General features: G+C 35.5%; 3 protein-coding genes across 3 annotated transcripts; all 3 read right to left on the reverse strand.

The window, feature by feature from the left end:
• Positions 1–20,278: 20,278 nt before the first annotated feature.
• LOC131027938 (calmodulin-like protein 7) lies at positions 20,279–20,740 on the reverse strand. The gene has a single exon (XM_057958034.1). The coding sequence runs from the start codon at positions 20,738–20,740 to the stop codon at positions 20,279–20,281; it is 462 nt and encodes a 153-aa protein (XP_057814017.1).
• Positions 20,741–25,913: 5,173 nt separating this feature from the next.
• Positions 25,914–35,399, reverse strand: LOC131027939 (calmodulin-like protein 7). Its single transcript, XM_057958035.2, has 2 exons — positions 35,039–35,399; positions 25,914–26,179 (listed from the first exon to the last, which is right to left on the reverse strand). The coding sequence occupies exons 1-2, from the start codon at positions 35,397–35,399 to the stop codon at positions 25,914–25,916; spliced, it is 627 nt and encodes a 208-aa protein (XP_057814018.2).
• Positions 35,400–49,817: 14,418 nt separating this feature from the next.
• On the reverse strand, positions 49,818–50,315 carry LOC131027940 (uncharacterized). The gene has a single exon (XM_057958036.1). The coding sequence runs from the start codon at positions 50,313–50,315 to the stop codon at positions 49,818–49,820; it is 498 nt and encodes a 165-aa protein (XP_057814019.1).
• Positions 50,316–72,089: the final 21,774 nt, after the last annotated feature.

Here is a 72,089-nt window from a genome sequence, read left to right on the forward strand (position 1 = left end):
TTTACCGACTAGGTTCTTTGCTTGGTAACATAGTATAGTATTAACCTTACAATCAACAACATATGTAGGCTATCAAAACAATCTAAACATCATGATCTCATCATTGTCTAACTCGGTAATATTTGCCCATTGAATAACTTATTTCTCCCCTTATTCATCACAATCTTTCCGTGTCTTTTATAGACATCTTTATACTCATCAAATCATACTTCTCAATATATGACAACATCATACTGAATTAGAAAATCAATTTCTTGACATCAATGACAAAATAATAATATTAAGACAGTAAATATCCTTAATCAGTTATATCCATAATCATCAACAACCTTCTCAATATCCTTATTGAAATGCCAACAATCTTCCCTTGTCTATTATAATGCCAACAATCTCCCCCTTTGGCATTGATGGAAAAACCAATTGATTTGACCTAATTGATTCAGATTTAGATTGCTGTGAGATTCTGAAATGCTCTCCCCCTATCCTCAGACTTCTCCCCCATACATTAGTCTTCTCCCCCTTTGACAACAATGCCAAAAAGTAAAGAACTAAAACATGATTTCTTCCACTGAGAAGTGAATTTCTGCTGTTATGTGTCAACTCAGTCTCAGTCAAAGCATTATGTGTACAATATCTACAATTTTTGTTCCCTGTATTTTTTTCTGTCCACCTTTAGAAAATCTCCTAAAGTGTGTAAATAAGCATCAATCCACACATAATATTTTGTAGATTCATCGAATTGATGCTTTCACTGAACTCGGTCAGTGAGTAGAAGATAAGAATAGGACCCCTAACTTACTTCTGAGATACTCAAAAGTGTCCCTTGGCAGTGGCTTGGTGAAGATATCTGCTATTTGTTCCTTTGTGCTAACATACTCCAACATCACTTTCTTCTCTTGAACTTCTTCTCTAAGATAATGATATTTGATAGAGATGTGCTTTGTCTTAGAGTGCATAATAGGATTCTTTAAAATGTTAATGGCACTAGTATTGTCACAGAATATAGTTACTGGCTCGATAACTTTCTCATTTATACCTTCCAACAGTTGTTTGATCCATGCTATATTAGTACAATTCAATGTTGCAGCAATATATTCAGCTTCTATTGTTGATTGTGAAACACATCCTTGTTTCTTGATAAGCCAACTCACTAGTCTTTCTCCTAAAAATAAAGCTCCACCACTTGTGCTTTTCCTGTCATCTATGTTGCCTCCCCAATCAGCATTAGTATAAACTTTTAAATCAAATTCATTTCCTTTCTGATATACTAAGCCATAATCTTTAGTGCCTTTCAGGTATCTGAAAATTCTCTTGATTGTTGTCATGTGTGCTTCCTTGGGATCTGCAGAAAATCTTGCAACTATACCTACTGCATGTGCTATGTCTGGCCTACTGTGAACAACATATTGCAACTTTCCAATCATAGATCAGTAAAGTGTCTCATCAACAGATGCGGATTCATCATTCTTTGATAATTTATAGTTGGTAGTCATAGGAGTACTTACTGGTTTTGAATCCTCCATTCCAAATTTCTTCAAGATTTCCTTTATGTACTTGGATTGAGTAATGAAAATCTCATCTTTCATTTGCAGTATCTGTAAACCTATAAAATACTTTATCTCACTGATTAATGACATCTCAAATTCTTTGCTCATTTCATTTCCAAAGTTCTTGCATAAAGAGTCATTTCCACAAAAGATAATATCATCAACAAATATGGCTGAGATCAGTATTCCATTTTCATCATTCTTCATGTACATATTGTTGTTTTCACTTGTTCTTATAAAACCAATCTTGATCAAATAAGAGTACAACCTCTCATACCATGCTCTAGGTGCTTGTTTCAAACCATATAATGCTTTGTTCAATTTACATACTTGATCTTTATTCTTGTCTTCAACAAATCCTTCAGGTTGTTCAATATAAACTTCTTCTTCTAATATACCATTCAAAAATGCAGATTTGACATCCATTTGATATACTTTGAAATTTTTGAAAGTAGCATATGCCAACAATGTTCTTACTCCTTCAAGTCTTGCCACAAGTGTAAAAGTCTCACCATAGTCAATTCCCTCTTCTTGAGCATATCCTTTGTAAACTAGTCTTGCTTTATTTCGAATGACCTCACCTTTTTCATTCAGCTTGTTTCTGAAAATACACTTTGTACTGATTACATTTTTGTCCTTCGGTCTTGGGACCAATGTCCATGTGTCATTCTTCTTGATTTGATCAATATCTTTTGTCATAGCATTTATCCAATATTCACTATTAAATGCCTCTTTCACTATTCTTGGTTCAAATTCAGATATCAGACATGTGTTATGTCTCAGTTTGTTCCTTGTCATCACTGGATCATCCTTATCTCCTATAATCTGACTTGATGCATGATTCTTTCTGACATACTTGGCTAATACAGGCTCGGTAGGCTCTATATGATCTTCTTCATCACTCGATAACTGAATATCCTCTTTATTTTCTTTAGTAACTCTCTCGATAGGACTTGTCGGTTGAACATAGACAAATTCTTCATAATCTTTTGGTTCTTTAGAATTTCCTTCATCATTTCTTTCTGCAAATTCATCAATTTTCACATTTGCACTTTCTACTATTTTGTTAGAGGATTTGATTAGACATTTAAATGCTTTACTTCTAGAAGAATAACCAAGAAATGTTCCTTCTTCACTTTTCTAATCAAACTTTCCATTTCTATCATCTTTGTGTACATAGCATCTACTTCCAAAGATTTTGAAGTAACTTACATTAGGTTTCTTGTCATACCAGATTTCATATGGTGTCTTCAAGGTTCCTTTCTTACGTTGTACTCAGTTTAGGGTGTAAACTGCTATGCTTATTGCTTCTCTCCAAAATGTTTGAGGTGCCTTCTTTTCTATCATCAAGGTTCCCTCACAATCCACAATTGATCTATTTCTTCTCTCAGCTATCCCATTTTGCTGTGGAGTTATCGATGCAGAGACTTGTCTTTTTATACCATGATCATTGCAAAATAAGTTAAACTCATCAGAGGTAAACTCTCCTCCTTTATCAGATCTAAAACATTTCAGTTGTCTTCCTGTTTCATTTTCAACTCTTGCCTTGTACCATTTAAACATTTGAAAAGCTTCTGATTTTTCTTTTAAAAACATTACTAACATCATCCTTGAGTAATCATCCACAAATAATATGAAGTACTTATCACCATAATAACTTTGAACTTTCATAGGACCACAAAGATCAATGTGCACAAGATCTAAAATTCCCTTAGAAGTGTAGGACTTACTTGTAAATATTGATCTTGTCATCTTACCCATCTAGCATCCTCGACACATAGCATTCTCAAATTTTTCCAAACTCAGTAGACCTCTTACTTGGTGATTCTTGCTTATTTTGATCAGATTATCAAAATGTACATGACAAAATCTTTTATGCCATAACCAGGTATGATATATCTTTGCATAAAGACACTTATTCTGAGTTGAGTCAAGGTGAAATGTGTTACCTTTTGTTTGAGTCTCGGTAGCAGCTAACTTTCCATGCTTGTCATGAACTTTGACAATTCCTTTCTAAAATTCTATTTGGTAACCTGTGTTGTTTAGCTATGCTACACTCAACAAATTATATTTTAAACCTTCAACCCAATAAACATCATTACATTTAGCATTGTCAAGAAGTGTTATGGATCCTTTACCTTTTACCGGACATGATGCATCATTACCAAATCTTACATAACCTCCATCATAATCTTCTAATTTAACAAACTTGAGTTTATCCCCTGTCATGTGATGTGAGCATCCACTATCTATGATCCAAGAATCATTAGTATTTATGTGAGATATTAAAGTTTTTTCTTCATACCTTTCTTCATCTGATCAATCTTTGATAGCCACATAAACTACTTCCTCTGTATCAGTTTCATCTGATTTATCATCATTAGATTCCTCATCAGCTATTAGACATGTCTTTTTATCTCTTCTTCTGAACTCTCGGTGTCCTCTGTAATGATTATCTTTCTATCTGTCATATCGGTAATCTCTCTTTTTCAGTAGAATCTTTGTCAAGATAGTTAGAATCCATATGTCCTATCTTATCACAATTGAAACATTTCGAAGGCAACTTTCCTTTGTACTTACCTTTTCCTCTCGGTAGCCTTCTGGCTAATAATGCTTCAAACTCTTCTTTCTTTTTGATTTCCTCATACAGTTTGTGTACTTCTTCCATGTTCTTACGAAATCTTTCACTTGCTCCACTATGATTCCCTTAAGAGTACTTATACTTTCTATCATTGTAATCATTAGATTCATCAAGATGAAAAGAACTAAATGTAGACTCAATTTTATTTACCAAAGACCCACTATTATCAAAGTTACTTAACTCAAATGCATGTAGCTTACGAAAAGTAGCATCCAAAGAAACTAGCATATTGGGTACAAACCTCAATTCATTGATTGTAGAGACTCAGATTGCATAAGCTGGTAGAAGGGTTCTTAATAACTTACTTGTGACATCCTTCTCTTCAATGGTTCCTCCTGCTCCTTTGATTTGATTGACAATATCCTTTAACCTTGTACTGTACTGGGTTATGTTCTCACCTTCATTCATCCTCATAGATTCAAGTTGTCCTCTTAGACTATCCACTTTTGCTCTTTGAACATGTTCATCACCGCCATACACTGATATGAGCTTGTCCCACATTGCCTTGGCATCATTGCAACCTTCTAGATCATTAAACTTTGAGTCAGTCAATGTAGATGTTATTTCAATCATTGCTTGAATATGTTCTCTCTTTGCCTTTATCTCTTCCATTGTCAATGGATAGGTGTTAGGTGTTGTGTGGGGGAAAAAGTGACACTAAGCAAACATGCCCTAATCTCACTTTCAATCACACACTTGTGGAATACGAAAGAGCCTAGAGGTATCACACAATTGGCTACTTCTTTTTGTAGAAGAGAGAGCCACGGGCTACCTATTAGGATTTCTATTCCTTTGTTGCAAATGATAGATAAAATGATGCAAGTTCAACTCCCAACCCCAAAGTGCAAGTATGAACTGATAACAAGATTGCAGAATTGAACTTAAACAATGGAAAGATGTAAACACAAGGACAAGACAAGAATGAAAATGCATACCCGGAGTCAAAATCTGAGTGAAAATGTTTGGGACGGGGGTGTGGGCGCCACTGTTCTGATTCTGCACCTGAAACTGCTCCTAAAACTACTATTTTGCAACCTGAAAAGCTGTCAAAAATGCTGAAAATTGTTGTCTGACAGAAGGACCAGGGCGCCCAACGCCCCTGTCCCAGGGACCAGGGTGCCCAGCGCCCCTGTCCTGGTAGGACCAGGGCGCCCCACACCCCTGTCCTGGTCTTTTGCTCTGAAATTTGGTGTGGAGTGCTATCTCTGCCTACTTTTCCCGGATCTGCAACTTGCAGCGTCGTTCGAATCCTAAAACCTGCACTTAAATCTGAAAAGGGTATGGTGGGCGGCTATATAGGGTTTTTCCTTAGTCAAACCCCCGCTTTGGTGATTCCCACCTCCACGAATAGCCAAGTTGTATAGTAAAAGTTGTGTGTGCAGATCTTGTGTGTGTGCAAGATCCTAAAATGCAAGTAAGCAAACTAGAGCAACCTAGAAAGTAAACCCTAATTGCTTGTAAATGACAATGTAGATGCTCTAAATCAAGATGCAAAGTGATCTAAAGCATGAATAAGTGATATATTGAAGCTTATGCAAAGACATGAAAACAACATGAAATCATACCCAACCCCAAGGGAGGGGTACAAGCCAATCTTTAGTCGGTAATCCCCTATTGCTCTTCAATGTCTTCAAAGCCCTAAATGAATGAATGAAATTGATGAATTCTTGATGGATGGATGTTGAATGTTGTGTAAGTCTTCAAAGATCTGCTCTTTCGCTGCATAGAAGGTCCTTGAAACCAAAAAAATTCGGATCCTTTCAAATGAAGAAAGAGAGCTTTTATATATCAAACCCTAGGTCTTAATTTCAACTTTTGGCCGACCTAGAGATTGAATCTCCCACCAATTTCTTGGGGTTAAGCTTTATTTTATGATTGGGTCGTGCTCCTAAAATTTTGGGAAAAATGTCTGGGACCATGTGCACGCCGGGCGCCATGGTCCCGACAACTTTTCACCAAATTTTCAGGGTCATCGGATATGATGATTTTAGAGAGAATCCCGAAGTTACAGCTGATTTCGAGATGTTTTGACCCCCGAAATCAAGCCCCCAAGTTCAAAATAGGACCTAATTAGAGTTTTTGATTAAATGATGTATTGGAGGAATAAAATGAAAGGGGCACACTTTAATGAAAAGGGCCCAACTTTATGATATGGGAGATGATAAAATAGAACCCTAGACCTAATTAATTTAATTAATTAAGTGCTAAAGGGGAAATGCAATGCAAAATGCAAAATGCAAAATGCGCCAAGGCGGGTGCTAAACTAGGTGTGAAATTGTACCACCCTAGCAAGTGCGTACAATTTACGACGCTACAGGTGTAATGAAATCATTATCCAGATAATATACAGCATATTCTCCAACTTCTAATAGGTGAAGCTTCATCCTTTTCTACCATGTAGAGAAGCTTGACTTGTTCAGCTTCGGCGCATCCTCTTATACATCTTTGGATCTTTGCCTCAAGTACCTTTAAACCTTTCCTCCTAAGTCCAAAGCTTTGATACCAATTGATAGTTCTGATACTAATTGTTAAGTATAGATGCCAAGCTAACAAGATCAGAGGTGGGGAGTGAATCATACAAACTTAATCTTCAATATATTCAACAGATTCAACCTCGGTAGCATAAATAGATATACGTAATCAAAACTGTAAAACATGCAACCTTAATAACACATAATCATAACAACACTCATAACACTAGATTTAATGTGGAAACCCAAATAGGGAAAAACCACTATGGGATTTTGGACCCACTAAGAAATATACTCTTCTAGAGTATGCTTGGTTAAAAGAAAATCCTATTAAAGATTACAAGCACATTGCTAGATGTGACGCGGTTAAGGGATTTCCCTCACAAATATGTTAGGATCTTCACCTTGTTAGAGGTGACCTTGTTAAAGGGTTTCAAACACTCAATCAGAATGTCACCTTGCTAGAGGGTTTTACAAATAAGACTGTTAAGTGCACTCGGTTAAGAGATTTTCTCTCACTCACAAAATAACAGTAATAAAAATATATCTGCAACTTTGCATCTAAAATGCTAAAGCAGATTCTTATTTGCTCAATACAATCTAGTCATAGGACTTATCTTGTCCCTCTGCTGGGCTCTATACTCTGTTAATCAAACAGTTCTTCAAGCTTCTATGCTTGGTAATCACTATGTAGCATCCTTGTGCTTACACTTGCCGGCATACATTATTTATCAACAGTTCCTTATTTATAAACAATTTGCTAACCGCTTAATGTTCTTGTTCACATATCCCATGATCAATCATAGCCATCAGATCTTCAAACTTGACCAGGTTCAATGTATCCTTCGATTTGAAAACATTTTACCTCACCTTGGAACTTGTATACATTTCTTGGAACTTGTGCTAAGGTATTGCAGTTCAATCTAAGCTGTAAATTTTTCTGCCGATCTTCCATTGCCATAGATTCTTTAACAAACTTCATGCATGACATACCAATTGTTTAATCAATTCCTGCTCATTAGCTTCCTTCACTAAATAACGCTTTTAATCATTTAATGCATTCTATTACAGCTCGGTTCCAACTCGGTAAATACTAAACTTCACTCGGTAGACATTCTGCCTTCATTAACCGATAGTGATAACCTTAGGGTTTACCAACTAGGTTCTTTGCTCGGTAACATAGTATAGTATTAACCTTACAGTCAACAACATATGTAGGATATCAAAACAATCTAAACATCATGATCTCATCATTGTCTAATTCGGTAATAGTTGCCCATTGAATAACTTATTTCTCCCCTTATTCATCACAATCTTTCTATGTCTTTTACCGACATCTTTATACTCATCAAATCATACTTCTTAAGATATGGCAACATCATACTAAATTAGAAAATTAATTTCTTGACATCAATGACAAAATAATAATATTAAGATAGTAAATATCCTTAATCATTTATATCCATAATCATCAACAACCTTCTCAATATCCTTATTGAAATGCCAACAATCTCCCCTTGTCTGTTATAATGCCAACAATAACATGGTAAGATCACTATCAATCTGATATTCCCTAATTTCATCAACTGAACCATACAAGTCTTGAAAATTTTGCCAAGCATCCTTGATTAGAGTAAATTTCTCAATATGAAATATGAGATCCTTTGATACATACTTTCTTAAGGTACCAATTTCCATGATATTTTTAGTAGGCCAATCCAAGTGACCAACAGGATCAACCTTATGATCAGTGGGAGCAACAATAGTTCCATCTATAGAATGAGTTAGTCATTTTTCCATAAGTTTACTCCATTCATGAATTTTCCAAGTAGCATAATTATGAGGAATTAAGAGATGAAACTTAGGAGAACCCATAGAAGAAAAAAGGAAGGAACACAAGAGGACAAAATCACAAGAGACATGCCCACAAATTCAATCAATCGAAGTACCCCCCCAAAAATGATGATTTTGGCACTTTATATGTATTGCATGTACAATAGGCCACTTGCAAACAATGGCAAGGTGGACTTCTGATTTTTTTTTACAACTACCCCAATAGGCTTAGAAATACAATGCAAAAAACCAACAAGATAGATCTATGCAATAAAATTGCAAAATTGGCCAAAAAGGACCATATGATGAAAGTACAATTTCTACCCAAAATTGCTGCAAACTGATAGAATATTATGAGTTTAGATGAAACATTATGCACTTTAAAAAAAAACGACACCTAAAAAGGAGTTCGTATGAGCCTAAATGGAGTCCCAGAAGTTGCAGAAACGAGGATTGGACACGTACAGTCACCAAAAACTATGATTTATGAAACTTATGTCCATCAAAATCAGAAAATAATGCCACCACAAGAAAGTACACGAAATCTATCCCATTTAAAAAAAATTACACCAAAAAAGGAGCAAAAATGAGAAAGATATGGCCATTCGAAGTTGAACTACAAAATCAAAAACCTCAACGGAGGGGGCCTGCAAAATGATTTTTTAAATGATGACATCAGCAAAACACAAAGTTAAATTTGATGATCATATGACCGTCGTGAAAACTTCACCTCCTTGCTGCCTGGGCGTCCGTACAGTACGAACATGGCGCAATCAGAAGGTGACATGTGGCGTACAATAGATGACATGTTTGAACAGTGGCACTGGCATGTGCTGATGAGTGGGCAGGATGACGAGGCATAGGTTGTTGATGTGTCACTAAATGGGTGCCAACTTGAAACTGATGTGGTAGGTTGCCCACGTGGCATCTTGATTGGAAGGCCCCCACAAAGGTGGACATGTGACGCTGACGTGGTGTCGAGGCTAGTCACCGAAGCAGGCCGGTCGTCGAGAGGGCGATGGTCGGGGGTCCCATGGAGGGTCCAGCATCACAGCGGAGGTGCAAGGTGCCAGCAGCCGGAAGACTGTCAGTAGCGACATAGAACGTTGGGCAGAGGGACCGACTAGAGCAGCGACAAGGGCTACCGACGGAAGGGGTACGCTGAAGGGAGATCGGTTGTCAGCCGGGAGATCGGTTGGGATAAAGGAGGCCAACATCAGGGTCGTTGGCACTGTAGTGTGGCAGGGGCCACTGGTTGCCAGTACACAGGCGAGCATACAGGGCAGCGAGGCATGACGGAACACAACACCCTGTAGAGTACTTGCAAAATAGTACGACGGTCAACGGCAGTGGGCAACTCCCCTGAAACAATAATGATTTTTTTTTCTTTTTTTTTTTTCAAAACAAACTTTTCTTTCTTTTTTTTTCAAAACAAACTTTTTTTTTTTTGTTAAATTTTTTTTTCAGAAATCAGTACCGTACCTTCGAAACTGGGCAAAAATTTTCCTCCAAGCCCGAAATTTGACTTTCACTAAAATAGACCGAATTTATACTCAAAATTTATGGAAACGACCACTCACACACAATGGCGAGGTAAGATCTGGTCTAGGACACCTCCAAAAGATGTTGCTCCTCAAATCTACCTCTTAACATCACAATAATGTCTCTCGAAGACAAATCATTGATGCTCTAATGGCTCTGATACCATGTGAGATTTTGCCAAGATGAAGAGCTCAATGAAATGTACAAAATAGAGTGACAAAATATAGGACAAGAATAAACTTTATTCTCATCAATAGATAAATGATCAATAGATCAATAGTTATTTATACAATATAGATGATCCTGCATATATATAGGCAATGCTATATCGATATGTGAGCACACAAACATGACATGTGGCTCAATAAGAAACAAGGGTAGGTAGGAAATAGGTGTGGTAGGTAAGAGAAACAATAAAATATTCCACATGAGGTGGATCACCCACCGAAGGTGCAATTATCAGTCCACAATAAGTGGATATGATGGAGCAGTAACAAGATCACACTGTAAAAGGTGGAATTTCTCTTACACACACTATCCCAATGTGGCACAAACACCCAAGTGTCTCATACCCAAACTACTATGAAATGCATTTCCTAAGTAAACTTAAGCAATGTGTAATAATATACAACATGAATAATTAATTACACCAACACATTTCAAGGGAAATTTTCCATCATACTCACGTGCTCCTTTAGGCAATCTCGAAGAAATCAATTCTTCAAGCTCCTCTAGTTATTTTTCTTTCTCTTCCATCTCTCTCCTTTCTCTTTCATATCAAGATATTCTACATTCTTCAGGTCCATACTTCTATTTTATTGATACAGATACTCTAAAATGTTGTCTTAGAATTTTCATGTGATTCACCAAATTCATTTAGCTCAAAAGGAACAATCTTTCCAACCAGCATATCTCTTGTCAAAATAGTCACACTCTGGATCTCATCAATAACATCTACCTTATCTTTATAATTAGGAGGGAAATATCTCAACACCTTAGCAATAATTTCATCTTCTTCCAAGGTTCCATTGACACATTTGATACCTAAGACAAGGTCATTCACCTTATCCATAAAAGTATTTATATTCTCATCTTCAACATCTCATATTTTCCCTTTAAAATCTGCAACTTAGCAACATTCACTTGTTTACCTCTTTCATACAGGGTGTCAAGCTTCTCCCAGATCTCATGTGTGGTCTGAACTCCCATCAAAATTTGTTATTTTTGAATCAGTTAGGTAACTCAACAATGCTTCCTTCGCTCTAATGTTATGTTTAGTTTCCTTGATCTCGTCACCAGTGACCGGTCCATTCGGAGGAGCAGAATAGGCATTCTTTGTAATTTTCCAATAATATTGTCCAAGACATCTTAAGTGCACTTCCATCTTGTTCTTCCATATAGAATAGTTATTACAATCAAATCTTGAACTCTAATTTTTAAAGATAGCACTTCAACTGCTAGTTGCCATCTCGGATCTCCTCAAGAGGTTAAGCTTCTTCCTGAGGATCTTTCTCTAATATCAATCATTGGCAACAACAATGAGGGAAAACTAAGAGGAGGGGATAAATCAGTTTTCATCGGATCAAGAAACTTAATCACAAAATAGATCTTATAAACTACAATAATAATAAAGATAATCAATATGATAGCATAAAACACAACACCAAGGTTTTGATGTGGAAAACCTAGTTAAGGGAAAAACCACAGTGGAAACCTACCCATAATAAGATGATACTCTGTAGAAGTGTGTGAAAATATTATAAGCAAATGCATTCAGGCACACTGCTCAAAAGATAATGACGCATTCAGGCACACTGCTCAAAAGATAATGACCCAAAAGGCTACAACCCTCATGGAAGTCTCACTGACTTGCAACAAGATTTAGACTACAATCTGGAAGGAATGAACTTCAATAATAGCATCTCCAAATGTTTGATCTGCATCACCAAACTCTGCTCAATCACAATGTCGAAGGATGAATCACCTGATTGCACATACACCACTCTCTGATAATGTAGACACAACCTTAATACCTAAATTACATGACAATATTACCTATTTATACAATTTATCAACCTTGACAACAAGGTCAACTAAACCCTCAATTTACAATTACAAAATTACATCACATGATGCAAATCGACCATTGGACAAATATAATGATTTACATTACATAACATGGACCTAGATCAAATATCCAAACACGTAACACTACTAGAAATTGCATCAAGATCAACCGCAACATGCTACACCTCCAAGAAAACCACATAACATGAAGAACATCACCGGTTTATAAAAATCACCAACAACTCACACATCGATCAATATGGATCATCAAGACAATAGGACATTCTTAAGAAACACCAACAAGCACATTAGAATCATTACCAATAACTGCACCACCAGTTATCAAATCTTCATCTATCAACATTTGAAACTCAAGAACACTCAAACAGTAGCAATTGTCACGAATATAGATAACTTGTGGAGCACCAAATCATAAACCATCTAAAATGAAGATACACAAGACCATCTAAAACAATATCCCAAATTCTTAGCACAAGTTCTAATCACACTGGAATATACCAGAGGAAATAGAGAACTCTACAAAGTATTGATCAGATAAACAAACTGCAAAACCAAATCAACTAATATGATCAATTAAGCTTCCTAGATCACCAAAACCAATACAAAAGAATATACTAATACAATAAATACTCCATACACCAAACCATAATCCAAAAGAGACAATCTACAATCACTGGAGAATGAATATGTTGACATCAATGACAACAACATATCCTAGTAGAAACAATGTCCAACAGATATATCTATGTTCCCCTGTAGTACCATAAAATTGTGACCCTTTCAATTTTGTGTACATCTTAGGCCCTCACCTATGTGACTACATCTCTCTACTTGATTGAGACCCCTCTATTCCCCTTCAATCTAAACTTCTCCCATCTCTACCCTAATGACACCTCAAGACCCTGTCCAGGCCCCAAGATAGGGCAAGATAGGGGCATGGTGTCCCTGTCCCCCCTTAGCACCCTTGGCCTCCCTCTTAGGGTGGCCCTAAGATGGGTTTATCCAACCCTTGAACATAATTTACTCTTCAGGGACTTAAACTCTCCTTTTTCGACATTTGATGGGATGAAAATTAATCCTCTTAGGCATGTATAAAAGGAGACATAATTCCCTCATTTGAGATAAAAGCATATAGAAGAATAAGCAAAAGCTAAAGTGGAAGGTCTTCATTATCGTCATCAAGTATTCAAGTCTTCAAGCATCCATCAAGTTCTCTTGTTCATGTGTCTTCTTCATTCATCCATTAGAGAAACATTTAAACATTCATTTGCAAGCATGTGTGCGTTAGGGTTTTATCGAGTTACATACCACTTCATGCAATATTTGTGACTGCATTCAAGAAGCAAAGAAACCATCATCAACAAATTACAGATCTACAAGGTATACATTTCCATCATTTACAACTAAGCATTTGCAGTTACTTTCTTTCAAGGTTGATTCTTCAACTAGGGTTTGACTAAGGCAACACCCTATCCACAACTATTGTACCCTTCTTTTCTATGTGTAGGCTGGAGGTGCACAACTATAATTGTGGGTTTGGACTTCATTTGCGGAGACAGAAAAACCCTTTTCGGCATGTGGATTCTTCGAAGGACCAAGTACACTTTCAACCTAGTCCTGGTGACTTTTCTCCAAATTTATAAGGCAGATCCATATTAGTCTAAATATATCAGATCCAAAGTAACAACACGATCCCGAACCGGTAGTTCATTATTTCATCCATTTTTTGTCCCTTTTCTACATAGTCAACAAGTCAACATATCTATTTACAAAAGAGGGCAAATTGCATTCTAGTCCTTGCAATTCACTTGGTATCCACATCCTTATTTCCCTTGGATTTGGATCTAGTGGATTCAACCCGTCTTTTGAATGTAAAGTATCTCCCAAATGAAAATCATCCTAGTGGTTTCCTTTCTCTCTCCTAGGTGGGGAACCACTAGCATCCAATTTTCCACTTTACCTTTTGGTGAACCCAAAGTCCTTATACCTTAATTTTAATTTCTTATTATTAGATTTTAATAATTGCAACTTTAATTTCAAAATTTCATTTCCAAGTTTCATCTTTTTGAAAATTTTAAAGGTTAATTGCATAGAAACCCTAATTTGTCATTTTAAGAAAATTGAGCTTGTGAAGTCTAGAATTGTTGTTTCTTGTTTCAAATCTAATTTCTATTTCAAAATTGCAATTCAAATCAATCTTTTCATTCTGAAAAGTAAGTTGTTAAAAAGAAAAACTCTAATTTTTAAGAATCTCCTATTTCAACCTTCGACTGCTAATTTGACTAATCTAGACATCTCCAAATTAGTTGTTCTTTTGGATTCTACAATAAAATAATAATCTCTATAATCTCTAAAAATTTTGAAAAAAGTTAGTTGGACCAGGTACACTTTGCACCTAGTCTTTGGCTTTTTTCTCGAAATTTTAGGAGTCAAAATTGACTATATTTTTCTGCTAAAATCCATAAAATTGCCATACTTTATCAATTTTTGCACCCCTTAAGGTCGAATACAAATTCAAATTTCCACACTCTTAACTTTAAATTAATTTTCATAAAAAGGTCCTAAATTTAGATCTTCTTTTCAAGTAAATTAAGATTTTAATTAAGAGACTTTCAATGACAATTAATGTATTAGATTTATTTTCCATTTCACAAATGATTACATTATTTTGAACATATATTTATTACAATCATGTGTTTTATAATGTTTTCTTTCATTTAATGTTGCTTCTTTTCATTCATAGCACTTGGTCATATTGTGTTGCTAGGGTTTCAAAGTCGTTTCCTTTTCAAATTGATCTCAAAGCTTTCATGTATCTTTTTTGTTGCATTATGGTGATATTATTAACAAAATCCATTTCATATATTAATCACCTTAAGGATTTTGTAGATCCCAACCCTAGAGATCCTAATTCTTGCACCTCTTCTAGGGTATCTTGTGTGAATAAGATGAGAGGTATTATATCAGCCAATGATCCTTTTTAAAAGGAGAAAGCAGTGGAAAGCAATATTGGTGCATCTTCTTCTTATACACATACCCTTGAGAAAGGGGGGAAAATCAAAATATTAACATTCTTACATCTTTAGACCCTCCTTATTCTCCTAGGCTCTATCTTCAACATCAAAATATATGTAGAGAGGATGATGTTAAGTTTTATTCATGATCTTTCCCCTCACATAGAAATAAGTAAAGACAATCCTTTAGATGATGAAGATTTTTATTCCCAATCTCCCAAAAAGGATAAACGTGATAAAGGAAAGCAGATTATCTTTTGACGTGGTCTTCCTTCTTCATCTACAAATCCTTTTATTCCCCATTACACATTAGATTTTAAATAAATTCATGATCCTATTCCCCAAACTATTCATTTGCAATATTCTTATAGATATGGCTTTCATATAATAACAAAACAAAGTTTTAGAGGACAAGGACTTGGGAAATTTGAGCGAGGAATTTGTATCCCTATAAACCCTCCCACACAAGTTACTACAAAAGGTCTAGGAAGTGAGACTCCTCTCTCTATGGATGAACTCCTTAGGCTCTTAAATTTTAAAAACTATCTCCAAATAGATCAAATCAAAAGAGTCTGGAAGAATGCTTCTTCTTCAAAACGTCCTTTTTGCTCATTTCATCAAACCCATGATCATAATGCTGATCATTGCCCTGATTTTCAAAAATCTATTCAAGATGGCATCAAAAGTGGCAAAATTAGAATCGTGGTTGATAATCCTTCTTCTTCTAATAATTCTTCTTCTTCATGTCAATAAAATGAATTAAAACATCCTCAAAGACTAGCTACAAGAATCTATTGGAGATTTAAATATGATAAGACAATTTCCTTTCCTCCTGAAAACCAAAACAAGAATCTTAAGAAAGAGAAAGGTGAGGAATATTGCATTTTTCATGATACATATTCACATTCTCTTGGAAAATGTCATGCATTTAAAAAATTTGTTCAAAAGCAATATTACCATGCACAAATTTCTCTTACAATAGATCTAGATGTCTTCCTTGACATGAACATAGTGCCTTTGCACTTCTTTTCTTATGTGAGCATATAATTGTTATTCTTAGGTGAGCATATAATTGTTCTTTGGTTTTCCTCTTTTCTTGGAGAGGAGCATCTTTAATGAGTAATCCAATTCTTCTCTTGCCTTTATTTTCTTGGAAAACTTACCTCTTCTATGGTTTCGGTTATTCACAAGTATGATATACCCCCTAGCATGGAATGATCTCTCATGAAGTACATGTCCCTTTCTTGAGAGGATTTATTCCATTAAGGAAGGCATATTTCTTAAAAATAATCACCATTAGAAGAAGTGTATCATTTCTCCTTTCTCTTCTCACTTGGGGGGCAAGGATTTTGCTCTTTTTTCTTTCTTTCTACATCATTATTTCGTTTAGCAGCTGCATTTTTCATATGCGATTATCATTTCTTACAATGGTATGTTCTTATGACTAATCCCTCTTAGGAAGTATGTGATGCTATTTCTCTATTCTTATGACTAATATCTTTTCTTGCATGTGTTCATGTAAGTTCATTGTGCATTTTCTTATGTTTAATCTCTCTCTAGAAGATTGTGTAAGCTCTTCTCATTGTCTCTACACTTGGGGGGCAATGATTTCTCTCTCTCTCTCTCTTTCTCTAAGGATCCACCATTTCCTACATTGTGGAAGGTGCAAGTTTCATTACTTGATTTCATTCCTTGTGTGAGATTGTTGTTTCTTTCTCAAGGGTTCTCTCTTATACAAGAGGTAGATGTCTTTTGAACAAAGATCTCCTCTCCTCCAAGGATCTCCTTTACACTTATAGCAAGATATCTCTTTTCAACTATCTTATCCTTTCTTGAAGAGTATTCCCTCTGTTGCTTGGATTTATGAAATTGTTGCATGATGTATATATTTTTCATGTCGAATGAAGGTATCCTTGTTCTACTCTCCTTAAGATATCAACATGGAACTATGTTGACATCTTAATGGGGGGAACCCACATTTCTCCTTTACTATTATATTTCTCTTGTGCATTGTATCTCTTGTACAATGGGTCATTCTCGGAAGTAGAGGGAAGCCTCTGAGAACGAGATGTTGCCACTTTTTCCGTATACAATGGGTCATTCTTGGAACCAGAGGGCAGCCTCTTAGAGTGAGATGTCACCACTTATCCCTTGTACAGTGGGTCATTCTTAGAACCGGAGGGTAGCCTCTTAGAGCAAGATGTCTCCACTTTTCCCTTGTACAATGGGTCATTCTTGGAACTAGAGGGCAGCCTCTTAGAGTGAGATTTCACCACTTTTTCCTTGTACAGTGGGTCATTCTTCAAACTAGAGTACAACCTCTTAGTGAAAGATGTCACCACTTTTCCCTTATACAGTGGGTCATTCTTGGAACCAAGGGACAACCTCTTAGAGAAAGATGTCGCCACTTTTCTGTTATATAGTGGGATATTCCTGGAACCAGAGGGCATCCTATTAGAGTGAGATGTTGTCACTTTTTTTACATTTCTACTATACATTTTATACAGGTTGTAGCATACTCGGGCATAAACTCCTATGAGGTGCCTCGAACCTCACTTACACACATGTGCACAAGGTTGAGTGGAACTAATAGCGTTCTCACCCTCTTCCCTTACATGGATCACCTAGACAAAATCTAGGGGCTAGTTTTCCATGTACTTTTTTTCTCCAAGGATCACTTAATTCTAGTGGCAAGATGTCCATGGTTCCTCTTGTTCACCTCTCTTCTCATGGATCACCAATGTGTGTATTCATGTTCTGTCTCTCTTTCCTCTCATGAACTCATTTTTTTACTATTGGTGGTTCATAGATGATGTCAAATTTTCTCTTTTATGTGATTATTGGTGTTAATGTGATGGAATTTGTCTTTGTGTTTCAATTAGTTGTTTGAGACATTTGTATCGTGGTCTCTTCGGCTAGTTGATGCAGGGTCTTGTGTTTTTTTTTTGTCATGTGTCTTTTGTGCTTTGTCTTGTTTTGTTTGTCTTGTTCTTTCTATTTTGTGTACTCTTGCATATGTTTGAGTGAGTTAAGATCCTAAAATTGGAGGCTTTATTCCTCAAGATTAGTGATGTCTTATACTCCTCGTGGTATTGCTCCACATCTCTCATCTTCGTCTCTCTCTTTCTTCTAATTTACTAGTAGTATTGGCATAAGCCATACTCCTGCTAAAGTGGGGGCTAAATGTAGCATCATAAAATTGCAACCCTTGCAATTTTGACCACATCTTAGGCCCTCACCGATGTGACTACATCTCTCTACTCGATTGAGACCACTCTCTGCCCCTTCATTGTGAACTTCTCCCATCTAAGCCTCGATGACACCTCAGGACCCTGTCCAGGCCCCAAGATAGGGCAAGATAGGGGCATGGCACTCCTATCCCCATTGGACAGGGGCGTGGCACCCCTGTCCTCCCTCTTAGGGTGACCCTAAGATGGGTCTATCTGGCTCTTGAACATAATTAAATCTTTGGGGACTTACAATATCCTTTGTCGGCCTTCACTAGGATGAAAATTAATCCTCTTAGGCATGTATAAAAGCAAACATAGTTCCCTCATTTGAGATACAAGCATACAAAAGAATAAGAAAAAGTTCAAGCAGAAGGTCTTCATTATCGTCATCAAGTATTTAGGTCTTCAAGCATCCATCAAGTTCTCTTCTTCATGTGTCTTCTTCATTCATCCATTGGAGCAACATTACAATATTCATTTGCAAGCATGTGTGTGTGTCAAAGTTTTATCATGTTACATGCCATTTCATGCAATATTTGTGATTACATTCAATAAGCAAAGCAACCATCATCAACAAAGTGCAGATCTACAAGGTATACATTTCCTTCATTTACATTTAAGCATTTGCAATTTCATTCTTTCAAGGTTGATTCCACAACCGGGGTTTGACTAAGGCAAACCCCTATCCACAACCTTTTTCCCCTTCTTTTTTGTGTGTAGGTTGTAGGTGCCTAGCTGTAATTGCAGTTTTGGACTTCATTCGCGAAGATGGAAAAACCCTTTTCAGTGCGTAGATTTTTTGAAGGACCAAGTATACTTTCAAATTGGTCTTGGCAACTTTTCTCCAAATTTACAAGGCGGACCTGTATCAGTCTAAATATCTTAGATCCGATGTTATAGCGCGATCCTGAACCAGCAGTTCCTTATTTCATCCATTTTGTCTCCCTTTTCTACATAGTCAACAAGTCAACATATCTATTTACAAAGAGGGAAAATTGCATTCTAACCCTTGCAATTGACTTGGTATTCACATCCTTATTTCCCTTGGATTTGGATCTAGTGGATTCAACCCCTCTTTGGAATGTAAAGTATCTCCCAAGTGGAAATCATCCTAGTGGTTTCCTTTCTCTCTCCTAGGTGGGGAACCACTAGGGTCCAATTTTCCACTTTACATCCCCATATGCGCATGATGGATTTTAGGAATTCTTCATGCAATACTCCCTTTATTTCATGTATAATTAGCAGGTTGCTCATCTTGTATATATGCACTCTAGTCTCTTCTTAATGACCTCACACAAAAAAGCCATCTATCTTCATTGGCATGTGAGTCTCAATGGTGTGTCCTTACTTAGTCAATGTTATTTTTAGAATGCTCTTACATCCATTTTTCGGGCCTAGAAATAATCTCATTTTATCTAATGCCCATTTCTTCGCACACTTTTATCTCAATAAAAGTAATGTTTCTATCCTTTCGTCATAAAATATCAATCTTGTCTCTCTTCAGAGTTTTTGTACTAGAAAATGATATCATTATTGTCCTACAAGCTATCAAATAGACATACCAATCACCAAATCATAGAAAAACTTTCTATCTTTTCCAATATTAATTGAAATTTTGCAATTCTAAATGTAATATTTCTAGTTTTTATTTCTATTTTTTTTTTAACTTTTATACTTTATAATTCTATAGAATTCTCTATAATTTCATAAAAAAAAAAATATAAATAAATCCCTATAAGATAACAAAAAAGAAGAATTTAAAGCCCTTCAATATAATACTTCCTAATTGTATTAAAATAATCTACAAATTATAATTTTAAATTTAATTAAATTTAAGAAGTCGTAAAGTCGAATCGAGGAATTGAGAACAATTAAATATTATATAAGAAATGCTAATACATCGATCCGTTCATCATGCAGAGAGTTTCGATGCCATCATATTCTTGAATTCCATGAAATCCAACACTCCGTTGCAATCTGAATCAAATCTGCAAATCATATTCTCGCAATGTTGGCCCTGTGCGATCAATCCCAGAGAGGACAGGACTTGCTGCAGCTCAGTGGAAGAGATATATCCATCTTCATTCCGATCAAAAACTTTGAAAGCTTCCATCAAATCTTTTGACTCATCTTCTAATTCCACGTCTTCGTTACTGAAGATTGACAGATATAAATGCACAAATTCTTCAAATCCTACGCAGTTAAATTTGTCTTCATCATTTCTCAGAGAACTGAACATACATGTGATATCTTGTTCTGAAATTGGTATTCCAAGTCTGTTTACGAAGCCACTGATTTCACCCACACTCACAACTCCATCTGCATTGCCATCTATAATTTCATAAATTCTTCTGATCTCATCAAGGTTCGCCATTGATTTATAAAGGGCAAAAGACAGAAACGTAAGAAAGCTAAGAAATAATTGTGTTTGGAATAATGTCCCTTGCTATATGACTGTATTTATAGCATGATAGGAAGATCCTTGTTTGGATTTAGGAGGAAAGGGGTGAACAGTGAAGAAGAAGTTGTCTGTTCGCACATAAATTATAAAAAAATACGACCACCGACTGATTCCGTCAACCTTCGCAATTTTGGACTATCCATCGCAAAAATACGACCACCGACCGATTCAACTAACCATCGAAGAATTGGCCGTGTGGCGGGCAAGTCATGAGCAATCATTTAGGTGAATCAAATGAGAATTATTAGAGCAAATAAACTAAATTTAATAGTTATATTGATCATTAAAAATTTTGAACTTCTCACGTAAAATTATATAAATTAAATGTAGGTAATAAGAGCTGAACTTCTTGATATTTTTGTTCATGTTAAAAATATATGTTTTCAGATTTTGTATTTTATTATTGATTTATAATTTTATTGAGATAGTATTGGTGTAGGATACTGATAAACTGTCTCTAAAAAGGGATTATAGAATTCGTGTTATTGATTTTTCCGAAAATCAAAGCCGTAGCTTGTTTTGCTCATCACGTTCACGATCTGTAATTTTCGAAAAAATCAATAACACGGATTTTGTAACGCCTTTTTGGAGCCAGTTTAGCCATACCCATTAATGCATAAGTGATCTTTGTGAATGCAAATCCAGTTAAGTGCATGAAATTAGGCTTAAAAGTCACAAATCTAACTTGGAACAATTTTGTATGCTAGAATTTGTTTGTCTTATTTTATTCTTTAGATTTGTGTAAAGTATAGCAATGTTTATAAATAGCTTTAAAGAATCAATTGAATCATGATGGTTGAGCTCTTTTCATTCAAGTGCCTAATGGGAGAATTTGCTAACTTATGTTAGAATGTTTTCTTAAATGCTCTATGATAATTCTTTTGATGGGCCTGACATGCTCCTTAATAGCTCCTAGATTATTTTAAAATGAATGAATGTCTTTAAATATAGAAACCAAACACACAAATGAATGTAATGTATGCTAAATTGGCTTACAATGACTTGTAAATTATCAATGACATTAAATTTCAAATTTTAAATGATTAATGAGTAGTGTAAGATTCCTATGTGCAAAAGTATGCACCCACAATTCTTATTTAGGGTGATGAAAAGTGGATAAGAGTATCAAGAATAAATATTCGAGTATTTAGGATAAACTGGATTGATATATCTAATGTAGTGAGTTAACTTAGGTAAGAATATGCAACTTGTAAGCATGTTAGTATATTTAGGACACTAAGCTAGAAAAACCTAAAATACTTTAGTGAAAAGTGTATGGATATGTAATTTTAACATTGCAACTACCCCTCACTGTGATGTACATGTGAGATATCGAATGCATGTTAAAATAAAATAAATAGTCTACATGTAAATAAGAAAAAAATCAAGCACTCAAAAGATCCTATATAATTTACAAATAAAATTAGGTAACTACATTAACATGGATGGTGGAATTAGGGAATTTGATAATATATTTCCATTTTATATGACTTCTATACAACCTCTAAGCTATAGAACTTACTTCTCCCCTCCTTTTCTTCTCCTTTTTCTCCTTCTAATGTTCCAGATCTTGTTATAAAACTTGAATATTGAGGGTCTTGTTCTTTACTGATTCTTTGTAGTAGTTGATTAATTATTTGATATTTCTCATAAGGGCATCTTAGTTTTGTTTCAGTTTAGCCACTTCCACTTCTAGCAAAGGGTTCTTGGCTGCTTGCTTGATATTTTTAATCTACTTTTTAGTAACCCTCAAGCTCTTAAATATTTACGCCTTTTCACTATTTTTCTTCCATGCCTTATTATTACTTTCTTCATTTGGCCATTCCTGGGCATTCTTGAAGTCCAATTTCTCAAACATCTAGATTTTTCTTTTAGCCTTGTGAGTTTGTGTCATTTCCATTTAGATGGCTCAATAAGGGTGTTGAATGCATAACAAACCTCTTCAATTTTTTTTGTAACTTAATACAAGGAGTACATTGGGTTTGGGTAGGTTTAAAAATTGACACCTCCTCAAACTCAATAAATTCCTTACATAGAGGGCAGAAAGGATAGGGTTGTTGGGGGATATTTTGGTCTAGGGAAACAAAATGATTAGAATAACGAGAATCATAACTAGAATACTCACAATACCCTATACTTGGCACATATGAATCATTGGGGAACTCAATGAAACCTGTTGGAATTATTATACTTCCCTCTAAGTTGTAATAACAATGTAGAAGGATCAATCCACAAAAAAATAATTTTATTCACATTTAAATCATCTACAAGGATAAGTTGCATTCCAAGAATAAGTGTTCTATGGGTTTTCTCCTAAATGGCAAGGTCTAATTTACCTCTAATAGTGACAATTTTAACCTCTATCTCATTTGCATTTAACTCCTTTAAAATAATGTGGACCAAGATCTTATATTATAAACATTCATTGGTTAATAGAGAGCTAAAATTCATTATTGCATGTCTATAAAATATGTCACGTATGAAGCCATATAAAAATCTCCTATAATTTGATGATGTAAAAATATACTAACTTAAAGTAGATGGAATTGGGTCTTTTTTAATAATTTGGGCAATTTTCTATTCTAAAATCACGTGTTATAAAGAAACCTAGGTTATGTGTAAAATCGTTATGAATAGAAAACTAATAGGTAATAATCAAATCCTACTTTATATATCTTGTGGGAAACTAGATATTTTGAGCTCCTTGGAACTCTTTAATTTGGGTAAGATTGTATTTGAATAATTCAATTATTCTAGAACCTAATAAAAAATGGTTTTTTGTCCACCCACTCATTCATGAATATTCATCATATTTCAATATATATATTTTTTCTAATTTTAACCTTGTTGGAATCAACGAAAACTAAGCGGGGGGGGGGTGAATCGGTGTTTTGTAATTTGCAAACTTATTAACCTAATGCTTAAACAACTAGATGCATAAAAATGAAAATGAAATGTAGAAACATAACGAAATTAACCATGCAACTATAGCACCAATATTTTTACGTGGAAACTCGGAAGGGGAATAACCATAGTGGGATTTGAACCCAAACTATTATTATACTATGGCTAGAAGTATGATAATATTATATAAGGGGAATACCCTTGTATTCACCCACACTTCCTAGAGCTCACTGCTCAAATACAAAAGGGCTACAACCCTGAGGAAGGCTCACTGCCTTATAGGCTATTACAATTGATTGCACTAATGAATGAACAGAAGTATAGAATCTAAATATGCCTAAATGTAGTTCTGATTAGGCTTAGATTGTCTCCTACAACTGATCTATCATTCTACTCTATTTTCCTGCTCTAGCGCTCACCAGACCACGAAAACCTTCAATGACATTCGCAAAATTTGAATATTCTCTGATATAGACTTCTCTTGCTCATAATACACACAAAAATGATCAACCAAATCGATCTTATATATCCGCACCAACAAAAAGAGTCACTAACCATGTTGACTTCCAACAACTGCATAATACACAACATGAAACGTGTATCACCAAGTCGGCTCAATCTGTCCATAAATCCAAATAAAGACCAAAACAAGATGATAATAACTTCCCATAAGTCATCCCAATCACCTCAAACATGAAACTAATCACCAAAATCAACCTTAAGATTCTGCAACACACATTACACCAAAATAGCTCAGCTCAAACTAAATTATCAGATATTGGACCTTTAATCTTGCTTATGAGTCAACATTGGACATTAGAATCATGAGATAAGACACCTCAAACCTTGAATCAACTACCTTTATCACTGCAACCAAAATTATCCAGTCATAATCAAGATATGCACATCCTCGAGTTACTATGTTCCACCTTCTAGACTTATGCGTTATGAATAAAATGAGTTATGTTAAACCAAATATATGTACAACAGATGTGCTTTTTGAATTGAGTCATCATCTATGAGAACCCTTATGCATATTTCATGCATTAGTATTTACCGGAATGATGTCTCTTTCCAACAATCTCCCTCCTTGGCATTGATGGCAACACTGTGAAAATGAACTGTACACTCAAAGTTGCAAAACTTCAAAATTTTAAATTTTAGACTCACCAAGAATATAAAAGCTCCCCTTGAGAATTAGCACCATTTTTCACTCTTCTCTCTCCCCCTTTGATAGTAATTCCAAAGATAGGAATCTACCAAAACTTATATACAAGGGTATGTATAGTTTCTCACAAAAAATTGAATATGTCTACAAAAATTGTCCTAAGGGACAACAAGAGTTTATCCCATGCTTTCTTCAGTGTCTCCAAAATCCTGATCATTCCATTGAAAGGATAAGCAAGTATCTCTACTCCTCTTCTATTTGTTGGAACATTTGAATTCAGAGCATCCTTAGTATCTTGCATACTGCTCATCAAATAACCTATCAGGGGAGTGATAAGACTCCTCACTTAAGCTACTCTACTCAAAAATCCTTCCTTTTATACATTTACACTCTTGATCTTATCTAATATGCTCAAAACTTGTGGTTCAAAACTACTAGTTGGGAGTGATTAGAGTGAATATGACAATGATATGCTAGTTGGTTGGCCTTCATATTCTCTTATTTTCTTGTCAATGTCTATAGTGAACTTTGACAAAATTAGACATGACTTGTATAACTAACCACCTTCATCTAGTGCATATTGAATACTTTTCATAGTAGGAACTAAGGTTATCCTATCATCCTCAGTCGTCTTCAAAAATATTTTCAACCTCATAGCATTAAACTGATTCAAAACTTAACATCTGCTACTTTCTCCAAAGACTCAAAATGAGAACCTACAACATTCAACAAGCTCTTAAGCTTACCAGAGGGATCAGATGTGTCCGGTTTGAAAGATGGCATAATTTTCTCCAACTTTTTGTCAGCAAATTGAGACTTAAGTAAGTCCTCGCTAGATTTAGCTTGGGTGATATTTTATTACTTCAATGCTTGAATCAGAGATAAAGAGCTTAGATCAATAGGTCCTTGACCAAATTCATCTAAATCAGTAGTAATTTATTTCCCTCTATCAGCAACAGTGTCTCTTTCCACTATTACCGGACCTTGATCCGCCTTCTCCTCTCCTTTCTCCTTTCAAGCTTCCTCCACACTCTCATCTTTTTCATCATCTTTACCCTTCTCTTCGTCACCTATCTCTGCAACTCTCTTCTCTGACACTAATTCTATTTCCAGAGGATCATGTTTAGCTTCACTGGAGATATCATTAGCAACATCAACATCATCAATTGTGGTATGTTCATTTGATTTCCCTAATAGAGTGGCCTTCATAGACGCTTGATCTTTTGTTTTTTCGGGAACGGCTACATGCACTTCCGGAATAGATGTATCCTGAGGTTGCTCTATCAGATGAGTGTCATTATGCACCTTATTCACATCATACCTCTAGTCTATCAAAAATTCTCTTGAAATTATTTCAGTTTCTTTGGTCACCTCATCTATTGTTTTTACCATAAATTTGTTAACTCTCTTATTGCTTCGGAATTTATCCTTGGCAACATTTAACAATATAATAACTTCATCTTTAGAACTGATAGAGGATAGATTCACTAATGCATACTTCTTTATTCTCTCATCCTATAGACTTGTTGTATGTCTTCTTGCATCTAAAATATCATACAAGCTTCTAGGAATCATGGATCACAACTCTATTAATATCTTACTATAAATATCCATGAACTAAACCACTCCTTCCTCAATTTCTCTCTGACCTTTATCATCCAAATTTTTATAATACACAATCACATTCTCCAAATTATCATCCTAAATAATTTCATCAATTATTTCTTGCAAAGTCATTTGGAGCACAAATTCATAAGTACCTTCCATTTTATAGAATTTCAGAGCTTCGTCTATCTCTGACTTCTGCTTCTTCTTCACTTTTGTTCTACAAGATGGATCAATTTTATCTCTTGGCTTCTTGATCGACTGGGCTCCACCGGATGAGGCTTCTTCATCGCTCAAGAATAAGTGGTTGTCTTATTTACTTCTTTGGCCTCTTCATCTGATTTGGTTTCTTCCTCAATAACTACATATTTTCTTGTTGGCTTGTCTTTCTTTCTCTTCTTTTCTCCATTGATTGATGTTGATTATGACTTAGGTGGAAGAATAAGCTTCTGCATACCAGAGATAGGTACAAAATTACTCTATCTTGGCTTGGCCTACTTGCGAGGAATGGAGACCGATTTAGTTTTGGACTTCACTATGTCTTCCTCCTTTAGAATTTTTTGCTCTCTATCCCTCTGCACAACATCCTTTTATAGACCCATTTGGTCTGCCGACTCCACAACCTCCTTTCTTACTTTTCTCTTAATTGTCGGTTTAGTAAACTCCTTATGCAAATAAAGATCCTTCTCTTTGTATGTTTCAAACCTTTCTTCTTTCTCATCTACTAGCTGACTAAACTGGTGTTGAGCATATGCATCAATTTTATTTGTATCCACCTCATACCCCATGGGCATGATCCAAATAGTTCTCAGTTCAACTGCCTCCATATGACATTGGTCCTTGGCCACCATAAAGGAGATTGTTTTCTCATATTTTTCTACTATATCTTTCAAGATCCTCTCTGCTTCACATCATGGCTTGAAGCTATTTAAAATATTCCCACAAAGTAGATTTCTACACTACAGTATCACCTAAACCCTACAATCCTTCCTTGATTTGGACCGCCACCAATTTATCATCGGCCCATTGAATCTTCCCAGTTCGAGGAATCTCATTCAAGAAATAAAGTGCCAAACAAACATTCAAGGAACCAAATTTGAATACGTGTTTCTTATCTTGTTTTATCTTCTTCATATTGCTTAATAGCTCACTGAGAAGCACTCTGCAGAGATCATACCTTTTGTACTCCTTGAGCAGTTGATCAGCAGCACATATGGTAGTACCAAATATTGAATTTTCCTTGTTGGATTTGTATACCTTATATCGAGTTACCATTGAAGAAAATATGACATCATGCTCAATGATATTACTAATTGTCATCAAGCGATTGTCATATTGGGATCCGATAATAGTTGTCACTATTGTGTTTTGTACTTTTCTCAGACATAGGATCTTACCAATTGCATTCAAATAGGTAATTGTTTGAATGGCTTGTGTTGTGATCTTATGAGGTTGATCTAGCCATATGAACTCATTATGGATTTAACTCAAGATGTATCGGACCCATTCGAGTTCATCGAACACCAAAAAATGAATAAGCTGGATGAAACCCTTATCCTATAATTTCTTGAATTTTGGCTTCATATTTCCCATACCATCCATAATATTCTTAGCGTACACTAATAGCATATCTGCATTTCCAAGCTCCTCAACATTGTAGTGGATGTATGCCCTAATATCTTCGTTATGTAGCACACCATACGGAACAAAGGAAAAAGACCTTTTGGATCATCTTCAACAGATTTGAATGGATGCCTCTTCAATATGGGCCTTGATCTCTCAATAATATCAACCACTAATGGAGCCATAATAGAAAATGCATATGCCATTTCAAAATTAGGGTATGAAAATATAACTCAGAGATAGATAAATACCTTTTCAATCTCAACCAAATTCTACGAATCTTTGACCGATTTAAGCTCAGTTATCACTACTCAATCTCATTCCTCTTTCTCTTCTACTCTTACTCTTCATTTGCAATGTGAAGAGTGAATGATTAAAATGCTTTTTAATCTTCCAAAAACCTAACTTTAAGCTGTAATAAATGTGCAACCCTAAAATATTTCACATACACTACATCTTTAATAATTCATCATTGGATACTCAGATAGACATGAAATCTTCTTGATATCAACTACATGACTTATCTGCATCATCTACAACCATCCTTGACTAGTTATAGATCTCCGAAAGGGGGTTTTAAAGATCTATATGAAAAACTTCCCCCTAATTCCAAAGTGCCTTAGTTACCAGATGAGGTTCCAATACTGGAATCAGGTGTGAAGCCATTCTGGACATTTGAATCTTCCTTTCTAACCCACATCTTCTTATATTGATCTCTGATCTCTTCCACTTTAGCTTTTCTCTTTTCATCTAAATTATTCTTGTCTACCAGAGCATTCTTACTTCTACAATTTCTTGCAATATGGTTGGATTTGTTGCATGTATGGCAAACAAAATTTCTCTGAATAGGGTTGAAGTTCATCTAATTTGGTCTCATCTTTCAATGGTTAGAAATGTGCCCAAACATTCCACAACCATAAAATCTCTTATTTTGAAAGTTATTTATCACTGATTTATACATGTTTAACTTATGACCAAATTTGTTGCATATGAAATATTGACTGGTAAAGGTAGGACCATTATTCATCACATTATTGATCTTAATTCTCCATTAACTTTCCATATGACCCAATTTTCCATTGAATTTATAAGAATTTGGTTGTCTTAGCAAAGGCTTCTTGTTCTTTTGATGATTGCTTTGTCCAAAATCAGATGATTCTCCTTTCTCAAATCCAGGTGCTCGCATATCTTTTCCATGTCTTTGAATTTCCAGCATCTCATCAAACTGGGTTGAGATAGCTTTGAATTTTTCTTTATACTTATTAGCAGTAGATAGCTCATCTCTCAAAATTATGATATGTCTTTCAAGTTCTTGTTCATCATTCTAGCATTGCACCAATTCAAGTTTCAACTAATCATTCTCATATGTCATTCTGCAACATTCATCAAATCTATCCTTCAACAAAGGAGTCGGATTTTCTTCACTCTTCTTCCAGTCTTCCATCTCCTTTTTCAACTTCATCATAATGGATTGCACCTCATTCTTTAGGGCTACATTATCTCTAACAAGCTTCTCACATTCATCTGTCTTGTCTTGAAGGGCTTGATTGTCAACACTTTGTTCTTCTTTCTCCTTGAGTTTATCCATCAGCTCCTTTCTCTTTTCTCTAGAAGTACTCACTTGATCTTTCCATGTCTGAATGAAGTCTTCAATTGCATTCAGATTTCTTTTCAGAGAACTTACTTTGCTTCTAGCTACATCAAGATCTTCAAGTGCCACACTAAGTTGTCTCTGCAAACTCAATTCCATTGATTCAATCTTCCTGATCTTCCTCAAACTATTAGGCTTCTTCTAAGGAACTAAGCTCTGATACCAATTCTTGGAATTAATGAACATTAAGAGGGGGTTGAATCAATATTTTAGAATTTGCAAAATTAATATTTCTTCAACCATCAGATGCATAAAAATGAAAGTTAAATGCAAAAACATGAAGCAATTAACCATGCAACCATAACACTAAGATTTTTATGTGGAAACTCAGAAAGGGAAAAACTGCAGTCTGATTTGAACACACAATATTACTATACTATGGCCAAAAGTATTATAATATTACATAAGGGGAATGCACTTGCATTCAGGCACACTACTCAAATACAAAAGGGCTACAACCTGAGGAAGGATCACTGCCTTATAGGTTATTACAATTGATTAAAATAATGAATGAAATTAAGTGTAGCATCTACATATGCCAAAATTTAGTTCCGGTTAGGCTCAATTTGTATCCTGCAATTGATTTGTCATTTTGCTCTATTTTCCTACTTTGTCACTCATCAAACTACTAAAACCTTCAATGACATTCACCAAAATTGCAAATTTACTCATACAGATTTCTCTCACTCATAACACACACCAAAATGATCAACCAAATTGATCTTATATATCCGTGGCAACAAAAGAATCATTAAACATGTTAGCTTCCAAAAACTGCATAACACACAACATGAAACATGTATCACCAAGTTGGCTAAATTTGTTTGCAACTCCAAATGAAGACCAAAAGAAGATGATAAAAAAATTCCCATAAGTTGACCTAATCAGCTTGAACATGAAACAAATAACCGAAATCAACCCTAAGATTCCGCAACACATGTTACACAAAAAATAGTTGTGCTCAAACTGAATTACCAAATACCAAACCTTTAATATTGCTCACAAATCAACACTAGATATCAGGATCATGAGATAATCTACCTTGAACCTTGAATCAACTGCCTCTATCATCGCAACCAAAAATATCTAGTCAAAATAAAGATATTCACATCCACCCGTTACTATATTCTACCTTCCAGACTTATGCCTTATGAATAAAATGACTTTAAGTAAACCAATTCTATGTACATCGGATGTGATTTCTAAACTGATTTTCCATCAATGACAACCCCTAAGTATCTTCCATGCATCAATCTTCACTAAAACAACATCTCTTGCCAACAACCCTATCACTACAAATAACTCATCTTCCAACAATTATTAGTTCTTTTTTAAACATTGTATAAATTTTGTCGATTAACTATGTACTACACTATAAATTTTAGCTAATAAGTCAAGTACATGGGAAGAAATTGTATCTTTGTAACCACATACACAGGATATAAAGTGCTTGTGTACTCTATTATTGTGACAATAATATATCCTTTAAACTACTTTTTATTGCTACAACCTTCTTTATATTTGTCCCTTTATTAAGTTTTGAAATATGCATTTCCTTAGGAAAATGTTCAATTAATACTTTAAACATGAATATTATTGAATTTTTTAACGTAATTGGTATTAGTTTAATTCGAAAAGTACAAATATACTATATCAAAGATTGAATTCATTAAGTCATATAAACAAAAAGACATTTGGAGTTTTATTAACTTTCATTTAATTAAATCTTTGAAGTTTTTTTTTTTTTGAGAAAACTTAAATCATGTATGTATATTATATATAGAAAATGTTTGAATACAATAGAGAGAATATCAAAATATAAGAGTGAGGGTGATCACTCATCCTAATGACAAAAAACCCCTGAAGCTAAGGAGATTTACAATATAGTTGTTTTTTATGTTTGGGCTCTAGTAAATCAAACATTACTAAAACCCTTGGGTTAGGCAAATGTTGTGAGAATTAAAATGTTTTTTCGGTCCAACAATTTTAGAGACTTGATTTTATTTAATAAAAAATCTTACAAAATATTTAATTAAAAGTATTAAAAATATTTTAAGTCAATGTTATAAAAAAAATCTATAGACAAATAGGCATAAGAAAACATAGACTTTAATAAGAAAACATTTTAGATCCATTGTATAATGAAAATTATTGTAGCATTTCAAAATTTGAATTATATTTGGATGTGTTGTTAGGTGATAATATATATTTCTATCTTTATTATTGTTTTAAATGAAAGATGGATTTTTATTTTTATTTTACATGTTTCTTTCTTTTAATTATAGTTAGTATTTTACATCTTTTGGCACTCTCACACATTTTGATAATGAATCATGGAGTGTGATCTAAAATGTTGATCCTAAAAATAGACACACAATCAAATCCAGAAACTAGTAAGGTTGAGGTCCCATGAGGAGACCTTTATAATCTATTTTTAAGGAGTAGGAACTCACATGAAATCAAAAAAATTGCTATAGGATTAATTGAAATCTTTTCTTTAATTACCCCACCACCTTATGTGTTTTTATTGCCACTTGTCAATCATTTGATGCTTTTGAATTTTCATCAATTATTTTATGTTTTCTCTATTTATTTACTTACATGACTTTGAATATGTTAAATAATAAAATCATGAGACCACCCGCTTCCATAAATTTTGGAGCTTAATCTCTTAAGCCTGAACTACACTAAAAAATTTATGGGACAACCCACAATAAAATAATCCTAAAAAATATTAATAGCACCCATTAATTTTTTTAAGGAAGTCCCTCTCTATGGGACCCTAACGTAAGTGAGTGTTTTATTTGTTATATTGTAGATGGGGTGCTCTATTTTGTGGCCTACTAGTTAGGTCTTATTAATAATCAAAGTTTTGAATAAAAAAATATGTTTCCCTGTTTTGTTTTAGAAATAGCTTATTGCAATTTAACATTAGTTATCATTTCTATCTAACATATACGACAAAATTAAGGAGAATTCAACACACAAGTCTGACATTCTAACATCATATCCTTGTGTCTTAATTATTATTATTTTTTGATTAAGCACAAAAAAGCTCTTAAGTTTTAATATATCTTTTTTTATTAAATAAACACATTAAAAATTCTAACAATAGATAATTTATTTCTCTCTTAGAAATATGTAATTGTACATTAGAAAGACTTATCATTTTTATGTAACATATACATTGAAGTTGATATGTTTACAAACATCGTGATTACAATAGTCTAAACGATTATGCTTGTATGTTAATTTTTACCATTCTTTTCACATAACAATAAAGTGCCATTGAATTTGGATATCTTCAACCTATTTTATATATAAATAAATAAATAAACTTATACATTAAAACAAAAAATTAAAAATATATTTGTGAATCATATATACTAATTATTATATTTAAATTTATTATTATAGAAGCAACCTGTTTGTAATTAAAATAAGCAGAGGAAGGGGCCTCAACCCATTACATATCTAAATGAAAGACCATCCAAAAAAAAATTCACAAAGATAGAATAATAATGTTACCCAAGAGGCACAAAAAGTAGGACTATACAAATGAAACAACCAAGTGAACCTTTACAATATGCAACTAATTGAACCAATGTAGAAACTCAAAAATAACAAATCATCGCAACCAAGTAGAGAAACAAGAAGGCTAGAATAATTTAGGAAACATCCAAGTTTGACAAAAAAAACTATGGTACAGATTTTTAGACTTTAAAATCTGAGAAGAAGGAGCCTTCTTAACAAGACTTTTACTTCTAGGAATCAATGGTAAAATTTGAATTCTTTTCACAAGCAAAGGAGGAGAAACTATCTAAACAATGCTGAAAATATGAAGTCAAATGGTTGAGGGTAGGAAGCCTTTATCTAGCTATTTGAAACATCTAGTGAACGAGTAACTAGAACAACCATATGATCCTATAGAAGAGTTACAAGATTAGAAGAGACAACAATTGGCCACTTGGGATCAACAAAGGAACTAGAACAATGAATTGCAAGAACAAAAGGAGGAGTAGAAGCATCTTAGTAAAATCATTATAAGAAATATCTAGGAATAGTGTGAGATGATCATGATGAGAATTCATTCACCAAGTTGGGGAAGATGGAAGACAATAGCCATAAGGACAAGATGACAACAACTGTATAGTAGCAAAATAATTCCTACATCGAAAAGGGATGCCTTTATAATTCATTTGATGTGGCCAAGGAGCACCATTTACTTTTAGCATAATCTTCCTAGGCAAACCTTTGGGGAGGTCGACATCGATTATTAAACAAGTATAAGAAATATTAGAGATGTTACTAGTTGTAGAGTCAAATTTTAAAAAAGGACCAATAACATTGCCTATCGCCACATAGATTCACACCAAAAATGTAAGGGTGATAAGATAGTCTCACCCAAATAAAAGAAACATTAATTGAAAGGAGTCTCGAAGATGGAAGAGCATGCAAATCCCATTCCCAGTCCCTAGCAGCTAAAATAGCCTCACAATAATCAGAATAAACACAAAAACCAAAAAAAAAACCTTTAACACAAAAGTGAATAACTAAATTACCCTCTAGCAAAGGTTTCCAATTATCTAAAATAAAAAAATACCCTCTAGCAAAGGTTTCCAATTATCTAAAATAAAAAAATTGATGCGAGTCAAAAACCGAAGGCCATAGGTGGCTAATTCCGCTGGTCAACCCCTTACTAGTAGAAGGGACACATTGTCAATCACATCTTGGTCCAAATCCATCTCAAGGGTATAGGCACAGCGGAGACATTTCTTATCTGGATCCCCAATAAGAGTTTCAGCAAAGGCCACCTTAGGAGGCGAATTTCTCCCAGCTCCACAAGAGAGAGTTGGAATTTGGGAGTGGGAGAGGATGGGCAGGAGAATCTATTCTAGGAATGGTATTCTTTGTTTTTGTTGGGGAAACTGTTATATTAAATCATTTGAAAGCAAATTATATAAGCATTTGCATTTATATATATAAGCAATCAAGAGTCATTTACATTTATATGTAAAATTGATAAAATAATTCTAGTAGAAAACAAAGAAGTCACAAGGTCAAAATCTATTGCTCCTTTTTATGCACACAGAATAATTAAGTATTATACCAGACATTTTGATACATATATTAATCAAGTCGATGATAAGTCAATTTAGCTTTAGAAACTCTTGTTTCTAGAATTTAGAAGCCATCATATTCTTGAATTCCGTGAAATCTAGCACTCCGTTGCAATCTGAGTCAAATTTGCAAATCATACCCTCGCAGTGTTGGCCCTGCGCGATCAATCCCATCGAGGAGAGGACTTGTTGCAGCTCAGTGGAAGAGATGTATCCATCTTCATTCCGATCAAAAACTCTGAAAGCTTCCATCAGGTCCTTTGATTCGGTGTCTTCATTAGTGAAGATGGATTGATATAGATGCGCAAATTCTTCAAATCGAACCGAGCTACAATTCTCTTCAGCTATGCAGATAGAACTGAATAAACATGTGAGATCTTTTTCCGAAATTGTTATTCCAATTCCGTTGACGAAGCCGCTGATTTCAACCACACTCACGACTCCATCCATATTTTCATCTATAATTTCAAACACTCTTTTAATCTCATCGAGATTGGCCATTCCTTTCTCAAGGGCAGACTAAGGTCGGTTAAACTCTAAAATTGCGCCACAGAAAAACCCAATAGAGCTAAAACCTAATTGTGCCTGAAGTAATGTTCCTTGCAATATGACTGTATTTATAGCATCATTGAACGATCCTTGTTTTGGATGTGGAAGGATTAATGTGAATATGGAAAAAGATGTCGTCCATTCGCACACCGTATAAGAAATTATGACCGTTGACAGAATCCCTCCATGTAAGTTACATGTCCATTTATTACGTGAGTCGATTCTTTAATAAAGTTTGTGTTATCAATAGCTATGTGGCAGGTAAGTTATGAGAAAAGGTCTTCTATGAAGAAATGGTCATGTGGCAAGCAAGTCATGGGAAAGTTCTTTTCGTCCAGTAAAAAAATACCAAGTAATGAGCCAGTCATGGAAAAACTGCTGTAGCAAGAAAGTGATGGGAAAATTATTGGCTCAGCAATGAAATGGTCATGTGGCAACCAAGTGAAGTCATGGGAAAGGTCTTGTCAGCTAGCAAAGAAACGGCCATGTGTCCGGCAAGTCATAGGAAAGGCTTTTTTTTTTTATAGAAAGCATGGTTGTGTGGCATGTGAGCCATGGGAAAGGTTTTTTTTATCTAACATTTAAATTTGATGGGTTTTGATTTTTAGATTCAACATTTATGAAATTATTGGGATAACCAAATGTATTTGACAAATTGTTGGTAAACAGATTGGTTTTTCTTTATTTATTTAATCTTGGTACATTATGGATCACGAAAAGAAAGACAAATTTCCTACCAATCAGTTGGAAAATCATTATATTGATTAACCTCTGAATTAAGGTACAACTCCCTTTAATAAATATTCAATCAGCTCCAAATTACACACAATCAATAGAATGCTTTTCACCAAAAAGCACTAAAAGGTAATTGCATTCACTAGTCAATACGAAATGAACGCAAGCATTGATTCATATATAACTCTTTATATAAAGCCAACATACTTCATATGTACACGAAAACAAAATGAAAAGCCTTTAAAGATGAAATTCGCTAATAATTTTTTGCACACATATAAAGTATAACGACTCCTTCGTTGAAACAGATTTTCACATAAATCAAATTGCAAAATATCAAACACACAGATTTGAAATCAAAGAGAACTGTTAACGAGATTTTCATTCATTGATGATCATCCACCTTCTACATACACAAAGTCTTTAGCTAATTTAAAAGATAGTATTTTCAAAAACTTAGTGAAACTTTACAAAGTCATTACAAAATATATATATAGGTCGCTAGATCAAGGTGAGCCATTCTAAGAAAACGTTGGCATTCATCCTATTTCATTGAACCTCATCAAAGAATTTCTGATTACCTCGTGATTTTGGGCTAAATGGTCCCGAATTTTGAGACAACGATAATGTGTTGTTCTGCAGAGCATGAATATACTGAGCCATTTGCGTTAAATTATGCTTTAACTTAGCCTTGTCTCTTTTGTCTTTCCAAGTATGAGAGATAATTTGTTTAGTCAAAGTCTCTTGATGTTTCACATCTATGGCTCTAGTTCCGACCCCTAAATCAACTTGTTCAATAGCATAGTCTTCTTCTGAAGCAATGACATCATCTTTGTCGGACACGGGTTTGGCAATGTCTGTAGTCCAATGCTTCGTGCTTTCCTCAAAATCAATCATAGCCTCCATTTTTAACTTTTTGGGCTTTGTAGACTTTCCCAGACATTTACTCATAGTATCCTCCATTGATACCAAAATAGGAACCACGTTCCTTTTCCTGGTGATTGAATCACTTAACCACTTGGGTGCCAGAGTCAGTTCCTTAGATGGCATGGGTGGAAATCCTGCTGAAGGTGGCAGTGTGGCACTGTCTGCGTGAGACTAGATATCAAGCATCCCTGGATCCTGGAAAGTAGTGTCTACACTAGTTAAAACCTTGTCTGTATTAGAAACAAGGGATGCCATATCGCACAGTGCTTCCTCTACATCCAAATCAAGAATGAGATGGGGAGCCGGCTACTGAAAACTCTTCTTGGACCTTGACCTTGTAATTCGACCACCAATAAAAAGCTCAACCTCGGTGTCAAGTTTTTTTTCTTTAATCCTTGCCTGCCTTTTTCCTGCAATAGAAACGAGAATGTTAGTTAAAATAGAATTTTTTCTTGCGGTATTCCTTTTCCCACTTCTGCTTCTTGAACTAGTTGTTATTGTCGGATGAAATCAGCAACTCCTAAGCCTATTTTTTGCCCTGCAAATTACGTTGAAGGTGTGTGTCTAAATACTATCCTCCATCTTTTTACTCCAATCCACCTCTGGAAGAGGTTCATTATGTACCCACTTCAGAAACTCAGAATCAAGTATATCTTCATCATTAGTGGTGACACCTGAAGTGTCCATTGGCAATTTCATGTCACGGATTTGTTTCAAGGTTAACCTGGACCAACTCCTTTTCCTTACTTCAAATTCATCCAAGCAACCTTCCCAATAATCTTCCAACTGAGACACCTGCTGATTAGGTACCATCTTCTTCACATATTGAGCGATGAAACCTTTACTATCAAAATTATCCATTTTCACAAAGGTCTTCAAATGAAATCCCTTAAATTCTAGCTCAAGGTTCAGTGCATCATAGACAGACCTACAGCTGTAATGGCCTAAGTCAATGGGGAAAATCTCACTTGTGTCAGACTCCTCACCATAATCCTTTTCGACATAGGCAAGCTATCTGGAAACTTCAATCAAAATACAGGAGTCTCAAACATACCTGGGTAGCCTAAAAGGTTCACCTTTAAATCCTCCAACCCTTAGGTAAGTGAAGTGACTAAACTGTGTAAATAAATTGCCATAGATATTAACAAGTTCAACGTCTTCTGCAGACATCCTCCTATGCAAGTTATCTTGTAATTCAAAGGTCAACCTCCTGGCAAAAATATCATTCCAGCGGAGATAATCATCAACATGCCCTTTTTAAAGTCAAATTAGAATGATACTCATAAATCTTTATGCCTTGAAACCATTTTGTATGGGACAATCTAGACCATTCTCTCACACAAGCAAGCATATATAACAGGTACAAAGACATATGAAAGTTTGACATCCCTGGGTAATTACTCAAACCTTCGTGCAAAATTTCCACGATAACAGATCCCCAGTCAATGAGCCGATTTTATCTAGAGTGACTTGGATGAAGAAATACATCCAGTCCTCCCAATAGAAGGAGTGGGAATTACCCTTTACTCTGCTCAACAATATTACCAAGTCTTGGATTGCAGGAATTAAATGTTCACGGGTTAGAGGTCTCCACAGCCTTGAGTCTCCTTTCTGGAATTTCAGAAGCCAATTCCATGCAATAACAGTTATGTAAAACTGCTTTTTCTCTTAGAAAATTCTATAGGATTTTCCAATCGTCCAATCTTCATAGGGTTCCCGATGTGGGATACTCATGGCTGCCATTACCGTCTGTCTATCGATGGATAACAAAACCTCACCATTGTTTTTCCATATGCATCTATTACCCTTGTCATAGTGATTCATACATTCTAGAACTAATTCAAGGCAAGAAGTAGCCATAGGAAATAAGGCCGCTTCTAATAGCCCGCTTTGTGCAACATCTCTCATCATAGGATCTGCGGGTGGATTCTGGGCTCTTTCTAGAAAATCATCTAAATCCAGCTGGACTAATGTTGTATCACCTAATTCCAGTAAAGAGCTTACAAGGGAAGAAGAGATCATTAATTTGGGCAAAGTAGGCCTCCTGTTTAGCTCGTGATTTTCTCCAATTAACCCAGGCAAAGAAGGAAAGTGGAAAAGGAAACAAAAAAAAACAAAATACCCAGATCTTTAAAACAAACTACAACAATTTATAAGGTTGTTGGACATACCTTCCTCTATCCTCTGCAAACCCCTGTCACAGTCTATTTCTCTTGCTCCAAAAACTCCTTCTCAAAACCTTCCCAAGAAAATAATAATCTCGACGTGACATCTACTCAGTTTTAAAGCCGAGAAAATCTTACCCATTATTACCATGTGTAGCGTCCTAAAATTGTGACACTTGCAATTTCGACTGCATTTGGGTCTTCACGATGGCGATGCAACACGGAACCTGAATGGAGACCCTGAAACTTGTTCATGACATAAAAAACTGCATTTTTCTGCACCCTGGCCTGATCCTCCTTGCACCCTGCTGTCTCGGGAGGTGGGACCATGGCACCCAGCGCCCTGGTCCCTGGCCCTATTTTGGGCCCGGTCTCTTATGGGGCTTCAGGTCTTTAAGTTTGCAAATTGGAAAATAATGTTTCCTGGTCGGCCTAAGGTCGGGAAAATCAGTCTATCAGCCCTAATTGACAAATATATAAACTACATTTCCTCTCCCATTTGGGGAAGGAAGGACATATGTGTACAAGACGCGGAAGCGATATTCAAACATTCAAACATTCCAACATTCAAGCATTCAAGCATTCCTTCAAGCAATTGAGCATTCTAAGTCTCCATTCAAGGCTAAGTGTTGCATTCAAGACAAGGATTCAACCATTGAAGAGGAGATCACATACAACATACAACATACTACATACATTACACCTTCGCATGTTGCAGGTACGTGGCTGTAATTGAAGATCTGGAATCCTTGTGCAGAGACGAACAGATCCCCCTTCATTTCGCAGATTTTTCGGAGGACCGTGTGCACGTCGGGTGCCATCGTCCCGTCAACTTTCATTCAAATTTGCAGAACAGCACCGTCTTGACATTTTACTGCTAATTCCAGGTCCCCAGCTTCATCCCATATCCCTATCTCTATTTATAAGCGAACCTTTCCTACTTTACATGCATTCCTAGTTCAATCTTTCTATCTACATTCTTTACAAAAGAGGGTATCCTTGATGTCTTAACCCTTGAAACTCATTTAGAATCCAATCTTGCATTGCATGGGATTGGATCTTGTGGGTTTCAACCCATCTTTTGAATGTAAAGTCTCTCCTAAGTGAAAACCATCAACCCTAGTGACTCTCCCTTCTCTCTCCTTGGAGTTGGGGAGGGGAGAACGACTAGGGTTCGATTTTTCCGCTTTACATTTTGGTGAACCTGATGTGAACATCCTCATTCTGATTATTCATGGTTAGATCTGAAAAATTTGCTTCCCTAATTACATTTCCATTTTTGATCTTTTGTAAATTTTAGAGGTTGATTGCATAAAAACCCTAAAATTTTCTTTTTAAGTAATTAAACTTGTGAAATGTTTAATTGTTAATGCTTGTTTCAGGTTTACCCTTCTATTGCAAATTATCAATTCATATTTGTGCTTTAACTTTGAAAATTAAGTGGTTAAATGTCAAAACCCTAATTTTTAAGACCTTCTTGATTCAACCTTTGATTGATAATTTCACTGATCAAAACACTTCCAAATCGGCTGTAACTTTGGATTCCACAATAAAATCACAATATCTTTCATCCCTGAAAATTTGGAAAAAAGTTGCGAGGACCGTGTGCACCCCGAGCGCCATCGTCCCCGACATTTTTTCTGAAATTTTGGGAGCTAGATCTTACTGTATTTTTCTGCTAAAATCCAGAATTTTGGCTGATTTTATCAATTTTAACACTTTCAAAATTAATGTCAAAGTTGGTCTAGTGATTGCTTCGATTGAGGCTTCTAATCATTCAAAAATTGTTGAAATTGAAATTCATATCAAAATTGTGTTTCTTACAGTCCTAAATCTGAAAAGTGTGTTAGCATTCATTTGAAATTTCAGTGTTTTATTCAAATCTTTACAATTTGTGACTTTTGAAATTGAGTGTTTAATTGCAACAACTTTGATTTCCACTTTCAAATTCGAATTTTGCATGAAATCGAGTCAACTTTTAAATTTCAAAACTTGCATTGCTTTCAGCATTCCCTCTAAAATCATAAAATTCAAAATTTCAGTTTCCCCCTCTTTTTCAAAATTCAAATTTTACATTTTTCAACAATCTTGGTAGGGTTCAATTTTGAGATTACAACTTTAATTTGGCCTATCTACAAATCGTAAAATCACTCAATTTTTTCAGATTGGCTTTAAAATCATCATAACTTTCATCCCTGAAAATTTTGAAAAAAGTTGTGAGGACCGTGTGCACTCCGTTCGCCACGGTCCTAGATATTTTTTCCGAAATTTCGAGAGATTGTCCTGATTGCATTTAACAGCTTAAATCTAGGAGATTGGCTGATTTTATTGAAATTTGCTACCTCTAAAATTCAAAATCTTCTCTCTCTCTTTAGTGCATGAGTTTTATAACAATAAGCCCTACTTACACTATTCCTGTTAGACGAAGCCTTAGAATTAAGTCTTTCCAAGGTGTAGTTACCGAGGAGATGGAACCTAATTTGAATGGCCTTTTTAACAAGGACATGGGTAATTCCTCTAATCCTCTTAATGATGAAGAAGCTCTCCATGAGGTTTCTGTAGAACAACTTTCAAAATTGGATAACCAATTTGATGATTTTCAACAATGGATGTCTCAAGAATACCCCGATAGTGAAGCTCTTTCATTAATTGAGGGTCTAAAACGTATGGTTCAAAGTGATAAGAATGGAATTGATATTTTGCGTGGTATTGCACACATTGTGGATTCGAATGTGATGCCGATGAAAAGTTGTGCCGAAACTTTAGGTTATACACAACCTCCTACTCAAGTTAATCATTCTATTCCTTTGACAACTCCTTTTGCTAGTATACCTACTTTCACATCAAACATAATGACTACTTCAATACAACACATTCCTCCTATGATCACTAGTCATGGGGGCAATCCTTCTTCTTCAATCAATCCTCTTCCTTCATTCAATCCAACTTCTTCATTCATTCCTTCAATGAGTGTTCCTATTATATCTCTGCAAATGAACATGACGCAAGGGGGCAACTTATTTAACCCTTCTGTAGCGTCGTAAATTGTACGCACTTGCTAGGGTGGTACAATTTCACACCTAGTTTAGCACCCGCCTTGGCGCATTTTCATTTTGCATTGCATTTTCCCTTTATCACTTAATTAATTAAATTAATTAGGTCTAAGGTTCTATTTCATCATATTCCACATCATAAAGTTGGGCCCTTTCATTAAAGTGTGCCCTTTTCATTTTATTCCTCCAATACATCATTTAATCAAAAACCCTAATTAGGTCCTATTTTGAACTTGGGGGCTTGATTTCGGGGGTCAAAACATCTTGAAATCACCTGTAACTTTGAGATTCTCTCTAAAATCATCATATCCGATGGCCCTAAAAATTTGGTGAAAAGTTGTCGGGACCATGGCGCCCGGAGAGGACCATGGCGCCCGGAGTGCACATGGTCCCGGATATTTTTCCCGAAATTTTAGGAGCATGATCCAATCATAAAATAAAGCTTAACCCCAAGAAATTGGTGGGAGATTCAATCTCTAGGTCGGCCAAAAGTTGAAATTAAGACTTAGGGTTTCATATATAAGAGCTCTCTTTCTTCATTTGAAAGGATATAGATTTTTGGTTTCAAGGGCCTTCTATGCAGCAAAAGAGTAGATCTTTGAAGACTTCAACAACATTCAACATCCATCCATCAAGCATTCATCAATTTCATTCATCCATTTAGGGCTTTGAAGACATTGAAGAGCAATAGGGGATCACCGACTGAAGATTGGCTTGTACCCCTCCCTTGGGGTTGGGTATGATTTCATGTTGTTTTCATGTCTTTGCATAAGCCTCATTATATCATTTATATTCATGCTTTAGATCTCTTTGCATCATGATTTAGAGCATTTACATTATCATTTACAAGCAATTAGGGTTTACTTTCTAGGTTACTCTAGTTTGCTTACTTGCATTTTAGGATCTTGCACACACACAAGGTCTGCACACACATTACTTTTACAATACAACTTGGCTATTCGTGGAGGTGGAAATCACCAAAGTGGGGGTTTGACTAAGGCAAAACCCTATATAGCCGCCCACCATACCTTTTCAGATATAAGTGCAGGTTTCGGGATTCGGACGATGCCGCAAGTTGTAGGTCCGACGGAAGCAGACTGAGACGGGAAAACACACCAAATTGCAGAGAAAAAGACCAGGACAGGGGCGTGGGGCGCCCTGGTCCTACTAGGACAGGGGCGCTGGGCGCCTTGGTCCCTGGGACAGGGGCGCTGGGCGCCCTGGTCCTTCTGTCAGACAGCAGTTTCAGCATTTTTTTGACAGCTTTTTAGGTTGCAAAACAGCAGTTTCAGGTGCAGAATCAGGACAGTGGCGCCCGCGCCCCCATCCCGAACATTTTCACTCAGATTTTAACACCAGGTATGCATTTACATTCTTGGCTTGTCCTTGTGTTTACAGCTTTCCATTGCTTAATCTCAATCTTGCAATCTTGTTACTAGTTCATACTTGCACTCTAGGGCTAGTAGTTGAACTTGCATCATTTTATCTATCATTTGCAACAAAGGAATAGAAATCCTAATAGGTAGCCCGTGGCTCTCTCTTCCATAGAAAGAAGTAGCCAATTGTGTGATACCTCTAGGCTCTTTCGTATTCCACAAGTGTGTGATTGAAAGTGAGATTAGGGCATGTTTGCTTAGTGTCACTTTTTCCCCCACACACCTTCCATTCCTCCTTGTAGTGTTCCTCCTTTCCAATCATCTCCTATGACTAACTATCATAGTGTCCCACCACCTTACTCTCTACCTTCTTTCAATAACATAACACCTCCATCACAATCTAACACATCTAATATGAACTATTCAACTGAAGCGACCATTAACAATCTTGCACAAACCGTCTCTTCTTTACAGCAACAAATTGCCTCTATGAATCAATCTATGTTTAGTGTGCCCACATTTGATGTTGCGAGCCCACTTTCTCTTGACATTGTTTGAGCTATCCCCCCTAAACATGCTGAAATTCCACATTTGGAGCTTTATAATGGTAAGGGTGATCCTCTAACACATGTTAAGACCTTTCAAACAATATGTACTGATTTTGCTTATGACCAAAGGTTGCTTGCAAAACTGTTTACTAGAACATTAAGAGATAAAGCCCTACAATGGTATTGCTCGTTGCCTTCTTATTCTATTACTTCTTTCGAACAACTTGCAAATACTTTCATTCAACAATTTCAAAACAAAATAAGTCCTAAAGTTACTTTGATTGATTTAATGCATTGTAAACAAGGTGTTAAAGAAAAAGTGACTGATTTCATTGGTAGATATAGGCATTTGTATGCTCAAATTTCTTTTCCAGTGCCTGACAATGATATTCAAAGAATCTTTATTTCTAATTTACAAAAAGATATTAGAGAAAACTCCCGTTTTCTGAGTTTACTTCTTTCCAATAGTTGTGCGCAACTCTTCACAATTATCAACTGACTGTGAGTCAAATGGAACAAGCAAGTCCTATGGCTCCGAGTGATAAGGGTGATAGTAGTCAACAACCATTTGGGAAGTTTAAACCGAACAGAGAGTCCATTAAATTCAATAAAAACATCATCAACAACAATGTGAATGCGGCATCAGGTGTGCCTCCTATTTCTAAGTTTTTCAAGAAAGAAAGAAAGTTCACTCCTTTGAATGAATCATTGCATAGTATTATGAATAAGTTATTGGAACAAAATGTGCTTACTCTTCCTCCTATAAGGCAAATAGACCCTGCAAAGATTAATTCACCCTATTTTGATAACACATCTTTTTGTCAATTTCATCGTCATCCTCGGCATGATACTGAAAAATGTTTTGCTTTAAAGGGTAAAATTCAAGATTTGATTGATAATAATACTATTTCTATTTCTGGAGTGAATGATAAAGGCAACACATCTGTAGCTCCTCCTAACCAAAATCTTCAGATTTTTACTGATCCATTGCCTTCTCATACCTCTAATGCAATTGATACTACTGATTCCTCTGTCTCACCTGATGATCTTGTGTCCATGACTCTGAATGTGATTAACTTTGTAGAGCAGCAGAAAAACCCTAAAGAACCTTCCATCACCTTTGATTCCAGTGAAACTATCAGGGCACCTGATGGTCCTTTATATATAGTTGCAAAAGTCAAGAATACACCTTGCCGTGGAGTGCTTATTGATCCTTCTTGTATGGTTAATGTCATTACTGAAGAATTTCTTTTTACTTTTCAATTGAATCAAGTGATCTATGATGAAACAAATGTGGTTGTGAAACTATTTGATGCATTTTCTTCTCCTGCAATTGGTTCTATTACATTACCTATTGAGGTCCATAACAAATCCCTTGATGTGGACTTTGCTATTATTCCATCATCTGAACAATTTCATGTGAAGCTAGGCTATCCTTGGCTATCTTCCATGAAAGCTATTGCTTCTCCTATTCACAAGTGTTTGAAATTTCCCCATAATGGTGAAGTTGTTACTATCAATCATAGTCTCTTTAAACCAGCTGAAAGAACTTCTAGCGTTCCTATTGATTTTTTTGGCCTAAACAATTCCAATCTCTTCCTCCGCGAAGTGATCATCTTTTTAAATCTTATCAAAAGTGGAAAAAAGATATGATCCTATCTCTAAGTGAACCTAGAACACCCAAACTTGACATTCCTATCGTTCTTGAGAAGGAAGTTCTTCCTTTGAAAGATAAAACTAATGTCTTTCCTCAAGAAGATTCCCAACCCATCCCTATGGATGTGACTATGCCTATATCTAATAAACTTCCTAAAAGTAGACTTATACCCCCTCGTCATGATGGACTTGGTCTCCTCCTAAACTGAATATTCCTCCCTTATATGGAGTAGCTCCTCCTCCTTCCTCTTCTCCTATTATTCAACCTAAGAGACCACAACCTAAACACCCAAGTGAAAAGGATGAGAACATTCCTCCTCCTCAATCTTCTCAACTTCCTACTAAGACTAGACAAAATCGTTCTGCACGTGAACGCCGACGAAAGCGTCATCTTAGAGCTCAGGTAGCTGCTTCTCAAACTTTGCAATCCCCAAAAACACCTTCAACTAATATTATTCCATTTTCTCCTCAGCTGACGATTGAGCCAAAATCTCCTAAACATAAGATGCATGATGGTCTTGATCCTGTGCGAGTTAAAGATCCTATTTTTATAAATCTTGATGATGATATAGATGAAAATGTTATTCATGATGAAAATGTTACTCCTGTTCATTCTGATAGTGAATATGAATATGTTGATGTTGATAACCATCTATCTAACGAATTTTCTAAAGCACTTATCCTAGCTCCTAGACAAGAACACTGTGGCTTGGGGTATGAACATAACCCTTGTTTGGATCTTGTGATAGCTCCATCTGTTGTGTTGGATGTTCCTCCTCTAGCGTGTTTCCTATCTTCTTGAAATATTGATCAGCAAGATCGGGGGGTAGATGACGTGCTAGACTAGTTCATTAGCATAGCAGACTCTCTCCTCCTCTCTTTTGTTACTTCTTCTATGTGTTATTCTCATTCTTCTATTTGTTGTCCTTAGTGTTGTCTACTTGAGGATGATGCAGAACATTGAGATCTCTTTTGGTCTCTCTCATGTTGACTCAAAAGACACATGTGTTCCCTTCTTCTAGGTGACCTTCCTTAATTGGGGAATGAAGAACAATTATGCATACATACATATGATATACATTAATTATCATACAGCATACTGACCCCGAGGAAAGTGAAGTCACCTTGTGCTTTGTGTTTTGTGTCTATTATCCTTGGGCTTATCTCACACTTGGGGGCTAAATCCTTGTAATAACGTGCTCCTTTCTCATTTCTTATATGTATCACTACCTTAAAGCAATCACCCCTGGTGAGGCGTGTGCGATCGCTTTAACATAGGGGGGCATACATCCCATCCATATATTTTCAAGATACTTGAAAATTTCTTGACAAATTTAGCTTTGCCTTGAAAATTTTTGATATCTTTCTTGCATGACTCATAGTGAGGGAACCTTACTACTGACAGTCATGGTTCTCCCTTGTGATCTTCCCTTTTACTTTGTCAATCGAAGTCGTAAGATCCTTAGTCCACTGGGGGCTTGGTGTATCTTGCCTCCTTGACGTGGTGAAAGTTTTTCAATGTTGTTTCCTTGTACTTTACCGGAAGTATGAGCGTACGCTTATACTCCCGCTAAAGTGGGGGCTAAATGTAGCGTCCTAAAATTGTGACACTTGCAATTTTGACTGCATTTGGGTCTTCACGATGGCGATGCAACACGGAACCTGAATGGAGACCCCGAAACTTGTTCATGACATCAAAAATTGCATTTTTCTGCACCCTGGCCTGATCCTCCTTGCACCTTGTTGTCCTGGGAGGTGGGACAATGGCACCTAGTGCCCTAGTCCTTCAGGACTAGGGCACCCAACGCCCTGGTCCCCCAGGACCATGGTGCCCAGCGCCTTGGTCCCTAGCCCTATTTTGGGCCTGGTCTCTTATGGGGCTTCGGGTCTTTAAGTTTGCAAATTGGCAAATAATGTTTCCTGGTCAGCCTAAGGTCGGGAAAATTAGTCTATCAGCCCTAATTGACAAATATATAAACTACATTTCCTCTCCCATTTGGAGAAGGAAGGACATATGTGTACAAGACGCGGAAGCGATATTCAAACATTCAAACATTCCCACATTCAAGCATTCCTTCAAGCAATTGAGCAGTCTAAGTCTCCATTCAAGGCTAAGTGTTGCATTCAAGACAAGGATTCAACCATTGAAGAGGAGATCACATACAACATACAACATACTACATACATTACACCTTCGCATGTTGCAGGTAAGCGGCTGTAATTGAAGATCTGGAATCCTTGTGCAGAGACGAACAAATCCCCCTTCGTTTCGCGGATTTTTCGGAGGACCGTGTGCACGCCGGGCACCATCGTCCCGTCAACTTTCACTCAAATTTGCAGAACAGCACCGTCTCGACATTTTACTGCTAATTCCAGGTCCGCAGCTTCATCCCATATCCCTATCTCTGTTTATAAGTGAACCTTTCCTAATTTACATGCATTCCTAGTTCAATCTTTCTATCTACATTCTTTACAAAAGAGGGTATCCTTGATGTCTTAACCCTTGAAACTCATTTAGAATCCAATCTTGCATTGCGTGGGATTGGATCTTGTGGGTTTCAACCCCTCTTTTGAATGTAAAGTCTCTCCTAAGTGAAAACCATCAACCCTAGTGACTCTCCCTTCTCTCTCCTTGGAGTTGGGCAGGGGAGAACGACTAGGGTTCAATTTTTCCACTTTACACCATGAACTGTCTCCCTTACTCTTCGTTCATGTGGCCTTACTCTGAAATGATTGTATTGGAGCATGCCTTAAATGCTAGATTACTTCACTTCTGACACTATGGATCCTCACACATACTTGCTATAATGATAGATTTCAAATCATTAGAGAAATAATATTCCTCTCCTCTACGACCGTTAATCATATCTTAAAATCTACGTCGTCACCTTGCGCTAAGTCACATGTCTTCCAAGAAACCTGTACATGGACTCTGAATATTGCAAAATAGCCATGACACAAAATTAACATGACAAATCTTGAACTTTGAACCAAAAAGGTTCAAGTTCAAGGTTCAAAGAATGTAAAATGCTGACAAGGACTAGTGAAGACTTAAAACCGCGCAAAAGGAAAAACATTCAAAACAACGCCCGTTGAACTTTGAACCTTGAACCAAAAAGGTTCAAGTTCAAGGTTCAAGTTCAATGTAGTGAAAATTAACAATGGCTGAGTTACATGTGGAAAATTAAGCAGATGACTTGACCCATGAATTAAACGGGCATTACTTCAAAGGACACATATGGAATGGAAATTTTATATGGGCCCAACAGTGGCTCTGCATGGGAATTGGGACTTTAAAGTACCAAGCAATGAACCTCAAAATCTCTGGTTTTGCAAAATGACTAACCAAGGTTCGACTCACAACAAGAATGAACACACCTAAACTAACACAACACAAAAAAAAGTATGTACAAACCAACAGGGGATGCCTATTTACAATTGATATAGTTTTAAGTCCTACCCATTATAAGACAGGGGTAGTTCAAATCCATTCTGCTAAGCAAGTTTGAAAGAATTGGGGCCCTTTACCTCATGAATCACGTAAGGTCCCTTCCATAGTGACTCAAATTTGCCATGAGCACCTTTCGGCTCTCTCCTTTTATCCCATAATAACACCAGATCACCTTTCATGAATTTTCTGGGCCTTGCTTTCTGATCAAAAATCTTTTTAACCCTCATCTGATATTTTGTAATCCTATCAACCAGCTTTTCCCTTTCTTCTTCAATCCTGGTTAGGTACATAATTCTTTTTTCAAGAGAGCTCTGAAAAAACACATCTTCTATCACTGTCTACAACCTAGAAGCTGCTAACTCTAAAGGAGGAGAGAGTTGTGTGCCAATTCCATAGACCAGCTCAAATGGTGACATCTCTATGGCCTATTTTGGTGAGGTTCGATCTGCCCATAGTACTTCATGTCTTATGCCAATCCTTGTAATTCTCACTAACCAACTTTCTCATGATATTGATCAAATTCTTGTTACTTGATTCTACTTGACCGTTACCCCGCGGATAATAATCAGAAGCATGTGCCAAGGAAATTCCATGGTCATAGCAAAATAAACTTAACTCAGATGAAGAGAAATTTGATTCATTATTTGTGACTATCTTCTGAGGGACTCCAAACCTAATAAGAATATTATCCTTAAGGAACGTACACACAATCTCTGAAGTGGTTTTTTTTACGGGGATAGCTTCCACCCACTTAGTGAAATAATCCATTGCTGTTAATATGTGAGTATGCCCCGTACTGGAAACGAGGTTCAAAGGACCAATGAAATCTAATCCCCACTGTTTAAAAGGTTCTTCAATTACCACAGGTCTCAATGGCGAGGCAACCAACTGGGGTTTACCTGTAAACAACTTGCACTTCTCACACCTCGCCACCCAGGCGTATGCATCCCTGAACATCCCTAGCCAATAGTAATAGTTCCTCAGGATTTTGTATGCAGTAACCATAGAGGAGAAATGACCCCCGCATGCTTCATTATGAAAAGTTTTCAATAGAGCTTCCTAGTGCGGTTTATCCACACATCGGAGGAAAGTGCCATCTAATTCTTTCTTGTACAATATGTTATTCAAGATGACATACTTCGCAGCTTTCAACCTCAGATTTCTTTTTTCCCTAGGAGAAAGATGATTTGGATAGTCTCCATATGTAAGATAATATGCAACATTGGTGAACCAAGAATCCTGATGGTTGATGAATAGGGTTAAAGGTAGACTGACCTCTTCTTTAAGCTCATTCTCTACTATCAATTTACAAAGGCCCTATCCTTTAACCAGTTTAGTGGGCTTAATGTCCAAATTGAATTCTTGAATCTTGGCGACCCAAGATGCTCTATTGTTGATGCCAACATCCTATTGAGTTAAAACAACTTTTACTGCAGAATTGGGAACAAAAATAGTTGCATGTGAATGAAGTATGTAATACTTGAATTGCTTCACAACTTTTACCACCGCATAGGCCTGCTTCTCTATCTGTGAGTATTTTAACTCATGCTTCTTCAGGGGAATACTCATGAAAGAAATTGGCACCTCTTCATTATCCTCACCCTTTTGTACCAAAATCCCAGACATGGTATGCTCAGGTGCATAACAATAAATAATAAAGTCTTTATTATAGTCCAGATTAACTAGGGTAGGTGCATGCGTGATGGCCCTTTTAATCTCTTCAAAAACTTTTCTACTTGCTTCATTCCATCTAAAAGCTACTTTTTCACTCATCATATTTACAATGAATTTAGTAGTTTCAGCAAAATCAAGAATAAAACGTCTGAGGAAGTTCACCTGTCCAAAGAAGGACCTTACTCCATTTCTATTTGAGGGGAGATTGAGTTGTTGTATCACCTTTACCCTGTGTGGATCAACCTTTACCCCCTCCTGCAAAAAGATATGTCCCAGAAGTTTTCCTTCTGTGACACTAAAAACAAACTTTTTAGGATTTAAAGATACCCCATGCTCCCTACATCTCACTAGAACTTTTGTCAAATCCCGCACATGATGCTTCCTTTTCTTGGAGAAAACAGTCAAATCATCTAAATACACCACAATAATATTATCCCTCAAATGCCTGAAGGAAAGATCCATCGCCCTTTGAAACATTGTCCCTACATTAATCAACCCAAAAGGCATTATGTTATACGCAAAGGTACCCCAGGGGGTTATAAAGGATGTCTTGTGTTTATCTTGCTCCACAACACTAATTTGATTATACCCAGAGAAGTCGTCTAGCATGGACATCATCTTGGACCCTGAAACAGTTTGTAAAATATGATCCATTGCAGGCAGGGGGTAATTGTCTTTCAAACTTGCTTGGTTTAAGTTTCTCAAATCAACACAGATTCATATCTCGCTGTTTTTCTTCCGAACATGAACTATGTTTGCAATCCATGTAGAGTGATGCAGAGGATAAATAATTTGGGCCTTCAACATCTTGTCAACCTCATGAAAAATTGCTTCTACTACCTTCGGATTAAAATTCCTTAACTTCTGTCGAAAAGGATTGACACCTGGTTTCAAAGGAATTTGATGTTGGAACTTACCATCCCTGAAATTCTTCAAATCATCATAACTCCATGAAAAAACATCTTTAAACTCAACCAGCAAATCGACAAACCTCCTTTTCTCCACTTCAGAGCAACATTTTGCCAAATTAACAAATTTAGGATCCTCATTGGTACCAATGTTAATTTGCTCATACTCACCAGAGCTTTGAATTACTGGGGATTCTTTATCCTTTTACTTAACATATCCATCTTTCCTTTCAAAAAGGCGTTCAAGAGAAACTAAACCCTTTAGGATTTTATTTCCTTTTAACTACAACATTCCATCATGTAGTTCTTCTGGTGTATTGGAAGAAAACTCTTTACAACTCACCTCTGATCCCTCATAAAACAAGGATATAAAAATATCAGCATATTGAAGAAAGTTTTGAATCTGTTTATCATTTTCAAACACCTGCCAGGATTCAGAGTTATTAGGCACATTGGGTCTATAAACTATTTCAACCCTGTAAGTGTCGGTTGTGAAATCCGGGTGTGGTACCAGCAAGGCTATAGATATTGCCAAAGAATTAGCCTTCGAGTTAAACTCCCTAGGAATGGCTTCAATTGAAAAAGCATCGAAGGCTTTGATCTCATCCCAAACACAATTCCTATAATGTCTCAGCCTCTCATTTTTTTTTGCAAATAAACCCCTCACTTGTTTAACAATAAGTTCAACATCACCTCTTACCCTCAAAATTTTGATTTGGAATCACCTCGCTTCAGCCAAACCTAATAATAGAGCCTCATATTCGGCCGTATTAATCATGTTTTGGAATTCCAATTTAAAAGAATAAGGAATGACCTTGCCTTGAGGAGGTATCAGTATGACCTCAGCCCCTGATCCAGAAGATGAACAACTTCCATCAAATTCCATAAACCAAAGTTCATCAGACATACCTGAATCCATTACCATACTCTCATCTTGAGGATCAGTTGATATCATGTAATTACCAAAGCCACAATCTTGATACAAAATCTGGGCTTTCGGATCATCTGAAGGAAAGACTGTGTATTTAGCTTTTGTTTCGGGGCGCAAAATAACTCTCTGTTTTCCAGCTATGATCATCGCTTGAGACCAATCCATCCTAATTTCCCCTCCCATGTCTTTATAGAAAGTGTGGCTCAACAACAAACCATAACTAGCAAGGATGTCAACCACTAAGATTGTCAACTTGATTCTCTTGGCATGGTGTGCTACTAAAGCGACCTGTGCATCCTTAATTTTCCCTAATAAAGGAACCTTCTTGGAGTCCATGGAGTAACATTTGCCAAAGGTCTTTGTTAGGGTTAAGCCTAAAGATTTTGCTACGCTTGAGGGCATGACATTGTCAGATGCTCCTAAATCTATTATACAATTACTCAACTTGTGCCCATTAATATATAAGGACACAAAGAAAGGTTCTGGTTTATTTTCAAAATTGGGTCCAAGCAAACCAGCTTGTAGAGGAATAGTCTCTGATGACCCTTCAAGAATTACTAAAGAAGGACTAACATTATCGTGTGCTTGAGAATCAATACTCATGGGTGTTTGGGTTTCACTTGCTAAGGCATGGGCATCATTCCCTTTGACAAATTCAACCAATCTATCTAGCTCCTTCAGGTTTAATTTCAAATACTTAGCTGGAGTAATCTGAACACAAGATGTCTTGCAAAATTCAATGATATCAAAAGGGTTAGTAAAAGAATCAGAACTCAAAGAAGCAACCTCTTGAACAACTTTTGATATACCTCCATGACGGGTCAAAATTTCCTTTCCTTTCACAGTGTTGTGGATGGGTGTTACAACATCTTGAGATTTCAAATTTTGTTGAGTTCATGTAAGAATTGTGTATAATGAGGAATCTTCCAAAGACACCAATATGTTTCCTCCCCTTTCTGAGTCAGAGACATATTCCATATAATGAATTTCAGAGTCGCCAAGCATACTTTGGGAACTTCCTTCATCAACTTCTAAGATTGTTTCTCCTTTACTGATCATTTGGGAAAAATGAACCATCTCTGGACACGAAGAACCATCATGTTCGTCAGTTAAATGAAACACACAAGAGTTTGCCTTGAGGGGTGGTTCTTCAATAGCAAGTCTTTGTTGTACAGGGGGTAGTTGTAATTGTCTTCCTCCACCTCCTCCCTGTTGATTAGGATATCTCATAGGAATTTCTTTATATGGTTGGGGATATGAAGTACTTGCTTTAGGAGTCTACGTCTTTAGGGAAATTACATCATTCATTAACCGTTGGATAACAGGATTTGAGGAAGTAGTGGGTTGGGTATTAGATGTTTGTACTTCTCTTTTCCATTTGCCTGCAGTGATCAAATCATCCTCTAATTCAACTGCGATAGTTTTAGCGGCATTCAAATCTGCAACCCTTTGCCTATGAATCAAGAAAATTATTTCACAGGGCATAGAATTAATAAAAAAACATTTGAGATTATCATCTGAAGGTTTTTGGTTAACCAGAATCTTGTGTGGGATCTTATCAAATCTTGCTATGAAGTCCCTCATGGATTCAGGAAGTTCCTTTTTCAACTAGGATAATTGAGCTAGGAGGGAGTGTTCATCTTTAGCTACCTTAAATCTAGCTTCAAATTTTGTCTTCAAATCCCACCAGGTCATTATCACACTATTCGGCAAGTGATAAAACCAATCAGTCGCCATTCCTGTCAATGTCTGGATAAACAGCCTGATAACCACATCTTCATGTTGAACCACTGTTACTCCACAGGTTATAGTGAAAGCATTCAGAAGCTCATCTATAGTGACCGTCCCATCCCCGCTAAATTTAGGTAAATGATCCCTAGCAGCTTTTGGAAAGGGATTAAGGTTCAAACCTAAATTCAACGGGCCTACAGCTACCCCCCACAGGTTATTGGCTACCATTGGGAGTATGATATTAAGAGGGGTAGAGTTAAATGAAATTGGTAAGGAAACACCATACAGGACCAAAGCTTGGCAAACTGGAGACACAGATGATGATGGTAATGAGGATGGAGGTCTACTTCTTGCCCTTCGTTGAGATGAGAAGGTAGGTTGGTAAGTTAAATTCTGCAGTTCTTCAAAGATGGGATTAGAAACCCCCCCCCCTTCTTTGGGATCTAGTATACGGCCTCGAGTCTAGTGTGGAACAATCAGGGTAACAAACGTCTGGGATACTATAATTGATTATCAGGGATGTGAATAAAAAAATCCTAGGAACAACTACCCTTTCAAATACTAACACAGGCTGATACACTTGTTTTTCTATTTCGCTAAGAAGAGCACTTATTCTATCATATTCTGCTCGACTTCTTCTTTGGCTCTAGGCTAGAGTATCCAAATCAGAGGTAATGTTACTTTTCTCTTCTTGTACCCAGTTTAAATTTGGTTGCAAAATAAGCAAAAACCCTTCAAGAGGCAATATCATTTATGAAGAACAAAGCATAACTGTAATGATGACCTTGTTTTAAAATCAATTGCTCTTTTCCTCCCCAGCAGAGTCGCCAAAAATATGTTGCTAAACAAATTGGTCTTTCTTTATTTGTTTAATCTTGGTACATAATGGCTCACAAAAAGAAAGACAAATTTCCTACCAATCAGTTGGAAAATCATTATTTTGATTAACATCTAAATTAAGGTACAACTCCCTTTAATAAATATTCAATCAACTCCACATTACACACAATCAATGGAATGCTTTTCACCAGAAAGAACTAAAAGGTAATTGCATTCACCAGTCAATACGAAATGAATGCAAGAACTGATTCATATATAACTCTTTATATAAATCCGACAGACTTCATACATACACTAAAACAAAATGAAAATCCTTAAAAGATGAAATTCGCTAATAATTTTTGCACACATAGAAAGTATAATGACTCCTTCCTTGAAACAGATTTTCACAGAAATCAAATTCCAAAATATCAAACACATAGATTTGAAATCAAAGAGAACTGTTAACTAGATTTTCATTCATTGATGATCATCCACCTTCTACATACACAAAGTCTTTAGCTAATTTAAAAGATAGTCTTTTCAAAAACTTAGTGAACCTTTACAAAGTCATTACAAAACATATATATAGGTCGCTAGACCAATAGTTTTAATTGAAGTAAAATGAACTTGTACGAGTTGAATAGAAAACTGCCCTAACTGTATAACCAAAATAAAGAAATGACTAAACTCACTAGAAAACAATTGCCAACAGTGCTAGTCATGCTGACTTCTCGGTCTGGGTATGATCACTCAGGTTGGCATTTTGGACAGACACCATCAGCGCCTTTGCCGCACTCCACTCTTGATGCACCTTCAAAAATTATTGAATTACAGTTACGTGAGGCAAACTAATGTGAATTACTCTCTACCTCCAGAGCTCCTTCTTCCTCTTCACCATTTGCACTTTGTCCTTGTGTGAGTCTAGGTGATCAAGACAAACTGTGAGCATCGATTCTAATTTTGAAATCCTCGTGAAATCTCCCACAGCCAAGGATTTCTCCACTTTGATTTTTTTAATGTGGCTGCTAAACTGGTTAATCATCTCTGTGCTATCTTCCAGGGTTTCTCTATCTTCTTTAAGCAATTGGACATCCATGTAGTGCAGATCCTTCTGCATGGTTGCCCTTAAGATTGTTAATTCGCCACGTAGACTGGCTGATTCACTATGACCCTGTTCAATAATCTGGTTGCACCACTCAATACTATGATAGCATCTTTGTCGGACGCGGGTTTGGCAATGTTTGCAGTCCAATGCTTCGTGCTGTCGTCAAAATCAGTCATAGCCTCCATTTTTACCTTTTTGGGCTTTGTAGACTTTCCCAAACATTTACTCACAGCATCCTCCATTGATACCGAAATAGGAGCCACATTCCATTTCCTGGTGATTGAATCACTTAACCACTTGGGTGCCAAAGTCAGTTCCTTAGATGGCATGGGTGGAAATCTTGCTGAAGGTGGCAGTGTGGCACTGTCTGCATAAGATTGGATATCAAGCATCCCTGGATCCTAGAAAGTAGTGTCTACACTGATTGAAACCTTGTTTGTATCAAAAACAGGGGATGCCATATCGCACAGTGCTTCCTCTACATCCAATCAAGAATGAGATGGGGAGTCGGCATCTGAAAACTCTTCTTGGACCTTGACCTGGTAATTCAACCACCAATAGAAAGCTCAACCTCGGTGTCAAATTTCTCTTCTTTAATCCTTGCCTGCCTTTTTCCTCCAACAGAAATAAGAATGTTAGTTAAAATAGAAGTTTTGCTTGCGATATTCCTCTTCCCACTTTTTCTTCTTGAACTGGTTGTTCTTGTCAGATGAAATTGGCAAATCCTAAGCCAATTTTACGTCCTGTGAGTTACCTTGAAGGTGTCTGTCTTAATACTATCCTCCATCTTTTTACTCCAATCCACCTCTGGAAGAGGTTCATTATGTACCCACTTCAAAAACACAAAATTGATTATATCTTCATCATCAATGGTGACACCTGAAGTGTCCATTGGCAATTTCATGTCATGGATTTGTTTCAAGGTTAACCTGGACCAACTCCTTTTCCTTACTTCAAATTCATCTGGGCAACCTTCCCAATAATCTTCCAACTAAGACACATGTTGATTAGGCACCCATCTTATTCACATATTGAGTGATGAAACCTTTACTATCAAAATTATCCATTTTCACAAAGGTCTTCAAATGAAATCCCTTAAATTCTAGCTCAAGATTCAGTGCATCAGAGACAGACCTACAACTGTAATGACCTAAGTCAATGGGGAAAATCCCACATGTGTCGGAGTCCTCACCATAACCCTTTGCAACATAGGCAAATTGCTTGGAAACTTTGATCAAAATACTAGAGTCTGAAACATACCTGGGTAGCCTAAAGGGTTCACCTATAAATCCTCCAACCCTTAGGTAAGTGAAGTGACTAAACTATGTAAAGAAACTACCATAGATATTAACAAGTTCAAAAGCTTCTGTAGACATCCTCCTATGCAAGTTATCTTGTAATTCAAAGGTCAACCTCCCGACAAAAATATCAATCCAGCAGAGATAATCATCAACATGCCCTTTTAAAGCCAAATTAGGATGATACTCATAAATCTTTATGCCTTGAACCCATTTTGCATGGGACAATCCAGACCATTATCTCACACAAGCAAGCATATATAACAAGTATGAAGACATATGAAAGTTTGACAACCTAGGGTAATTACTCAAACCTTCATGCAACCTTTCCGTGATAACAGTTCCCCAGTCAATGAACCGATTTTTATCTAGAGTGACCTGGATGAAGAAATACATCCAGTCCTCCCAATAGAAGGAGTGGGAATTACCCTTACTTTGCTCAACAATATTACCAGGTCTCGAATTGCGGGAATTAAATGTTCACGAGTTAGAGGTCTCGGGAGCCTTGAGCCTCCTTTTTGGAATTTCAGAAGCCAATTCTGTTCAATAACAGTTTTGTAATACTTCTTTTTCTCAGAGAAAATTCCATAGGATTTTCCAATCGTCCAATCTTCATAGTGTTCCCGATGTGGGATACCCATGGCTGCCATTACTGTTTGTCTATCGATGGATAACAAAAACTCACCATTGTTTTTCCTTATGCATCTATTACCCTTCTCATAGTGATTCATACATTCTAGAACTAATTCAGGGTAAGAAGCAGCTATAGGAAATATGGCCGCTTCTAATAACCCACTTTGTGCAACATCTCTCATCATAGGATCTGTGGCTGGGTTCCAGGCTCTTTCTAGAAAATCATCTAAATCTAGCTAGACTAATGTTGTATCACCTAATTCTGGTAAAGAGCTTAAAGGGAAGACAAGCTCATTAATTTGGGAAAAGTAGGCCTCATGTTTAGCTTGTGATTTTCTCCAATTAACCCAGGCAAAGAAGGAAAGTGCAAATGGAAACAAACAGCTAACAAAATACCCAAATCTTTAAAACAAACTGCAACAATTTAGAAAGTTGTTGGACATACCTTCCTCTGTCCTCTGCAAACCCCTATCGCAGTCTATTTCTCCCGCTCCAAAAACTCCTTCTCAAAAAATTCCCAAGAAAATAATAATCTCGACGTGACATATACTCAGTTTTAAAGCCGAGAAAATCTTACCCATTATTACCATGAACTGTCTCCCTTACTCTTCGTTCATGTGGCCTGACTCTGAAATGATTGTATCAGAGTGTGCCTTAAATTCTAGATCACTTCACTTCTGACACTACGGATCCTCACACATACTTGTTATAAATGATAGATTTCAAATCATTAGAGAAAGAATATTCCTCTCCTCTTTGGCCATTAATCATATCTTAAAATCTGCGCTGTCACCTCGCGCCAAGTCACATGTCTTCCAAGAAACCTGTACATGGACTCTAAATATTGCGAAATAGCCACAATACAAAATTAACATGACAAATCTTGAACTTTGAACTTTGAACCAAAAAGGATCAAAGAATGTAAAATGCCAACAAGGACTAGCGAAGACATAAAACCACGCGAAAGGAAAAACATTCAAAACAACGCTCATTGAACTTTGAACCTTGATCCAAAAAGGTTCAAGTTCAAGGTTCAAGTTCAACGCAGTGAAACTTAATAATGGTCGAGTTACATGAGGAAAATTAAGCAAATGACTTGACCAACGCATTAGACGGGCATTACTTCAAAGAAGGACAATATGGAATGGAAATTTAATATAGGCCCGACACAATTATATGATGGAATCAAAATATTGATGTTTTCCAATCAATAGGATTTGACATATCTATTCATAAAAAAATAAAATAAAAAACAATCAATATTTTAAATTTAAGAACTACAAGAATAAAAGTTAGAATTAGTAGTTGAATTATAAAATAGTATCCACATCTTACATATAATTATTTACAAAACTCAAAGAATATAGTTTTAAATTAAAGAATGAAATATTATGGGATAAGGTAGAAGATGTCATGATGTTATCATATACAAAAATTCCAAAACACACTTCACATATCTAAAGAAAAAATATTTTATACAATTAAACTTTTTAAAAGTAAAATATAAATATATAGTTACAAGATTTTTTAAAGTAATAAATAAAACAAAACAATTACCAAATGATGAATGATGACTTATTCAAAAGTAAAATAAAAACTTAAAAATAATATAAAAAATTAAATAATTCTTTAATAAAAATAAAAATCTATGTGGCATTCCTCGCATGGTGTAATGGTTAAAATTTGGCATTATATTTGTAGCTACTAAGGTTCAAGATTCTATTGGTCCATTGTTGATCACTAGAATTGTGTTTATAAGTGTGAACCTTTTCATTGAAGTTGTTGACATTCAAATATTTCTGATAAAATATTGTATCCTAGTAGGGAGAGGAAGCCTCCAAGCATATTGACCTACAAAGGGTTTTTGAGCTCATGCTCAAAAACCCTTTGTAGGTCAATATGCTTGGAGGCTTCCTCTCCCTACTAGGATACAATATTTTATCAGAAATATTTTGTATCCTCCGAATTATTTTTGCATCTCTATGTGTTCATGATATGCAAATCATCATTAGAATTTTATTTATAATAGTTTGATGTACCTTCAATAAGCCCCATGTAAGGAGACATAATTACATAAGTTTCTAAGTCAACCAAGAATGTCATGACAAGCTTCTTAATCCTTGGAGGGCAATGTACCCTTTTCAAGAGGAATTTTTTTTCCACACTTAATGGTGTGTTAGAATAAACATTAGTTTTATTTTGTAAGAGATATTTTAGAGCTTAGGATTTAGGTCAAAAGACCATTAGCTTTCAATTAGAAGGCTCATGAAAGTAGAAATGGGTTAAATCCACAAATGAGAATAAGATGAACATCATAAATTCTCTATATTCTATGACTCATTAGATGTTAAATCTATTGGTAAATGTTTCTATATCAAGACAAACTATCATATCCTTACATATTTCCTAGAATAAGTCTATTCACTGTAAGAATAGAAAATGGTCTCCAAACTATTAGAATAGGGACCTTCAGTTTTCATAATTGAACAAGATATTGTACATAAGACATGGTAATTTTTTTACTTAAAAGGGAGAAACATGATGTAAAACAAGGTGAGGAAAGCTTGCAATATGAAATTTAAATGAATATTATTACAAATATGAAACTAAAGATAAACCCTTAACATTTAAGTGATTGCAAAATAAAAATAAGAAAAAGAAAACCATAACACACAAAAAAACCATATTTACATAGAGAAACCCTTTTGAGAAAAAAATTCACCATAGAAAGAGAGGCATGTATATTAATAATCAAATGAAAATTACAACAATAATGCATTTCTCTTGTAGACCTCTATACTATTCAACAACATTTCATTATCCTGGAGACTAAAGAAGATTGAATGAATAACTCTAGTTGAAGGCCCCAATTTATAGAGATTTGTGAGGATGAATGCCACCATGGTATCACCAAACAACATGCTACAAAACCACATAGAAAAAATCACATGTATCTCCTTGAAATGTGTCAAAACACCAAGAATAGCCTCTTACAAATGCTCTTACAACTATCATAAGGAATCTCTCATGCATAAGCACCTACCATAGAATCAATAATGAATTCCATAGCCATCATAGATGCTCTTACAAGCCCTTATAATTGTCCAAGCGACTTGAAATAGAAGCTACCAAAAGGGATCACCTAGCTATTTTATCCTTTTTGTCAAAGACAAATAGTAAAATTAACTTTGCCTTTACATGGTCTCTTTCACCATTGTTGGTTAAAAACTTTAACCTCTTATGGATAAATTACAAAAGATATTAAAAAAATAAAAAATAAAATATTTAAAATGTTGATGGCACCTAAATCATAACATTCTTCCACTCGACTTCATACATTATAAATTGCCTCATAGAGATACAAAATACAAATCTAGTGATCAAGGCCCATGGCCTTCCTACACCAAGACAACTTATCCATGTTTAGTGGCTTTGTAGGAGAATCTCCAACATTATCCAAAGTGTCAAGTTTTTTATGAATACTTGTCCACTTTCAACTATTTCTCACACAAAGTGATATTGAAGATTAACATTTTTAGTATGAGCATGATACATAGGATGTTTGGCCAAACATATGACACTCTAACTATCACATCTAATCCTCACTATTTTGCAATCAATACCAATACCCTTTCTAAGTCTTTGTAACAAAACCATCTCCTTGGAGGCATATGTAGAAAGGATATACTCTACTTCAGTGGTGGGCAATGTAATTGTAGGTTATCTTTTACTCATCCAATTCATTGTACCTCCAAAAATAGTAAACACATAGCAACTAGTAGACATTCAACTATCCAAATAACCTCCCCAATCTACATCAAAAAAGCCTTATATGTCCAATGACTTATCTAGATCATCAGTACCATGATGAATCAAACAGTAATCAGAAGTACCTTGCAAGTATCTTAATACCCTTCTAATAGAAGTCCAATTCTCTTAACCTAGGTTTGACATAAACATGCTTAGAACTCCCACTTCTTGGCATATATTTTGTCTAGTACAAACCATTACATACATTAAACAACCAACAAGACTAGCATAAGGAACATTAGACATCTTTGAAATATCATCATCAGATTTTGGACACATGTCTAAACTCAACTTAGTATCAACTAAAAATGGAATACTTACTAGTTTAGAGTCTCGTCATTTAAATTTCTACAAAACAATGTCAACATACTTACTCTAATTTAACCAAATATTTCTATGAACCTAATCCCTACTGATTTCTATCTCTAAAATATATCTAGTAGCTACCAAATTCTTCATATTAATATGATAGAAAGCTAAATTTTGAGCTACTTAATCATCACTTTTTCATTACCAATAAAAAACATGTCATCAACATACAAGATGATAATTAGTAACTGATCATCAATAACCTTAATATAAATACAACGATCCTCTTTGCTTCTAAAATAACCCAATTTTAATGCAAACAATGAAACTTCTAGTACCATAGCTTGGTTGACTATTTCAAAACCATACAATGACCATTTTAACTTGTAAACCATGTTTTCTTTTCTTTTTTCAACAAAACCATTAGGCTGTCACACATAAATCTCTTCTTCAAGATCCCCATGCAAGAAAGCAGTTTTAACATCCATTTTTTCTATCTTAAAATTACAATATCAATAATAGATAATGGGACTCTAATAGAATTTATCTTAAAAATAAGAGAGAATATTTCACTAAAATCAACTCCCTCTCTACTCGAGTAGCCCTTCGCTACCAGTCTATCCTTGTACCTCTCTAACTAACGGTTTGCTCCAAATTTCTTCTAGAATACCCACTTGCATCTAATGGTATTTCTTTCTTTGGGTGAACTAACAAGATATGAGGTGTCCCAACTATCCAAATATGTGATCTCCTCCTGCATGGCCTGCATCCATGAATCACTTTCCTCTGAAGAGATTTCTTCCCTATAAGATCTAGGGTCATCGTCAATACTTAATAAAGAAAACTTACAACTAAATTTTGGTGGGCTATCCCTATCAACTAGATTTTATTGTCTTGTGGAGCTTCTCAAATGTGGAGTAAGAGGTTCTTCCTTATGTTCTTCTTCATTATTTTCAAATTCTTCTATCACAACTGAGTCTTCAAAACTTTCACTTGAACTCTCTTCTTCTTCTCCATATTCTTGTCCATCTCTCTATTCTTTCACATGTGCATCTTATTGCTTAGTTTCAAAATCCATTATTTTTAATATTTCCTATAGTTTTTCTTCACTTGAGTTAGCTCTCAATTCGCTAAAAATGACATCTCTAGAAATGATCATTTGATGAGTTAGAAGATTCCAAAGATTATAACCTTTTACACTTCTAGGTGACATATCCTACATAGATGTATTTCTGAGCTTTTAGATCCCATTTAGATCGCTTCTTTATTGACAAAATGGTGTCTCAACCTTGCATTTATGTGAGGTTACTATTTATAGTATGTTTTTTGTTTGAGCATGACATGGTATCAAATTTTCCCCAAAGCTTTGGATTGGCTAGATAAGCATGCCAATAAATTTTCATTGCAAGATCATAACTAGTTTTGCAAATATTAAAGTTTTCATTTTCGAAGAGTGTGATGAAAGGTTTAAATTTAATTTTGAGGACTTTAGAGGCTCCAAAATACGCTTAAAAGTGGGTTTAATTAGTGTATCTAGTTACAAGGTGATACAGAACTTTTAGATATTTTTTATACTTCAAATGGTTCGTTAATCAGACACCCAATTCACAAGTTATAGCATCCAAAAGTTTGAACTCAAGAAATAGTAGATCTAAACATGCATAAAAAATATAAATAAGCTATAAAAGGGTGGTACACATGTTGATGTGTGTTTTTATACATCATAGGGCATCTAGATTGGAGATAAGGTTGGGTCTACTTTATTGGATGGTTTTAGCCCATGGTTTTCTAATACTGTTTGACAGTTTCTTGTATTGTATCTCCTATATATGAGGTGTGTGAGATAGAAGTTGTGCTTAAGAGTCTAATGGTAATGAGTTACCTCTGAACCTCTAGTTGGTGTTACTTCTATGAAGAGCTTTCTCTGCAAGTATATTCTAATCTTTTATTAATTTTTTAATAATATATTAGGCGACTTTTGGACTATGATGTTTTTCTCTCGAAAGGGTTTTCCGCGTGTAAATCACTATGTTGTGGTATCCATGCTATTATGTCTATTTTTGTTAAGTTACTGTAATTATTGTAACGATCTATAAAAGTTTTTAGATTACCCTCCTCTTAAGGTTCTAAGTGTATAAATTTGTTCTGCTACTTAAATTCCTTACATTCTCTTGAGGCACATGAATCAAAGTGTCAAAACAAAAAAACCTTAAATGTGAAACTAAAGGCTTTTTAGCCAAGAACATCTCATAAAGATTTTTATCAACAAGATCTTTACAATGAGATCTATTAATTAAATTCTTCTAACCGCTACTTGATATGATCCTAGTAATTCCTACATGTTTATAAAACTCATCAAATTTATTACTAGGATCATATCAAGTATATATATTATTGGTCAAATTATTCTAGTCCAATTATGTCTTGAGACATCATCAATGAATAAAACATAATATTGAGATCTATTCAAAGAGTCAGCATCCATTGGACCACATACATCTGAATGAATAATCTCTAAAAGTCTCTTAGTTTTATTATCTCTTTTAGGAAATGAAGATCTTTTTTTTTTCCCAAAAATAATGCTCATATAAATCACTTACTAATAAAGTAATAGGAAATCCCCTCAACTAGTTTCTTATCTAGAATGGTCTTAAGACCTTTATCACCAATGTAACCAAATCTATGGTACCACAACATACATGCATTTTTAGTCCTAGTTACAAAAGCAGAATTACAAAGAGTGGAAGTATGCGGCTTAAACAAAGTCCCTGCTTGAGATCCTTTAGCAACAACCAAAATTCCCTTTACCAACTTGCAACTAGACTAATCAAATGTCACATGCATCCTAGAATCATTCAAATTGAAAATCAAAAGTAATCTTCTTGCAAGATCTAGAGTATGTAAAACATTATCAATAGAGAAAATCCTCCCATCATTGAAACACAACTTTACTTTTCCTTTGCTACTAATCTTTAATAAGGTGTTATCAGCAAGAAAAACATCTCCTCCATCATATCCTTTGTACTTTGGAATATGGTAGGAATAAGTTGAATCAACAAGCCAAGTATCATTACTAATAGAGTTAGCTGAAATAAATTTAAGAATTAGAATCACCATCATCTAAGGACCTACCTATGGAAGCTTTGATAAAAAATTTCTCTCTTCTATTCCCCTTCTTCACATGCCCTTTTTTACCATACTTCCTACACTTCACTCTACTCTTTTTGGGCATTTTAGAACATCATTTTGACTTGCCCTTCTTTTTATCCCCTTTAGGCCCTTTTACCTTAGGCCTTCCTCAAACATGCAAGGCACCCTGGGAGCCAACATTCATGGTGTTTCTCCTCATCTCATTTGAAATAAGTATGAGAATCACACTATCCATCTTAGGCTCTGCACCACCACTACCTAGGGAAACAATTAGATTTTCCCAAGAATTAGCAAAAGATAAAAATATAAGAATACATTTATCTTCATCTTCAATACTAACATCTATTGATGCAAGCCGACTTAAAATCAAATTGAAAACATTCAAATGTTCAACAATAGAATCACTATCCCTCGTTTTCAAAGAATACAAACATATATTTAGATAAAATCTTGTTTGTCTCTTCTGATATTTAATCTTGTAGGATTTCTTAGGAACTCTTTCTGGACATCTTGAAAGAAAATGTCCTATCTTATTGCATGAAAAACATTTAAGAGGCAACTTTCCTTCATACTTACTAACTCCATTGGGTAATCTCCTGCTAATCAACACTTCAATCTCTTCAAGCTCTCACTCTTCTTCTTCAATTTCCTTCATCTCTTTATCATATCTAGATATCCTTCTTGAAGAACTTTCACCTAGATCAAATATTTGCTTGTCCTTTACGGAAAAAGTGCCTTTGATTGCAGATTCTACCTTAGGAAGAATCACCAAATTCACTTAATTCAAAGGTTGATAACTTACTAATCAACATGTCTCTTGTCACATCAGTCACAGTTCAGATCTCCTCAATAGCATCAAATTTATATTTGTAAGATGCAAGCAAGGATCTGAGCACTTTAGCAACAATCTCTAATTCTTCCAACTTTCCACCATCACATCTAATATTGCAGACAAGTTCAGTCACCTTCTGAAAAGAAGTAATATTCCCATCTTCACCCATCCTCAACATCTCATATTTTCCTTTTTGGCTATGCAATTTAACAATATTCACATAGCTCTCTCCTTCATGTAGGGTTTCTGACTTCTTCCAGATCTCATGAGTAGCCTACAATTCCATCATATTTTTCATTTCCAAATCAATTAGAGAACTCAACAATGATTCCTTAGCCCTAATATTGTATTCATCTCCGTTAATCTCATCTAGACTCAAAGGACCATTTGTAAGAATAGTATATTTATCTTTAGTAACTTTCCAATAATCTTCACCAATGCATCTCAAGTGGCACTTCATCTGGTTCTTCCAAAGAGAATAATTTATTCCATCAAATCTTGGACTCTCCTTGTAAGTCTCCATCCTGAATCACCTCAAGATGTTAAACTTCTCTGGAGGAACTAGCTCTGATACCAATTTATAAAAATGGGGCAGACAAATGAGGGGGAGGGGGGGAGGAGTGAATCAGTTATCACAAAATTCTAGAATAACTTCGCTCAATCTTAGACTTAATAATTATTAGTAAAAGCATTAATCAACAACACAACATGAACACACATACCACCAAGTTTTTTGACATAAAAAACCCAATCAAGGGAAAAACCGTGATGGGAACCTACCCACAATATGATGATACCATGTTAGAAGCATATGAAATATTACAATGGGGAATGCACATGCATTCAGACACACTTCTTAAAGCTCACTACTCAAAAAAATAATGGGCAACAGCCCTAGCAAGGCTCACTACCTTACAAACAGATTTAGATCACTTCCATAAAATCATCAACTGAGAAATGGCATCCTCAATGGTTGGTAACAATTTCGGTTAAGCACATAAAACCACTCACTTACTTCTCCATACTTCTTCTCTGCTACCGAAATATTAATACATTATTTGCACACACATGCCTCTCGCAATTATTATTAAATTTATGTATACATGACATCAACCTTGGATCAATATCATCAAGGTCAGTTCAACACATATCATCTAATTACAAAAATATAACCATAAATGCTACAATATCACTTGTGGACCAAAACAATGTTGGCTAGGAAATAGTATGGACCTAAATCACCACCTTGAATATGAATCACCTCCAAGAATTATGCATCAAACATCCACAACATACTACACTCAACATGTCAGCCAAGAACATGAAGAATACCACTAGACTAAAGAAAATCATCAATAACGTGCTCACTGATCAATGTGAACCACCAACACAAATAACAAATGATCTAAAAACATCCACAAGCATCATGCATTACTGCAACAACATCTACACCAACTCTAATTACTAGAATCATCAACATCATCATACCAAACTTTAAGAACATTAACCAAACTGACTATCAACCTATAAAAATCACTTGCAGAGCACCAAATCATGAACCACTTGAATTGAGGACACATAACAATGTCCCAAACATATTCCCAAATCCACATATCAATAAATTATAATATGGAGCAATACAGATCAAAATATTGAACATTGGCCACAACACAGATACTCATAACTCACTCAAATCTTCATGTGAATCTTTGACACTTGCACTAAATCAAGTAGAGATATCACTCTACAAACCCTTTAATCTGCAAACACTGATCATCAATATACAACATAAGCCAACTAACCAAACTTCACTGCAACACTGCACTAAACAAAGAAAATATGTTAACATCAACAACAACACATCTCTCAGATATCATTAAAGCACATATTTGAAACAATCACCCAAACATCCAACAATATCCCAACAAATATGATCACCACCATGGTCCTGACAAATCAGGCCAAATTTTTGGGAACAAATTTGAATTATCCTATTCTACTTAGATCCAGGTTTGTGGTTCTATATGATGATTGTAGCTTATTGTTTCTATAAAATTACTTTGATGATTCATTATTTTAATGTAATCTTTAAATAATTCAAATTCAATTCAATCTTAGGGAAGGAAGAGCCCCATTTAGGAGGCTTTAAATAGATAATTAGAATCTCGGTCGACTAGGGCTACTTTTATCAAATTGCATTTTCCCTTAATATAATAGTAAATTAAGAAAACTTAGTGGTTTTATGACATATTATGGTGAAACACTAATTTTCACCCATTACATAGACAAATTCTTAATTTGATAGATATCACATATTTTCCTCCATAGCTTGTATACACTGCAATCTATACAGACATTCAAGAGAACAATATTAGAAAGACAAAATTGAATAGTTCCTTATGCCTTCTTTTCTAACTATTTATACTCATCATCTATCAAGGAAGAATCCTCTAGTGTCTTTTTTTTTAAACTAGCAATCATTGATTTCTCTCTTTTAGGAGATCCTCAACTTTCAACTACCACATCTCATAACCAATGCCATTGAAATTCTTAATTTCTTGATGAGAGGTGGAGACTATGGTATACAGTGTTTCTCAAGTGTTCAAAAAACCCACAAAACAAAAGCTCCCACAATAGCAAAAAACCTTCAACACTTTTAGAGAGAGGCATCCCTTCCTCAATAGAACCATTAGCTTTGATACCAACTACTGTAAAGAAACATGAAAAAATCTTATAATATTCATTTAAATTTCATATTACAAGCTTTCTTTACCTTGTTTTATAACAAAATGTATTGATATTTCTATCTATCCAAATCTATGTAGGCTACTTATGGAACTTGGCAATGTTGAGGTGTTTAAATTTATTATTTAAATATTGGAACACTTTGAAAGGAATAACCCTAAGGATGATAGAAATCATAGATTTTACACTTAATTTACCATTAGGATTAATATTTCCAACCAATTCATTCATACCATTTGTATCAATTTTTCACTATGCACACGAATTAAAATTATTATCTATGAGGGGAGGCGATTGTCATGTTTTCATTTTCAATAGTAAAAAAAAGCTGGAAGTGTCCTCTTCTACATATTTTAGTTTAATTGTTTTTAGAGTTAAATGTGGAATTATAAGTGATGGAGCCAATATTGAATTTCTAAGTGGAAGAAACATTATAATTTTTTTATGAAAAATAATAGGAAAACGTACAAAATATGTAAATATCTATGTAAATATCTAGTAAGAACTAATTTGTGTTTATAAATTATGTTTACTACCGATGAAGGTGTATTTAATAAAGGTAGAAGGTAAAAAATTATAAACCAAAGAAAATTAAACCATATTTTCATTTTAAAGCCACAATTATTTGTCCCTACCTTTAAGGCGGAGACTAATGTTTTTGCTAGGCTCCTTTCTATTAATTTGGTCCTCAACAATCATGCATACAATATTTAACATGTTTTAAAGATATTTTCTATTAAATGTGATCTTTCCATAAACATTGATAAGTTTGTATTCGTTGTGGGGATTTTTGCTAGTGGTAAATATTTTTCCATGACGTAAAAATCTCTTCAAAACCCTATCTTCAAAGTTGTGGACTGCAAATTTTGCTATCTATGTAGTTCTGGGTTGTAATGTCTTTACATGGAATTATGTACAGAAGGAATTATGCTCACTACAGGTTTTATTTTCACTTGGCCCATCGATCCCTACGTCTATTGCATCCTAAAAAAAAGTCAAATCTCTTATCTTCTATCCTTTTCAAAATAAACTATAAAAATATACTATCCTAAACTGGGTGGTAATATATGGTTTTTGTGGTTCCATGTAGAGATTTGAGGAGGAAGAAATGTGTAAGAGGAAAAGAAAAAAATTCTTTTGCTAACATTCAGGTATGATTTTATTCCAAAATTTAGGGATTTTATGGCGGTTTTTGCAATTGCATTGCTCTAAATTTATTTCCTCCCTTTTTTCCCTTCTTGATATGGATATTCAAAGTCACCACTACATTAAAATTTAGAGTTTTATTTATATTTCTATTATGTCACACTAGGTCATAGATTTTTTTAAATTTGTTACCTGTAAATTCATAGTGGGTGGTTATTATTGTTTGAAAAAAATGCAAGATTATAGGACTTGTTCATTGAGCTTCTTCAGGTGTATGGATAAACTCACATGTTATAAGAACCAATATTTCAAACCATGATTTCCTCTTGATCTCTTTGTGAGGCTCTTCTTGAGTGGATTCAAAGAGTCATAGAATTTTTTTGCGACCACAGAAAGGTGAAAAGGTTCTATGTTTACAACACATTCTTTGGCCACTTGGTTGGAATTGTTTTGGGCTTTGCTAGACTTCCTTGAAATTATCTTAAGTAGAACCCTTTTCATGTAGTGGCAGTAGAAATTTATAGGTTATATGGCAATTAACACAATGGCAAAATGCTAGGAAATAACTAGTGAAAAAATTCAGGATATAACCATTGCTAATAGATTTTCCTCTTTTAGCATCCTAAAATTACACCCCTTGCAATTTTTTACCCCATTTGGGTCTTCGCCTTAGTGTTTGTTCCCCTTGGCCTAATCGGAGACTTGATTATGCTCACACATGTCAAAAAATTCATTCAACTCAATGATGCACCCAGCTGCAACCTTGATCCTGCCCCAAATTAGGGTAGGACCAGGGTGTGGTGACTTGGTCCTCACTGAGACCAGGGTGTGGCACCCTAGTCTCCCTTAATGGGGACCTACCCTTGGGACCCTCCCCCTAACCTATCTAAAATATGAAGCAGGAAAACCTCTCCATGTCAAAAAAAATAATGAATTCATCCTACGGGCAAGTATATAAGAAGGATTTCCCGTCTCATTTGACAATCCACAATCATTATCAAGCATCTGAGAATTCAAGAGATCAAACATTAAATAATTCAAGAGAAATTGAGTATTTTTAGTCTTCCTTCAAGCTTTGGAGAAGCAATAGAGTCAAGATTTCAAGCATTGAAGAGGAGATCATCATTCTAATTTATGAAGTAATAATTCCATGTGGAGGCAAATAAAACATCACAAGGAGGTATAAGTTGTTGGCAACTGACACTCTATTGGTTAGGTTTCACTATGTTGTCATTGATGGCAACATGATTTTGGGTTTTAGACTCATATAGTGTATCGGGAGGCACTTCACAAATTCTACACCAGCACTGGCACCGGTAGGACAGGAAGATTTCTTTGGTCACCAGCAATGCAAGCCAACATGGTATAGTAAAGGTTATTGGTATAAGAGGCCGACTTATCTTGTATCTAACATCGGCAATTTGTTTTAATGTTTATTCATTTATGCTATATGACCGACATGTAATCTGATATTGTATATATCTTTGTAAGCTGACATAAGGCATAAATTTGTATAGGGTATATAGGGCAGATTGATTAGATCATTTTGTAATAAGAGATAGGCATATGGTATGAATATGGATTTAATGTAATGTGAAATGTATCAGAGAGATTAAGTATATGAGGAATTTATTATA

This window comes from Cryptomeria japonica, chromosome 3, assembly GCF_030272615.1.
Source record: "Cryptomeria japonica chromosome 3, Sugi_1.0, whole genome shotgun sequence".
In the NCBI taxonomy this organism is placed as follows: Eukaryota; Viridiplantae; Streptophyta; class Pinopsida; order Cupressales; family Cupressaceae; genus Cryptomeria; species Cryptomeria japonica.

Bases quoted from the DNA above. Each gene is read 5' to 3' on its own strand.
- LOC131027938 (XM_057958034.1), bottom strand. From the start codon at position 20,740: ATGGCGAACCTTGATGAGATCAGAAGAATTTATGAAATTATAGATGGC.
- LOC131027939 (XM_057958035.2), bottom strand. From the start codon at position 35,399: ATGGCCAATCTCGATGAGATTAAAAGAGTGTTTGAAATTATAGATGAA. The intron at 26,180-35,038 runs GTATGATTTGCA...CTCATCTGATAG, and splicing joins GCAGGGCCAACACTGCGAGG to AGCAACCTCAGGATACATCT.
- LOC131027940 (XM_057958036.1), bottom strand. From the start codon at position 50,315: ATGTTCAGGGATGCATACGCCTGGGTGGCGAGGTGTGAGAAGTGCAAG.